General features: G+C 43.6%; 1 protein-coding gene across 1 annotated transcript; it reads left to right on the top strand.

Moving 5' to 3' along the window:
• The first annotated feature begins 5,113 nt into the window (after nucleotides 1–5,113).
• Nucleotides 5,114–40,801, top strand: LOC134608448 (complement component receptor 1-like protein). Its single transcript, XM_063451261.1, has 6 exons — nucleotides 5,114–5,189; nucleotides 14,867–15,049; nucleotides 19,881–20,060; nucleotides 24,406–24,609; nucleotides 35,801–36,025; nucleotides 40,636–40,801. The coding sequence occupies exons 1-6, from the start codon at nucleotides 5,117–5,119 to the stop codon at nucleotides 40,644–40,646; spliced, it is 876 nt and encodes a 291-aa protein (XP_063307331.1). The 5' UTR covers nucleotides 5,114–5,116; the 3' UTR covers nucleotides 40,647–40,801.
• Nucleotides 40,802–72,089: the final 31,288 nt, after the last annotated feature.

The following is a 72,089-nucleotide window of genomic DNA, read 5'->3' on the forward strand; positions in this document are numbered from 1 at the left end:
ACAGGCGTGACTTCAATAGTACATGACTCATGGCAGGCTTCACTCCATGATTTTATCTGCCCTGTCTCCCAGTCAAAAATGGGATTGTGGGCACGTAACCATGGATACCCTAACACCAACTGTGAAGAGGGAGAGGTGATGACCTGGAACCGAATGGTTTCATAGTGTAGAACCCCTGTGTACATGTGTAGCGGTGCAGTCTCGTGAGTAACAACAGGAGATATCAATGGTCTACCATCTATGGCCTCAACGGCCAAGGGTATCTCCTTCTCTCTGATGGGAATATTGTTTCTCTTTACAAAACCAGAGTCTATAAAGTTCTCGGCTGCCCCAGAATCAACCAGGGCGTCTATGTTTTCAACTATACAACTCTCTCCCATATGTAAAGAAACAGGGAGAAGCAGTCGGTTAGGAGGCAATGTAGGAGACTTAGAAATCACACCCAAGGCCAGTCCCCTATAAGGTCTTAGGTGCGAGAGTTTTCCGGGAGCAGAGGACACTCCTTTACCATATGGTCTCTCTTACCACAATATAGGCAGAGTCCCTCCCTTCTCCTATGTAATTTCTCAGTATCTGAGAGTTTGGCAACCCCTAATTGCATAGGTTCCTCTTCAGATACTTTAACACTCTCCGGTATATTAACTCTGGGTTGAATAGGTGTAACAAAACGTCTATTCCTGTTCTTAGTATAGAGCCTGTCACGAATCCTATTATCTATATCGATGAGGTAGTCAATAAGGTCCTCTAAGGCAATAGGAAGCTCCTTAGCTGCTACCTCATCCAATATAGAGTCTGATAAACCTTCCATGAAGGCCGTAGTTAACCCATTATTGGTCCAATCGACCTGTGAGGCAAGGGTACGAAACTGTATAGCGTAATCAGCCACAGACCTAGAACCCTGTTTAACCCTCATTAATGCTCTAGCGGCATTCTTAGACCTTTTCATAGTATCAAAAGTTCTGCGAAAAGCTGTTAGGAAACTGTGAAAGTTATGCACCATAGGTCCATTAGCCTCCCAAATAGGGTTTGCCCATTCAAGTGCTTTGTCGGTAAGTTGGTGCATAAAGAACCCAACTTTAGACCTCTCTGTGGGAAATGAACGTGGATACATTTCAAAATGAAACTCTATTTGGTTAATGAACCCTCTGCATGTCTTAGAATCCCCTCCATACCTAGGAGGAGGCGTTAAATGTGCTGTAGCGTTAGGCATAGTCGATTCTTCAGGAAGCAGGGGTGCAGGAGGGTTAGGTGCGGTTGCTGGAATGGTTCTAGCTAAGAGCGTCTGGAGAGCCTGAGCTATTTGATCCATACGGTGATCCTGCTCTACAAATCTAGCCTCATGGGTCGCCATCTGTTGAGCTAAATCTGCGGGGTCCATGTCCCTATCGTAATGTAACGAGTATATACCCCTACACGCAGGATCCAGCCTAACAGAAGACAGTACAGAGGAGAGATACGTCTACCGGACCTTAGAGTGGCCGGACTCGACGTAATAGGATAAAACAGAGTCAGGAACGATCCGAGGTCAAGGGCACAAAGAGACAGCGTAAACGAAAACTAGCCGGGGACTGGTACACAGGAATCAGCAAGCCGGCAAACAGTACAGAATAGGATAAAGCGAAAACGAAGTCAGAATACAAAGCCAAGGTCAAATACGGAGAAACACAACTGAACACAACAAGCACTAAAGGGAACTGTAGCAGAAACCACGATAGGGCAACGAACTAAGGGAAAAGGGTAAGTATAAGTAGCCTTCAAACTAATGTGATTGGCTCCTGTCACTTCTACTCCCCCAACAGGTAAGTGTATGGGGTGATTGGCATGACAGGAGCCAATGGGAGCCTTTTTGCAATTTAGGCACCCACTGTCTCTTTAAGAGCGCGCCCGAGATTCGCGGCGCGCTCTTAGCTGCAGGCGGGACACGTGACCGCTTCTCGCGGTCACTGCCCGCCTCTCGCGGTCACTGCCCGCCTTCCTGTCTGAACAGTCGGACGAGCCGCGCGCGGCTCGTGCAGCCGCAGGACCGCGCGCGGCTTGAAGAGAGGACCGCGTCCGGCCCCCGGATAAGGTAAGTACCGCTACACTAACAAAATCAAACGGTCTGACTAAAGAGCGTTCGATCGAGCGGTGCGCCTTCGCTCCTTCCCTCCGACAGAGGGGGCAGATACACAGATTCAAAACCCCTTTGGGCCTACCGCACAATCGGTATACCCCTAGTGGGTCCTGCCGTCTAAAACAGCAGTTGTCTTACCTCCTCGTTCCTGAACCTGAGTTCACACTCATCGACGGGGACACCCCAGCACTTCTCACGTAGAGGCCGATGATCTCCTGGACAACGGCCCAGTGGCGCCGAGACGAAGGGAGGTCCACGCAGAAGTTCAGGGGTGCAGCCGTAGAGAACGTGGGCAAAGATAGACCGTCTCACGCCTCTGCCTCTCAGCTACCGTTGAACGATGGGCTTCCCGGCCAATGCACCAAATGATACCGGAGAAACTGACGGAAGCCAAGCACAGAGAGATGGACAGGAAGGAAGAGATTCTTTATTGGATCACCGATCGGGACTCAGAGGGACTAGCGTCACCAAAATACCACAAGTTCTGAGCCCCGGACAATAGTGCAGGCTCCTTATATAGGCACATAACTCCTCCCATATTAAGCTCCACCCGCACATTCTCTTAACCAATCAACACAAATAAGAATTAACTTCCTGTTTGACCGCATGGCCTGTCCAGCACAATGGAGGAGGGGAATACTACATCCTGTATTCTTGCACATGCTCCGTACACTACTGATCGTATCTTGCCACGTGCAACCAACTGATCGATACGTCAGCATATGCACGTACACATGCCATGTGGTAATCTCGGCCTACTAAATTTATTTTTACCGAGATTCCACCACATGTGTTCTTGTCTCTGCCTGGTCCTGTGTCCTGTGCCTCCTGTTCCAGTGTTCGCCTGCAGTGTTCCTGCCTAGACTCCTTCTCCAGTGATTCTGACCTTGCTGCATTATTTCTGGTGACCTGCTTAGGGCTTTACCCCTTGATGTTCATTTAGTACTTGGTGGCTGCACTACCCTGACTAAGCCTTTACCTTTGCCTAGGACTATCGTGGACTCTGCCTGCTCTATTGTATATATTGGGTTATTGTATATATTTATATATTTGTGGCATTGTCTTATTTTGTTTTGTATATATTATATTATATTATATATATATATATATATATATATATATATATATATCCTTTTGGTTTTCTTTAATACATTTTCTTTATTACTCCATTTATCATGTCCTAGCATTATTTCTCTGCTAAGTTGGTTCCCACACTTAACCCCTTAAGGACACATGACGTGTGTGACACGTCATGATTCCCTTTTATTCCAGAAGTTTGGTCCTTAAGGGGTTAAAGGGACAGTGCTGTTGCAGGGCAGCACCCCTTCATGTCCTTACACTAGGTAAGAAGTCCCTGCCTCAGCCTAACAACGTCTGATAATGTGGTCAAGTTAAATACGAGCATAAACGTCCCCAAAATATAAATAGAAATGGAGATGCTGAGCTAATGAGTACGGAGCGTCTAAGTGTAGGAGACCGCTGGTATGGTACTAACCAATGCTGAATAACGGAACTACAATCAATGAGAGTCTAAAGAACCGCTAGTAAATACTGCAAAGATTTCTAAAGCTCAGCTAACTTGCTAGCTCGGTAAGGTAACACGGCTTGACAGATAGAGCTACACGAAGCAAAGCCCCGACGCGCGTTTCGCCTGTAAGCGGCTTTTAGTCAAATACCCTTTGTGATTTAGACAGGACATTTATCTATTTATATCTCTCGCTATCCTGGACTACTATTTCTATTTTAATATATTTCTTCCTTTTCTTCCTTATGGTCACTGGACAGTCCAGTTCTTTGTTCACTATTCAGCTCTATGGGTTAACCCTTTCACTTTCTGTCCAGCTACTCTATTTACAAGCTTCACTCCATTATCTATATTTAAGATGTATAATGTATGCTAACATCAATTATACATTCACACAGGGTTATTCACCAAACTCCGTATGGTCCAGTACCTAATGGGGAAAAAATATCTGTCTGTAAACAGGGAGGTTCGGACTGCAATATCCAGACCTGTCCAGATTCTGAACAGACCTGAATTTGGTCCAGATTTCAGCCACAGTTGACAGCTGAAATCCCAACAGAATGCTTCATATTCTGGCCCACATGCTTTAAATTCAAACTTGGCACTTGCTATCCAGATGCCACATTAAATAGTATTAAAAAAATAATGAAGTAAATAAAATAAGACTCCTATATTACATTAAGGGAGGTTTAAAATCTCCCTTTGCCACCCCAAGGAGGGGTGGCAGGGCAACCTTTAAAACTAGCGACTGGGCAGCCAATGCTGACCAGTCACTAAAAATATAACCGGATTTTATCCCCCACTTCCTGTCTCCTACCTGTGGCCTAGGAGGGGGATATTACACTCCCTGGTGGTCTAGTGGCATTATGCAGACTGCCAGGTGCTCTGTAGTGAATAGGAGGACCCAGCTTTCAGCAGCTCCTCTCTCCATCTCTCCTGAGCCCGATCTGAGTGCTGCGTGGAGCGCTGCCATGTTAACCTGCCGCAAAACTTTGATAGCTCGAGGCTTGCAAGAGTTGGAGAGAGCTTCTGGAAGTATATATAGCAATAACATATATATATATATATATATATATATATATATATGTGTGTGTGTGTACACACATTGGGAATGTGGGGTCAGGCCCCCCAGGACTGCCTGGTCCGTGACAACAGTCATGGTTGTCAAGCCCTGATGGTGTCCCTGACTCCTCACCCCCACCTGTATTTATTTATTATAAATAAATCAATAAATAATGTAGGGTGGACACATTTCTGTCCACTCAAGACCCCACCCATGGCCAGCAGGTAGGGGCATTAACTATAATATTAAAGGAGGAAGCACCACCGGTTTTGTTTTCATAAATCTCTCCTATAATTCCGTAAACATACTTACCCTAAGGGGTATTGTAACAAAAAAAAAAAGTTTTAATTTGGTTTTAAAGCATAGTTGGATAAGTTCTATGTTTTCTCTATTTATTTTTTTCTTTAGATTTACAATGATTTCAAAAAAAGATTTTAGGGAATGTCTTGCTGATGGATCTTGGAGTAATGCTGCCCCTGTATGTGAAGGTATGACAATAAATTGTTAACTAATCTTGGATCAATGACTACAAAATATTATTTGACTGATTCAATGATCTCTGTTGCTAACTTCAATAAATAGTGTATTATCTATGAGGGGCTTGGGTGGGTCCATCTATGGAACTCTAGGAGGGAACAGACCTGAGAAAGGCAATTGCATTGCTACTATGTATGTCTAAATACAAAATCACCCTAATTATATGTAAAGGTGATAACAAATAATACTTATCAATCGCTGACTGAGGGTGATTCAAGGGAGGCTGACACTTAACGATTCGTTAAGTGTCAGCCTCCCTTGAATCACCCTCAGTCAGTGATCCCACATCAACCAAAGAATATGTACAGAAAAAAGGGAACCAGCTGATTATCTAAAAATGAAATGTACAAAACATAGTGTAAATCCCTATTAATTGAATTATAAGCGCTGTAATCAAATGCACTCACAAGACCGTAGCGTTATCAGGCTTGTATAAGGTACCTCCATGGATGGTAATGAGGGACTATGATCCACATCTCTGGATATTCACAGATGCAGCACTCCAGGTGGTTAAAAATTAGAAATTTAGGGGGGCGGAGCCAGCGCCTGAACTAGCAAGTCGCACTACACGACAGCTCCGAGTCCGGGACCCGCTATATCTTGCTTTTCAGCGGTCAGAACCAACTTTGGGACCCATACACCGGTCCCCAGACCCCCTACACCATGGGGAAGAAGACGAAAAAAAGCCGAGCAGATCCGGACCCCGGTTCCCAAGATATCGGCATTTTTCTGCGCCAGGCACAACGGCAAGTACCCGCCAAGATGGCGCCGAGAGAGGCCTATGCCTCCCAATCCTCGGACGAGGAGAGTGTACCTGAATCTGTTCCCGCTCCCGGGAGGACACTCACCATAACCCGGCCGCCACAAGAGCTAGGGGATGCTGCTCCAGCTACAAAGGCCGACATTAAGGCGCTCATGCAGGAGATTAAGGCGATGTTTGACGCGGATATGGCACAAGTCCGGAGTGAGGTCTCAACGCTCACTGGCCGGGTTGGGGCACTCGAAGAGACCACTAAAGGTACCAGAGTGGCGCAAGCGGCCACAGATGCCACATTGGGATCCTTGCAAAAGCAGTGCGCAACGCTGACGGCCCAAATGGCCAGCATGGAAGACAAGGCCAAAGCCAGGAACTTGCGGATCAGAGGCGTGCCCGAAACGATTACCAACATAGAATTGCCACATTATTGCAGGAGGCTCATAGCCACGTTACTAGTCCCAAAGCTGAATCTCCTATGGGGATAGACTCCTGCTTTCGTCTCCCCAAAGCGACCAAGGCACCTCAGGAAGCTCCAAGGGATGTGCTAATTAAATTTATCCGGGATTCGGACCGAGGGGCCCTAATGGGAGCAGCAAAAGGCTCACCTACAGTTAACTTTGAGGGTGATACTCTCACGTTCTACAGAGACCTATCCAGACAGACCCTCACGTGGCGAAGATCCCTCCGCCCCGTCACCCTGCACCTAAGGGAGAACTCCATCACTTATAAATGGGGCCCGCACCGCCTCACGACGGACCACGCCGGGAAGCAGACTTCCATGTCTCACGTCTCCGAGGCATCTACCTTCTTACAGTCGTTGGGACTTTCGTTACCAGCAGCATCTATGGGCGCACGCCCGATATGGAATGTAGAAGATATCACCCCGTTCGCACCCAGAGGCACAGCACCAAGGGCTACGGACTCTCTGACATGAAGTTCTCCTAGTGGACATATTCTATACTAATGGCCTTCGCCAACCATCATTGCAGGCCTCTGAATGGGACTTTTCACACGAACTCCTGTACCGGGTACACCCGTTGATTTTAAACGTGTCTGTTATGTTCTTAATTTTTAGTTTAGTTTACTAGTGAAGTTTCATTTAATTACATAACTCCTAAGGTTACCTGTATATTGACGATAGCTTGCACATGTTTAGCTTACGTAAGATATCGCATATGGCTCCGTAAGCTGATAGACTGTAATTCTGTCTAAGACGAATCTTCCCCCCCCCCCCCCAGGCCCAACAGTATAAGCGGCCACAGGCCACGTACCCATGTATTCCCTTACCACCACCTAAGAGCTCACACACATCACTAGTCCCCACATCCTTAAGCTGATGCTCAAATAGCTTGATACCTGCACCCTCCGAATAAGCGGCATTGAACAAACGTACCTAGCGAGTGAGGGTCCTGAGACGTATATAAAAATAAAAACGGGTAGAATAGCAAAGGTGCGAATATATCAAACCTGTGATGTCCAACCTGTGAAATCTTCGTTGAATGCATTGTATACACCTGTTCCTTTATTTGCACCTGATGTAAACCAAGTTCGAATTTTGCATACCCACAAAAATAAAGAATTAAAAAAAAAAAAAAAAAAAAAAAAAATTTAGAAATTTAGTTCTATATACAGTTAGGTCCGGAAATAATGGACACTGACACAAGTTTGGTTATTTCTGCTCTTCATCAAAATTATTTCAAGTTACAGTTAAATAATAAAAAATTAGCTTAAAGTGCAGTCTCTCAGCTTTATTTGAGGGTATTCACATCCAAATTGGAGAAAGAGTTCAGGGCGTGCGGGCCTGAACTCTTGCTCCAATTTTTATGTGAATACCCTCAAATTAAAGCTGAGAGACTGCACTTTAAGCCTACAGAGAAAAATTTCCCGGTGGGCCATGCCTCCTAGGGCCGGCAGCGGTGTCAGTCCAAGGGAATGAAGGAGGGAGATGCTGGTGTAGCTGCTGGGGGACGGACGGAGCACTGAGTCTCCCTTTCCTGAAGCACCAGCAATTCGGTGACTCTATATACAAGCCCCATCTTCCACACACATGCTGCTTACAGAGGTCAGAAAATGGAGACTTCTTCTCCCAGTGCTCCCACAGCTTTCTGTGACAGATAGGCCTCAGCCCATGACAGTGATTTGGTGTGTGTGTGTCTGCTAGGGACGGAACTTGTATATGTATGTGTCAGTGAGCTTGTCTGTAGTGAGCATGTGTATGTGTGACAGTGAGCTTCTCTGTAGGGATCCAGTGTGTGCCAGTGAGCTGGTTTATAATGAGCATGTGTGTGTCAGTAAACTTGTCTGTAATGAGTATGGGTATGTGTCAGAGAGCTTATCTGTAGTGAGTGTGAGTAGTCAGCTTCTGTTTGTATACCAATGAGTTTGTCAGTAGTAAGCTTGTGTGAGTGCCAGAGTTTGTACTAAGTTTGTGTGTGTGTGTGTGTGTGTGTGTGTACCAGTAAGTTTGCCTGTGTGCGTCAGTCAAATTGTCTATCAGTGTTACGCTACTAGGGGTGATTTGGATTGGAACTCAACTGCAGCTTGTAATCTCCCTAATTACAATAGTGAAGAAATGGAGAATCCTTAAGTATCAATACTGTAGCTTTAAGAAAAGAGAGAATCACTGGTAACTTGATTCAACCGAAGTTTTAATAAGTGTTAAACTTAAATGAATTGCATTTACCGTATTTTTCGCTCCATAAGACGCACCTCACCATAAGACGCACCTAGTTTTTAGAGGAAGAAACCCAGAAAAAAAATATTCTGAACAAACTGTCCCATAGTGTTTCTTACTATGGGACAGTTTGTACAGAATATTTTTTGTCTCCCCTGTCCCATAGTGTCCCCCCCTCCCATAGTCTTCTCCTCTCCCCCATAGTCTTCATCCACCCCCTCCCCATAGTCTTCATCCACCCCCTCCCCATAGACTTCATCCACCCCCTCCCCATAGACTTCATCCACCCCCTCCCCATAGACTTCATCCACCCCCTCCCCATAGTCTTTTTTTTTTTAAATTCTTTATTTTTGAGTGCATGAGAAATACAACATAGATTACTCTGCCACGACAGCGGTCATAAGCTTGAACATTTCACATTGTGATATAGTAGTGGCATATAAACATTGCACATTTTTATATTATATTAACGGTCAATAATAAAAAACTGCCGACTTTTGATATTTGATACTCGAAATTAGCATCGTTGGTGGCTGACGTTGGGGTAGAGTGACAGCTTGATGCCATATGTGGGAGTAATTGTGGAGGCCCAAGAGAGTCATGGTCGGGTAGTCGGCCAGTGAAGCTTAGTTGAGCTAGACATTTTACACATTCGGTCAACCTGTCTGGTAGTATTGCTTAACATGCTGACTTTTACAATATGTCTGAGGTTGGGCTTGTGCTTATGTGGTGAGCGTCAGGCCGGTCAGTGCTCAGTTTAAGTTGGTGTATGCATAAGCAGTCATGGTGCGTGTTGTTGTTCCTCGTGAGTCACCCCGAGGGCCACTAGACCAACGGGGAGGGGGAGGGAAGTCTGCGTGTGTCCTGTCGTGTTGGCTATGAGTGGTGAGTGGTGGGAGCAAAGAGGCGACTATGTTAATGGCCTCCTGGGGCCGTTTTCCGCAGGTTAGCTGCGGTCACAAAATCAAATGAAGGGCTATAAGCAGGTCAGAGCATGGTGCCAAGGGGCAATAGCTGAACAAGTTGTCATACAAAGTCCCAATATAGACAATGTGTAGCTTGAGTGTCTTTCAGGGTGCTCGTGCACCAGCCCCTTCAGGGGGTTCCAGCCTCGATTGTCGTGGCACAAAAATGTTAGCCCTCTCCGGGTTCCAGTCGTGCGTGGGTCTTGCGGTCTTCTGAGACACCGCCTGTTGCATGCTGTCCTGAGGTAAGCCCAACACTGGCAGTATGTTTCGGGCGTCTTGAAGGTCGTGGACCACGTGCTTGTTTTCGCCCCGTACGATGAGAAGAGAACGGTCTGGGCGCCATCTGTATGGTATATTCTTCTGTCTGAGGAGCGTGGTAAAGGGCTTTAGTGAGCCTCTCCAGGCCAATGTGTCGCCCGTTAGATCCGGGAAGAAAGCTAGCGTATGTCCTTCAAATATAAGTTGCGCCCTCTCTCTGGCTGCTGCCATGGTTGCGGCCTTGTCTTTTCGGTGCTGAAAGCGGATTATGAGGTCGCGGGAAGACGTCGCTGGGGCTTTGGCCGGCTTTGGGATCCGGAATATACTTTCCAGTGGAATGGCCTTGGCAGCTTTTGGTGTGTGGAGGCCGGTAAGTAGCCTGCGCACGTAATGGCGCAGCTCTTCGGTGGGCAAATCGTCCGGTATCCCCCGTACCTTTATGTTGGCGTCTCTGCGCCCGTCTTCCGCTGCGGTGAACCGCCGCTCGAGGACCGTGGTCTTTTGCTTAAGGAGGGTAATCTCCGATTATAGGGATGTGATAGATTGGTCGTGAGCTGTTGAGGTGACTTCCAGGGTGTCCAGCCTCGTGGTGATGCCTTGAAGCTCCGTGCGGAGCGCGGCTATGTCCCCTTGGAGTGTGGTTTGCAGGCCTGCAAGCAGGTTTTTTAGCACTGCCGTTGTGATCGGTGCTCCATCAGGATCCTGGGGTTTGGGCACGGCCACCGGTTGTCTCGGTGTTGCTATCGGGTCCTCTTCCAGGGAGTATTCATCCGATAGGTCAGAGTAGTGGTCGGCGAAGGTCGCCATATTGGGACCTGAGGTTTCGAGGGCCTGTCTCCACATTGCCCCGATGTCATGGTTCTGGCTCGGCCGATCCGGCTTTGGTTTTTTAGATTTGCGACCCATATTCTCTCTGCTCTCTCGTGCTGGTGGTCGTGGTTATATTTAGCGTTTTTTTCGGGCTGTAGCAGCGCTTTTTGCGGTAATTGCTCAGGAGCTCCTCCGCCATGCGACCTCTCTGCTTCGCAGTTAGACTCCGCCCCCCCCTCCCCATAGTCTTCATCCACCCCCTCCCCATAGACTTCATCCACCCCCTCCCCATAGTCTTCATCCACCCCCTCCCCATAGACTTCATCCACCCCCTCCCCATAGTCTTCATCCCCCCATCCCCATAGTCTTCATCCACCCCCTCCCCATAGTCTTCATCCACCCCCTCCCCATAGTCTTCATCCACCCCCTCCCCATAGACTTCATCCCCCCCCTCCCCATAGACTTCATCCCCCCCCTCCCCATAGACTTCATCCCCCCCCCTCCCCATAGACTTCATCCCCCTCCTCCCCATAGACTTCATCCCCCTCCTCCCCATAGACTTCATCCCCCTCCTCCCCATAGACTTCATCCCCCTCCTCCCCATAGACTTCATCCCCCCCTCCCCATAGACTTCATCCCCCCCTCCCCATAGACTTCATCCACCCCCTCCCCATAGACTTCATCCACCCCCTCCCCATAGACTTCATCCCCCCATCCCCATAGACTTCATCCCCCCCCTCCCCATAGACTTCATCCACCTCCTCCCCATAGTCTTCATCCACCCAATCCCCATAGACCTTATCTCCCCCCTCCCCATAGTCTTCATCCCCCCCCTCCCCATAGACTTCACCCCCCCCTCCCCATAGACTTCATCCCCCCCCTCCCCATAAACTTCATCCCCCCCCTCCCCATAAACTTCATCCCCCCCTCCCCATAAACTTCATCCCCCCCTCCCCATAAACTTCATCCCCCCCTCCCCATAAACTTCATCCCCCCCTCCCCATAAACTTCATCCCCCCCTCCCCATAAACTTCATTCCCCCCCCTTACTGTCCCCCTCCCCTTACTGTCCCCCTCCCCTTGTCCCATAATTACTTACCTGTCTTGTAGCATTGGCCGGCAGCACAGGGCGCACCGCGGTAGTGGAACTTGAATTTCATGTTCCGGTTTCCAGCGGGACTGAAAGGAAGTGCGCACTCAGCTTGTGCACACTTCCTTTCAGTCCCGCCGGAAACCGGAACATGAAATTCAAGTTCCACTACCGCGGTGCGCCCTGTGCTGCCGGCCAACGCTGCAAGACAGGTAAGTAAAGCTTCATATTCGCTCCATAAGACGCACAGACATTTCCCCTCACTTTTGAGGGGGAAAAAAGTGCGTCTTATGGAGCGAAAAATACGGTAGGCAATAATCCAATAAGAAGTGCAAGTACCGTAATCAACAACACAAAGTTCATTATTAAGTATTTCTTCAGAGATGCATTAAGTAACATTAGTTCATGAGAATAATCTTCAATAGGAACAATAATCAAGTAGCTAAGGATATTTGCAAAGCAAGAACAGTTCATAGTGAATAAGCATGATGGGAGTTGTCCTTCATGAGATTAGTAGCTTGAAGCACTGAATGTAATTGAAAGGCAAGAAACAGTTCATAGTGAATAAGCATGATGGGAGTTGTCCTTCATGAGATTAGTAACTTGAAGCACTGAATGTAATTGCAAAGCAAGAAACAGTTCATAGTGAATAAGCATGATGGGAGTTGTCCTTCATGAGATTAGTAACTTGAAGCACTGAATGTAATTGCAAAGCAAGAAACAGTTCATAGTGAATAAGCATGATGGGAGTTGTCCTTCATGAGATTAGTAACTTGAAGCACTGAATGTAATTGAAAAGCAAGAAACAGTTCATAGTGAATAGGCATGATGGAAGTTGTCCATGAGATTAGTAACTTGTAGCAATGAAGATTTGAGTAAGCAAGCATTAGTTCATTAATAAATGATATTGCAGACAAATAGCTGAAAGATATACTTAAGGTTAATATGGGTAGTCCTCCAATAGTTCAGAGATATGGTCCACTTGTAAAGTAGCAACGTATCCGTTCTCCAGTAATCCTTTATGGCATGCAGCAATCCTTGCATTTGTTCAAAGGCTGGAACGGCTTGTCTGAGCTTGTGGAGAGGTAAGTCTGGTGGAAGTAGCTCCCAGTAGCTGAGCCTGTGGAGCCTGCGGTCTCGCGGAGGCAGCTCACACGTTAGCTCACTCATCAATCAATCACTAAGCACCCTCTCTCTGGCCCAGTCTCCCTAAATACCGTCAGAGCTGTGTCAGAGGGGGGCGGGGTCCGGCTCCTCACCGCTGAGTGCCGAACCCGGAAGTGTTACTCCATGACAATCAGTGAGCCTATTTCTGTGTATCAGCGAGCTTGTGTTTTCATGTCAGTGAGCTTATGTGTATCAATGATATTGTCTCTGTGAGCCTGTGTTTTAATGAGCTTGTGTCAGTGAGATTGTCTGTGTCTACATGTGAGTATGCTTACTGTACAATTCAGTTTTTTACCCTGGACGACCCAATATTTTGAATTAGAAAAAGAAACATACTAATAATGTGTGTGTATATATATATATATATATATATATATAATATGTACAGTCTTGCACTCCACTTACTGGTATTTGTGCATGTCAGCATTAACAGATCCCAATAGGTATAGATAGCACTCAGAGTAATGAAATAAAGCTCAGCTTTTATTGCTCAAAGTTTTAAAAGATCAACGTTTTTAGTTTGCACTGAAACGGGATCGGCTAATACAGTAAAAGATAATTTTATATACCCACCACCAAAACATTAACTTACCAATCAGTGTAAGGATTCCATCTGGGATCACCGGTGCCCGGGTTGAAAGTTGCCCCCGACTGCATCATCACACTGCGTCCGGCGTCCTGACGTCACCAGAGGCCATCGCCTTGGTTACCGGACAACAAGTCCGTTCCGTGTAGCAAAGTCTATTACTAGTGACCTGCACTTGTTTACTGCTGAACAGCATGTTATTGGACATGCCTGCGACATAAGGGAATCAAAATAAAAACAAAACCTCTCACACAGCTGGACGGGCTAAGCTGAACAGGACATAAAGTCCTAAGTCTCAATATATACACTATGTATATAGGAGCCAATGAGATAATATGGCACTAATTCGAGTATGATATATATCCCCACCATCCGCCCCCCCAGGTAGTGGGACTCTGTCAATCATTAATATATTAGTATACCCCATCTAGGAATCAGGAAAATCGGGTACAAAACTGCAATTGTAGTACTCTACAATAATTCCACACTAGTTGAATACCAAGGCTACTGTACATTAATGTAATAAACCTTACGCACAAGACTGCTAAGGTAATATACTCAAAGTTAAACATGTGAGTATCCACACCATAACGGGGTAGTGAGACTCAGACAAGAATTATTGCATATACTGGTAAAGCAGACAAGCCTATCCCCCAGGGTGGGCTGTCTCGCTTTTTATCCAGTTCTTATGCCCAGAATAAATAAACACACCAACATTAAAATTAATAGCCTTTGATCACATTCCCCCCTTACAGAGGGGTGGAGATAGAAGCAAACTTCTACACCAGCATGAAATCTACTGACTCGGCCATTGCAAACTTCTGCAATGGCCGAGTCAGTCACCTGATCTCAACCCGATCGAGCATGTATTTCACTTGTTGAAGACAAAACTTAAGGAAGGCCCCACAAACAAACAACAACTGAAGACAGCTGCAGACTTCAAACAGTTGTTGTCTGCAAAGGATTCTTGACAAAGTATTACAAATTTACCTTTTATTTATGATTGTGTTAATTTGTCCAATTACATTTGAGCCCCTGAAATAAGGTTACAATTCCTAAACATTCAATACAATATTTTTGTTCAACCCCTTGAATTAAAGTTGAAAGTCTGCTCTTTCAATTGCTTCTCGGTTGTTTCATTTCAAATGCATTGTGGTGGTGTACAGAGCCAAAATTATATAAATGGTGTCAGTGTCCAAATATTTCCTAACTGTTCCTTGTTCACTAATTCCAATAAAGACTTGCTCAGTTATTATTGCTCAGTAAAAATCATGTGTTAAACCTACCAAAGAAAATATTAGCATTCTCTTTTATTCCAGCTACAATTTGTCCACCTCCTTTTCCAATACGGAATGGCACTTTTCATCCTCTAAAAGATGAATACACATACCTGGACTCTGTGAGATATTCATGTGATGACCCCAAGAAATTCATGAATGGTGAAGGTTCAATTTACTGCAACCAAAATGGGAGCTGGAGTTCTCCTCCTCCAGAATGTGTGGGTAAGACATTGAAATAATTAAGAACTTACAAAACGCTATATTCTTCAAGCAAATAACTAGCTCGTAAACCTTTGTCTGTAACCCACATTCTACAATAGAAAAATTGTTTAGTGACCCATTATTCTAATGTAATTAATTAAAAATTGAAGAATGTTTTGGAATTAATGTTACTTACAGAGTAATTCACTAAAGTTCAAATGGCCCCATACACTACAGGGAATGAAAAATGCAAACATTGAGGTCCTGATTTAAAAACTATTAACTATTTGGCCTCTTGCAACGCTCAAGACCTCACAATCCCATCTTATACTCGGCCACATTCGGCCTACATGACGAATTGTCAGGGCAGTGTCCTCCACATTCGGCATTGTCTCATCCAGCTGTCATTTGGCCACATGTTATTAATAGGTTCTCGGCTTTGCATGTTTTATTTTCTGTAAACAACTCTGTTCATATAGATTTGTTATTGGCATTGTATATTTTATGGTTAGAACTCCTTGCAGGCATTTGGTCTGCGTTCATCCACTAAGTTTCCTTATACATCGCATCCTCATTATGTTATACGGCACAGTTTGCATTTTGGCCAGTTTGCCCACATATTTGCATTGGATGGCTTAGGTATTACAGTGTATTTCACTGTCATTACGGTCTACCTCCTTTCAGTTCTCCTCATTCAGTACGGTCTATTTAAGCTATAGAATTAATTATGATGTCAATGTTAATTCTAGCGTTTACAGTTGATAGTGACCTATTTTTCTTTCACTCTAACTTATGTGTATGCATTTGCAAGTATTGACCAACCTCCTAAGCATGCCACATATATTCTATAAAGGCATATAATTCTGTTCAGGGTTGTCTTCTTAGTTCTCATGATTATCCTGCCTCTTACATACTATAAATGTTATACTTATAGGTCTCAGTTATTCTCAGTTATTAATCTGAATAGGTGGGTATTACATACATTACGAATAATATTGTTAGGTTTGGGTCCACGCTATGACCCTGCCAATTCACAGTGTTACTCTACACCACGCTTATACATTCCATTCATTTGTTGTGTATTAGGTTCTTGATTTCTGAAGTCAGGAATTCTGGTAATTATATAGATGAATCATTGTCTGTTTACAGAGGCCTGATAGTAGTGGTCATACAAGACCAACACCCATCCTCATTCTCGGAGGTAATTCGCCCCTTGACCCAACGCATAGCTACCTGCCTCGCAAGGTTGCATAAGTAGGCCCTCACCGGTCACTCCTATTCTATCTTATGCTGATAATTGTCACTGAGAGGCCAACACTCCACCACATCGTTCAGTGGCTTCAACTCCTTTAGGTCCAATGCACAGGTAGAGCCTCTCAAGCCACTTGGCAATTAGCAGGGTCTCACCTGTCACCATCTAGTTAATATTTTGTATTCACTAGATGGTGACAGGTGAGACCCTGCTAATTGCCAAGTGTGTACATAATGTACATCACCCCCCACCACCCTCAGCCTCACCCCTCACCCTCACCATCACCCCCCACCACCCTCAGCCTCACCATCACCCCCCACCCTCAGCCTCACCCCCCACCCTCACCATCACCCCCCACCATCCTCAGCCTCACCATCACTCCCCACCCCCACCACCCTCAGCCCTACCATCACCCCCCACCCTCAGCCTCACCCCACCACCCCAGCCTCACCCCACCACCCTCAGCCTCACCCCCACCACCCTCACCATCACCCCCACCACCCTCAGCCTCACCCCCCACCCTCACCCCCACCACCCTCACCATCACCCCCACCATCCTCAGCCTCACCCCCCACCCTCACCATCACCCCCCCACCCTCACCATCACCCCCCACCACCCTCAGCCTCACCATCACCCCCCCACCCTCCGCCTCACCCCCCCCCCACCCTCACCATCACCCCCCCACCACCCTCAGCCTCACCCCTCACCATCACCCCCACCACCCTCACCATGACCCCCACCACCCTCAGCCTCACCCCCCACCACCCTCAGCCTCACCCCCCACCACCCTCAGCCTCACCCCCCACCACCCTCAGCCTCACCCCCCACCACCCTCAGCATCACCCCCCCACCACCCTCAGCCTCACCCCCCACCACCCTCAGCATCACCCCCCCACCACCCTCAGCATCACCCCCCACCACCCTCAGCATCACCCCCCACCACCCTCAGCATCACCCCCCACCACCCTCAGCATCACCCCCCACCACCCTCAGCATCACCCCCCCACCACCCTCAGCATCACCCTCAGCATCACCTTCAGCATCACCCCCTCACCACCCTCAGCATAACCATCAGTCACCACCCTCAGCCTCACCCCACTCACCATCACCCCCTCCTTCTCACATCACCCCCCTCTCTCTCTCACATTACCCCCTCTCACTCTCACATTACCCCCTCTCACTCTCACATTACTCCCTCTCACTCTCTCATTACCCCCCTCACTCTCTCATTACCCCCCTCATTCTCACATTACCCTCACTCTCACATTACCCTCACTCTCACATTACCCCCCCTCACTCTCACATTACCCCCCTCACTCTCACATTACCCCCCTCACTCTCACATTACCCCCCCCACTCTCACATTACCCCCCCCACTCTCACATTACCCCCCCCACTCTCACATTACCCCCCCACTCTCACATTACCCCCCCCACTCTCACATTACCCCCCCCACTCTCACATTACCCCCCCCACTCTCACATTACCCCCCCTCACTCTCACATTACCCCCTCTCACTCTCACATTACCCCCTCTCACTCTCACATTACCCCCTCTCATTACCCCCTCTCACTCTCACATTAGCATCACCCCCCTCCCTCTCACATTACCATCACCCCCCTCCCTCTCACATTACCATCACCCCCCTCCCTCTCACATTACCATCACCCCCCGCTCCCTCTCACCATCACCCCCCGCTCCCTCTCACCATCGCTCCCTCTCACCATCGCTCCCTCTCACCATCGCTCCCTCTCACCATCGCTCCCTCTCACCATCACCCCCCACTCCCTCTCACCATCACCCCCCGCTCCCTCTCACCATCACCCCCCGCTCCCTCTCACCATCACCCCCCGCTCCCTCTCACCATCACCCCCCGCTCCCTCTCACCATCACCCCCCGCTCCCTCTCACCATCACCCCCCGCTCCCTCTCACCATCACCCCCCGCTCCCTCTCACCATCGCTCCCTCTCACCATCGCTCCCTCTCACCATCGCACCCCCGCTCCCTCTCACCATCACCCCCCGCTCCCTCTCACCATCACCCCCCGCTCCCTCTCACCATCACACACCCCGCTCCCTCTCACCATCACACACCCCGCTCCCTCTCACCATCGCACCCCCTCTCCCCCGCTCCCTCTCACCATCGCACCCCCTCTCCCCCGCTCCCTCTCACCATCGCACCCCCTCTCCCTATCACCATTACCCTCCCCTCTCCCTCTCACCATCACCCCCACACCATCACCCCCCTCTCACCATCACCCATCTCTCCCTCTCACCATCACCCCCCCTATACACACACAACACACTTCAAGCAGCTACCCCATACACATAGGGTCTCAGACAAAAACGCAAACATGCTCACAGAGACATACATTCACACACACAAGGATACTCTCTGTCAGACACACTCTCAGGCACATACACAGGTAGACAGTGCATCAATGTGTATATGTGACACTTTTTTGTTAGTGGGGCCTCATGTTTGCATTTCGCCTAAGGCCTCATAAAGTCTAGAGCCGCCTCTGGATCCAACAGACATAACATGACTGATTTGCATGCCATGATGACTTTAGTCTTGTCATCTATAGGCCAAATTAATGACAGACTTGAAAGACTGTAATGAGGAAATTTGGCTGTTACTCCAGCCATATCGGCCATCACTGGTCAGCCAAGTCTTCCTGTGTTACAACAGGGTAACACAGTACAGGCATACCCCACTTTTAAGTGCACAATGGGACCAAAGCATGTATGTAAAACAAAAATGTACTTAAAGTGAAGCAATACCTTTTTTCACTTCCCAATGCATGTACTGCATTGCAATAGTAATTTAGAGGCATAACTGATACCGCAACTGCAGATTAACAGTGATTTTATTTCTAGTGATTTATTTAGTGATTTCCAGTGGGCTTTTATTCATTTAAAACAATCAGTAAAAAGAAAAATCTTGTTCCAGATTTATCTTTAATGTTTTACTCATCTGACAACCTTAAACTATGACGAAAAGTAAAATAAACCTGCCCACTGGGCCATTTTCTGCCAATACAGTGCCAATTTATATTTGTTAGCAGTTTAGTTGCACACTTTGTTTGGAAACACCTCTTCATCACTTTAAGCATTTATGGTTTAACTTTGAATCCTCAGAATTGTGGCCAATGCAGCTAAGCTGCTAAGTCATAGTTATAGAAAATGACAGGGTAAACTCTTTCACTGGATGGCAGTCGATTGCAGAATAAGGACAATGTAGGGGCAAAATATATATATATATATTTTGCCTTAATGAAAGCTATTCCAACATTGTACACATTGATAAAACACACCTTAAACCATATTTTTTTTAAATCTAAATACATTTTATAAATCATAGTTTCTTTTGAAGTTTGGCAAATAAAACATATACGTATATTTCTACTTCTACTCATCTGATAAGATGTAGTAACATTTAATTTCAGTTAATATGACAGAGCAAGTAGAGAAGAGAATGGCAGAGCTTATTCCTGCTGGCATGATATGGCATGACATTCAATGTTTACATGCTGTGCTTTTCCAGAATTGAATTCTATATACTTGGCATTAATCTACATTTTTATATTTGTATAACAGCTGTTGATTGCCCTATTCCAAATGTGCCCTATTCAAGAAAGATATCAGGATTTACTACTCCATACTCACTGAACAGTGTTGTGATTTTTGATTGTTATAATGGTTTTCGTATGAATGGAACCAGCACTGTAAAATGCAATATTAAAAGCGAATGGGAGCCTTCACTACCAGACTGTCTTGGTAAGTACAGCTTTATACTCATTTTATTTTTCTTTCAAAAATGCCACCAATATTAGTCTTTAATCCATTGTTAAGACACAAGGACCAGAGTGGTTAAATGAGAAGTCTGGAACAAATATAAAGAGTGAAACTAGAATAATAACATGTGGGATGAGGGTAAGGACTTGTATGTACGTAGTGGGCATTGGATGAGATATCCCATTTAAACCAACCATGAACTCTCCAAATAACGACAGACACTAAAACTTTGGATATAACAGGCCACAGCATTTATTAAAAATCAAAATACTGTAACGAATCCAATTTGTATAAAACTGTACAACATAACTTATCATATAAATAACGGTGCATAATGTCATACAGTATGCTCTTAATGTACTCAAAACGTCCTTGCCAATCTAACTCACCCCAAAGGATCTTCCCCTCTGCATAATAAATTCCTCTTCCCTTTTGGGCTCCCCACCAGCCGGCTTTTAGCTCGGTGGGGGCCCGACCAAAATGCTCCCCACCAGCTGGCTTTTAGCTCGGTGGGGACACGTCCAACCTGGTACCCCTTACGATTTACCATAAGCGACAGGGGAGGATGAGACCCGGCCATTATCCCCTTACTCGTCTACCCGCAAACCATCTCCCACCCTATTTGGCAAGGACAAACCATCTCACAACCCAAGGCCTGTTCCACCACCTCCAGGATCGCCAAATTAAAGAGGTCGAGCCCAACCTCAGTCAAATGTACACCATCCGGGCGAAATTAATTGTCCGCCTCCTTTTCAAAGACCTGATGGCGATTGTTGAGCAAGATTCGACAAGGCAGGGAATTCGCCGGGCCCACATACAGAAAGTCGTCTAGATCCCGACTCCTGACGCACCACCCATTTCAAGAATGTAAAAACAGGATATGTACATTCAAAGTAAAATCAGGATATGGAACAGCCCATCGGTAGGCACATATCCATGTAATACCGACCATCGAAAACACAACCAAAGAGGTGATGGCCGGATGCACTGGCAACAAGCGTAATGCCGATTCCACGTCCGCCTTTGCCAGCAATGCCCCAGGGCCCGCCACCCAGACCATGCGAACAGCTGCATAGAATGAAGCGTAAGACACCCAACACAGCTTCGCAGAGATATCTACATTTACAGAACTCCCATGAGGGTATGATAAATGATGAATTAAGTTACATTTCCCCGCCTCCTTCTTGGGCACCACACCCAAGGGGGACACGTGCAAATTGGGCAGTGGAGGAACATCAAAGGGCCCCACCACATGCCCCAGCGATACCTCCTTCTGAAGCTTGTCCAGGACCACTTTAGGAAAGTCCTGCACCGACTTCAAATTCCGAACCACCCCCAAGGGCGGGTGCTGCGAGAAGGGAATCCAGAACCCACGTTCAAAGCCCTCTATAAGTAATCCAGCTTCCCAATTGTTTCTATAGCAGCCGAGCCAGGGGCACATCTTGTTTACGTCCACCAGCATCATCACCCTTAGCTCCCAAGTCGTCCTTGTCCCCTGGCTTACCCTGTTTAAAGCATCGCGAGGCATAGTGGGCACCTCCGCAGTGGGAGCATTCATGCTTAAACTGGCACGATGCACCCCACTTGCCTTGACCGTCATTGAATTTCCAACCTGGTTGCTGATGTATGGCCGATGGGCTGCCCTCCCCCAAAGAAAGGACGAAATCCCCCTTTGGTGCGCCACCAGGCGAGTCATGATGGAGAGCCAGAGGCCAATGTCCATCTAATACCACAATATAGAGGGGCGAACCTCGAGCCGTCGACAAAATTGCTCGTCATATAGCCACCAACCCTGGCCACCATAAGTATGACAAGCGTTCCATATGGTGTCCTGATAACAGAACAATGCCTTCTCCCCAATCACGCTGGCCAAAATGGCGCCGAAAGACTTGGGAATCTTCCCATAGCAACATTTTTCCTTATCTTTATCAGACTCTTTCCCATTCTTGTACCCCAGAGGAGGACTGTCCTCCAAGGGCAACAGTGAAAATATCTCGACAAATTCCCCTTTCCAGATTTTTTCCCTAATTTTCGGCTTCAGATGCAAACCCAGGGCGCCCAACCAGCAGATATACGGCGCCCCTTATGCCACGTCCACAACACCCATTGGATCCTCTAAATCCCCAGGGTTGCTCACCATCGAGGGGGCCGCCAACCCACCAAGGGGGCCGCCAACCCGCAACCAACTGCCACTCTGGGAACCAAGCTTACCACCCCACCTGCCTGTGAACCCGCCACGGGGACAGAAGTTACCACACAGAGCGCAGCTGACTATCCAACCCCTGGGGCCCCTGCATCAGCGCACCCCGCTCCCACTGAGAAAGGACACCCCGCAATTCCGACATAAACCCACTTAGTCCTAATTTCCAACCTGGTGGCGCCCCTGGAAGTCGGAGCAGACACCTGGGAAATGGAATCCTGAGACTGCACTGTGGTTCTTATGCTCACAGGAGCTCCAGACGCCAACTGCTGGACAGATCCGGCAACTGTACCCTTAGCCTGACGAAGTAGTGGAGAGTCAGTGAGCCCACACCCCAGATCAAGAGGCTGCCAAAACAGGTAAGGACAGGGAGAGGAGGGGGCCTCAGGAACAGTCCAGACAGGTGTAGCTGAGCAGGGGAGGGAGAGAAAAGAGGAGGAGGGGTAGCAGAAGAAAAAGGGAAACTGCAGGAGATGCATGCCACGCGCCATGTGGCTCATGTGCATGGACCTGTTGCTAAATCTGGCCCGGGCTGCGACTCCCATACTGGGCTCGAGGAGGGGCACGTGAGCTCAGACGAGCCAGAGGGTGGGTGAGCTGACCCGCGCTAGCGCGGCCACCCAGGGAGGATTGCTGCGGGAATGGAAACAGGGGGAGCCACACCGCGGGTAGGGGAGACCGCACCGCCAGACGGCTGGGGCTGGAGTAGGCAGAGCTGCCGTCCACCGTCCACTGCTGCTTCAGCCCTGAGGGCTGAACGGATGGCCTCAACATCCATGTCACAGGCCGAAATCACCAACAGGTCCAAACAACAGGAGGAATTTCAAACTGTTGCTGGCCCGGATCCCAAGTGGAACTGATGTCAGCTTACTTTTTCACCGCCTACTTCCTCACATCCAACACTCCCACACATAAACAGCCAATCATAATTCATTCATTCCCACACTCATACATGTGCCCTTGTCCGCTAAGCTGTGCACTCTCCCTTGGTCCTGAATGCAGATACTACAGGCTGTCTGCTCAACAGCTCTGCAAGGGTTAAATGAATCGAATACAAAGGGAACTAAAACAAAACAAAGAGAATGGAAAGGTTCATACCAAGACTTTAAAGTAGCAACGCTTAAAGGAACACTAGAATGTTAGCAATACAAAACTGTGTTCTTAACACTATAGTATCCCACTACTCCCACCCCCTCCCCTCCCCAGCAATGAAGGAGTTTAAAACACTTACCTGATTCTAGCGCTGAGGACCTTATACTATATGAAGCAGCAGAAAGTGCATTTAGTGGCTGTCTGATAGAAAGCCAATAGAGGCAGTCTTAGTCCTGTAATATAAACATTCTCTAAAACTGCAATGTTTTTACTTACAGGGTTAAGGGAACAGGGGCTCTGGACCCAGACCACTTCAATGAGATTAAGTGGTCTCGGTGCTATAGTGTAAATTTACCTATACAATAACACCTCTTACAAGAGGATGAGTATGGTATCTGCATGTAACCCTCTGGTCCACAGGTTTCATTCCGAGGATTAACCTACATCCTGTGTCCTATTATTGATATTAAGTGGTCTGAATGCGTAGTGTCTCCTTAAGGACACACGTTCTGTAATAAAAGGGAATCATGACGGAATATTTCCATCATGTGTCCTTAAGGGGTTGAGGTCAAAATGGACAAACCGTAATAGAAAAATTCTGTCAGCTATGCTTCCAGTTTCTCTTCCCTGGCCTTAAATTTGAAGTTCAATTTGAATTTACCTTAAATTCTCTATTTAGCAAAAACCCTGCAGACTCTTGTCAGAGCAGTATGTTTCATCTATTTAGCTTACTGTTGAATTCATGTTTCTTGTCATCATAACTGATTCCAGTTGTCCCTTGACTTTTCTGATCTTTAGAGGCAGATCTATGTATTTTGTCTTTGACTATGTTTGCTTATCTGATATTGAGTACATCTGGTGTCACAAAGTATAGAGGATTTACATCACTGAGAATGCCAATGATAATTGCCAATACAAATCCCAATTATAAAACCAATCACAAACAGCTGTTAAAGATTATATAAGCGCTATATATATATATATATACATATACACACACTTTTTTTTAAAAAATAAATTTTCTGCTCTTTTCAGCTGCCTACTGTAAAGAACCTACATTGATTAATGGATATACCACTGGAACCCCAACATCCTTCCATGATACTTTGGAAAAAGGATATAATGTGGGGGATACCATACAAATGAAATGTAATACTTGGTATTCCTTAAAAGGAGACTATAAAATAACCTGTGGATCTGATTTCATGTGGAGTCCTGCTGTGCCTATCTGTGAGAAATGTAAGTGTGCATTCTTTTTTGTGAACACAAATATATAGGTATTAATAGAGAACTTAATATATTCTTGTGCAAATCAAGATTTTCTATCAGGTTTACAGCTTAATTTCTTTCAAAACATTGCTTTATTTGAATATTTTTCTTCTGTTTACTTGTCCATCACCACTATCCCAATTTATATATGAACTGTACTTTTATTTTATATTTCCAGGTAGATAAAGGAAGCTATAGCATCAAAAATGTCAATTAGAGGTGTAAATACACAAAAGACAAAAAGTACACAATGTCTGGTATTTACAACGCATATGTTATTCATGTATGGCTCTGAAATATTTCCATTATTTGTGAAGTCTGAAATAAAGTGATCCCTCCGAATTCTCTGGGCTGGTGTTCTATCAAAACCCCCTACCCCGTAAAACTTCTCTACCCACATCTGTCCCCTGTGCTGCACATGCACGCTAGCACTCCTGTTGGGGTAGGGAAATATGAGGGAGGCTGGGAGTATGCCGATGATGAGGCATCAGCTGGACTGGGAACTCTGGGAACAAGGTGCTGGAAAGTAAGTAATGCTTGCTTCACACTGACAATTTAAGTTAGTACATTTACTACAGCACAGGCAAATGGGACATTTACGGTTAAGTGAGGGTTAAATAAACAAATTTAACCTCTCTCGCTCCTTACCCTGACCCTTTGGGGTAAAAAGCAAATAACCCTTGACATAATTCTAATTTTAATGTTTTTCCCTTGGTACACTAATCTCTAAATAAAAAAATGCCTCCTAATTTTAACCCCAACATTAACCCTAAATGTCCCATGTCCTGTGCTTAGTGAATGCACGAACTATAATGTAAGTGTAAAACCTTCCAGGACTTTGCTGTGAAGGAGTTCCCAGTCCAGCTGATTTCTCATCAATGGGAGTATGCACTGGTCTCGCACATGCTCCCAGCCTCCATCAGGTTTTCAAGCCAATTATGAGTGCTAGCGTGCATGTTCAGCACAAGGGACAGATGATACCCCTCACGGAAGTGACGTGGGTAGGACATTTTGATAAACAAACAACCGGCCCAAGAAATCTTGTTGCCTGTGTCCAAGGATGAAATGCCCAAAACCATGCCCACTAAAACACGCCCTCATACAATGTTATATGATGATACATAAAACTAAAATTAAACTTAATGATCAGCTGATTCACTTTATGTAGCTTGCAAGTGCTGTCATAATGCCTCCATATGGTGCCCTTTCCCAGCCCCTCTCTGTGTCGTGGTCCCCTTCTCCAGCCCCTCTGTGTATTATTGTCCCCTTCCCCAGCCCTTCTGTATATCATTGTCCCATCCCCCTCTCTGTGTTATTGTCCCCTTCCCCAGGCTCTTTTGTGTACCCTCCTCCCTTCTTCCCTTGCACACCTATTTACTTCAGTTTATGTAGTGTGGTCAAGCAGATCGCAGTAGAGGAGCTTATTTTTCCTCTACCTGGACCAACAGTTCAGTTCTCTCACTTAGAACTTTCTTTTAGACCATGTAGAGAATAAAGATTCTCTACCTTGGACCAGTCGGCTCAGCTATACTACATGAAGTGACTGGCTGTGCGCTCTCCTCCTGCCGGTCACCCAGAGTCTAGATATTGCTCCCCCATGGCTTTATGGCCTAAGGTGGCCACCTGATGGTAGCACTTGCCCTGAGCTTTTACCTGAGTCTCAGACTGCTCTGCGACAGTCCCGGCTGTCAGGCCTGACTTGGGCTGTGAGAGAGCGTCTTCAGGGCAGCGCCTGTGTGACGGTAATATCAGGCCTGCTGCTGTCTGAACTGCAATTGCCCCCGATTTCAGAAAATAATATATATACACACACATTAACACAAACTGTCTAATACATACATTCATACACACACACACAAATTACCTAAAACCTTTATCCATACTTGCACACTGACTAATACATACAACACAATCTCTCATCTTTCTCTGTCTCCAACCAATAGCTCCCCCAACCCCACTCCCTCTGCTGTTCTACGCTCATTCACACCTGCTACAGTGGAAGTGGTCTCTGCTCCAGTCCTTCTGCCCCACAACCTGTTCCATTGATCCTATTCCCTCGTATCTCATCTGCACTCTGTCTCCTTCTATTGCTCTGCTTTTCACTACTTTTCAACCTCTCCCTCTCCTCTGGAATTTTTCCTTCACCCTTTAAACATGCAACTGTAACCCCGATTCTGAAAAAGCCCAACCTTGAACCTAACTCCCCATCCAGCTACCGCCCTATCTCGAGTGAGTCTTGTCAGTCTGTTGAAACGGCTGTGACCAAAGTGTCTAATGATTTAATCGTTGCTAAATCTTGTGGTCACTATTCTGTCCTAATTCTCCTTAAACCTTTCTGCTGCTTTTAACACTGTTGATCTTCACTTTTTCTCATACTCCATAGTCTTGGTTAGAGTTGAGCGAACCCAAACTGGAAAGTTCGGGTTTGTACCGAACATTACAGTTTTTGGACCCCGGATCCGAACACGGACATTTCAGTGTATGTTCGGGTTGGAGTTCGGTGTTCGGCGATTTAATGGCGCATTCTGAAAGGCTGCATGCCAGCCAATCAACAAGCGTTTGACTGGTGTGCCCTTAGAAGCCATCACAGCCATGCCTAGTAATGGCATGGCTGTGATTAGCCAGTGCAGCATGTGACCCAGGCTCTATATATAAGCTGGAGTCACATAGTGCCGCACGTCACATGAGCTCTTATTAGTGTAGGGAGAGGAGGCTGCAGCTGTGAGGGACAGATTAGGAAAGAATTCTGGTGTTTAATCTGCAAACTACAGCGATTATTTTTGTGGGTGCTATACAACATTTTTGTACCCTGCCCTGAGCCCTGTGCCACAGAGAGTGCAGTGCACTTGCAACTGCATGTGAGCCAGGCACATTACTTTAATCCTGTTCTGGTAGCTCAGTGGGCAACATCTAGGCATTTTTAAATACTGCAATTTTTTGGGTGCTAAATAGTACATTTGTGTACTGCATTTCTTGCAGTCCAATCAAACCCTTAAATACTACTGTTACATTGTTGGTTTAAAAAAATCTAACTTTTTTGTGCTAAATAGTACATTTGTGGCCTGTGGTGCACTTCATATCTGAGAGTCAAACCACCACCTCATCCGGTCAGTGTAACACCTTCACTACCAACTTCAGCACAGCCAGGGGGAAACGACAGCAGGCTGTTTTAAAACTCATATGTTTGGGGAAAAAAACTCACACTCCGCAGGAGCTGTGGACGGGCATGGAACAACAGACTGATGAGTGGTTGTTGCCACTGAGCCTTAAGCCCGGCCTGGTGGTGTGTGATAATGGGCGAAATCTCGTAGCAGCTCTGGGCCTAGCTGGTTTGACGCACATCCCTTGCCTGGCGCATGTGCTGAATTTGGTGGTGCAGAAATTCCTGAAAAACTACCCAGATATATCAGAGCTGCTGCAGAAAGTGCGGGCCGTCTGTGCGCGCTTTCGGCGTTCTCACCCTGCTGCTGCTCGCCTGTCTGCGCTGCAGCGTAACTTCGGCCTTCCCGCTCACTGCCTCATATGCGACGTGCCCACAAGGTGGAACTCCCCCTTGTACATGCTGGAGAGACTGTGCGAGCAGCAGCAGGCGATAGTGGAATTTCAGCTGCAGTACGCACTAGTCAGTCGCTCTTCGGAACAGCACCACTTCACCATCAATGAGTGGGCCTCCATGCAAGACCTGTGTGCCATTTTGCACTGTTTCGAGTACTCCACCAACATGGCCAGTGCCGATGACGCCGTTCTCAGCCTTGCTATCCCGCTTCTATGTCTCCTTGAAAAAACGCTTGATGGAAGAGGATGTGGCACAGGAGGAAGAGTAGGAGGAAGAGAGGTAATTTCCACGGTTATCCGGTCAGTCATTCACCAGTGGCTTGGAGGGTGGGTTCCTGCACCAGCATAGGCCAGGTACACAATTGTCCAGCCAAGGCACAGTTCTTGAGGATGAGGAGGAACCGTGTTCACAGCAGGGTGGCACCCAACGCAGCTCGTGGGCATCACTGGAGTGTGGCTGGGGGGATATGGAGGAAACAGACAATACACCTACCACAGAGGACAGCTTGCCTCTGGGCAGCCTGGCACACATGAGCAACTACATGCTGCAGTGCCTGCGCAACAACTGCTGGTAGACGCGCTGCTGAGGGCATTCCCAACTGACACCGGGGGCTCAGTGGAAGCACAAGGTGAAGGAAGAGGTCGCCAACGCAGCTGGGGCACCGCCAACACCTCAGAAGGCAGGGTTAGAATGGCCGAAATGTGGAAAAGCTTTGTCAGCACGCCACAACAACCAGCACCACCATCTGATATGGAACGTCTTAGCAGGAGGCATAAACTTTCATTGGGATCTTAACTATATACACACACATATACACATATACATACATATATATTTTTTCTAATTATTTTTATTTACATATAGGGATATATATATATATATATATATATATATATATATAAAAAATTCCGTTCTAGGTGTATTTTGATATAACAAAATTTCACATATATATTTTTTAATGACTTATTTTTTTATTTTTCATTTTTACGTGTATTCTACGTGTATTTTGATATTAATGTATATTAATATTTAAATATACTTAGACCGTGTATGTGTAAGTGTGTGTGTATATGTGTATGTATGTATATATGTGTATATATATATATATATATATATATATATATTTATACACACACTTAGATTATATATACATATATATATATATATATATATATATATATATATATATATATATATATATATATATATATATATATACACACACAAGTATATATTATTTAATTGTAAACTTTTTAAAACTTTATTTTACTTTATTACAGGCAGCAGGGGGACTACCTGTCATTCCAGACACTCCCCCTGCTGGCACTGTTATGGACGGCTATTCCGTCCGTGTTAACGTGAGGTCCTCGCAAGGATCTTGCGATCACATGGCCCAGGAGGGCCGGATCAGACGCAGGGGGACTCCCTGGGATGCCAGGCAAGTCCCCCCATCGCGATCGCCGGCGTGGGATCGCCAGCGAGCAGGCAAGTCCCCAGGACGGCTGGGATGTACTATGCTGCTGTCCTTAAGGGGTTAAACACATTTGTTTCTACACTTCAAGTCTAGGCTGATGTTTCAGGAATTAGTACCTATAATCACTGCTTCACTGGGTTTGTGAGAACTACAGCGGATATACTCGCCGGAGTATAGGGGATCCATTACATTTATGTGACCCAAGTTGCAAAATTTCAAATATTCTTAAAAATGCTACTTCTTTTGATGACTGAGCTTCTGTACTAAGTTCATCCACCAGGTCAGCTTCCTTGCTGCTACCAGGGGACTCTGGAGCGCTTCAAAACCAGTTGCTGAAGCTTGACTGGAATTGCCGAGGACCTCTTCCACCGGACCATGCTGCATCTCTCTTCTTCCAGGCAGGTATCTTCCCCTCTGTCTTTGCCTTTTCTGTTCCTCTACCAGGCAAGTATCTGGAAACGTCTATTTGTGCTGCCACAAACTAATGCCTTTACAAAGGCCGTTGTGGCTCTCATGACTAGCTCTCTCTTAACATGTCCCTGGGTTCAGTGCAGCCAGAAAACAGCCACAACAACTCTGTTACTGGAATCCCTAAGCAAATCAGACAGGACACGCCATTCCCAAGGAAAATAACACACAAAACTTTATTTTTACTCAAGACTAGGCTGTCACGAACGCACCCTACTTCAAGAGTGTGCATGACGTAGTTGTGGTGGTGAAAGGGTTAAAGTACACTATTTGTCTGCACTAGATGGGAAATAATGACATAACACCACCCACACTTAAACATAATAATATAACTACTACTATTTTAACGCTGCCACCGCCAAGACAATTTATAAATGGGGTGCCTTGGTGCCCCAGGTAAATCAATAATTAAAACCCACTAAATACAAATTCGCACAATATTTAAGGAATTGCAAAAATACCAATTAGTCTCTTCAGGTAACGTGATCCTTTACCAGACAAAGGCAGAACTTAATAAAGGAATATTTATTATGAGCAAAAAAATAGTCACGGTGCATACAAAAATATAGATGACAAGCAAATTATTTACACCAACAACTAGAGATGTCGCGAACTTCCTGCCGAACCGTTCGCGAACTGTCCGCCGGCTAACAATAGCGTGTTCGCGGCGAACGAACATACGCAATTTCCGGTCCGCCCCCTATTCGTCATCATTGAGTGAACTTTGGCCCGGAACCTCACAGTCAGCAGACACATTCCAGCCAATCAGCAGCAGACCCTCCCTCCCAGGATGTGTCTGCTTCCGGGCCAAAGTTCACTCAATGATGACAAATAGGGGGCGGACCGGAAATCGCGTATGTTCGTCCGCCGCGAACACGCTATTGTTAGCCAGGCGGACAGTTCGCGAACGGTTCGGCAGGCAGTTCACGACATCACTATTTATGAACCCTAGTCACACCTCCCTGCATGTGACTTGCACAGCCTTACATAAACACTTCCTGTAAAGAGAGCCCTATTTAAGGCTTTCTTTATTGCAAGTTCTGTTTAATTAAGATTTTCTTATCCCCTGCTATGTTAATAGCTTGCTAGACCCTGCAAGAGCCTCCTGTTTGTGATTAAAGTTCAATTTAGAGATTGAGATACAATTATTTAAGGTAAATTACATCTGTTTGAAATGCTCTGTCAATCATAGCCAGGGGAGGTGTGGCTAGGGCTGCATAAACAGAAACAAAGTGATTTAACTCCTAAATGACAGTGAATTGAGCAGTGAAATTGCAGGGGAATGATCTATACACTAAAATTGCTTTATTTAGCTAAAGTAATTTAGGTGACTATAGTGTTCTTTTAAAGTAAAAAAAAATGTCCACTACACCTGGAACAAACCAGAGAAAAAAAATGATCCCACGCTAAAGTTCAAAATATGCCTTTTGAATTACCCCAGCGTGTATTCTTTAATAAATAGTATGTGTTTGTGGAGAAGTTTGAATAACCAACCAGCTAAACTACTCCGAAATGGAACATGGACACACCGTAAAACTTCAAAGTTAGAAACAAACTGAATGGCTGCGTCTCAAATGTGCTCCTTCAACATCCACATATATCTGGCAAAGGTACATACGGGGGTATTGCTGTACTCAGTCGACATAGCTGAGCAACATATGAAGTATTATACAGTCGTGGCACACATAAGGTTTGCAAAATATACTGTGCAAACTCACTTTGTGTGTCAAAAAGGAAGAAAAAACGCTTATGCCACTACACTTGGTACAAGCTAGCGGAAAAATGATCCCACGCTAAGGTACAAAATATGCCTTTTGAAATACCCTGGGATGTCTTCTTTAAGAAATGGTATGCCTCTATGGTGTAGTTGGAATATGTAGCCTGCTCAAGTGCTCTAAAGTGGGACATAGACGCATAAAAACCCTCCATGAAAATTCACACTTAAAAACCTTAACTTGTCACTTCTCTTTTACAGCACTGTAACTTCACAAAAAAGTGTCTAGTTCATACATTGGGCATATTGTTTTACTCAGAAGATGTAACTGAGCATAATTTGGGGGGTTTTATGACAGTGGTACATATCAAGTGTAAGAAATACTGAGCAAAAATGCAACATATATGTAAAAATGCATTTTTTTCCCTCACCACAAACATTGACATAAATTGGTGAAAAAATGGTGACAAGTTAAGGCCATATAAGATACCCTGGGGTGTCTGCTTTATCAAATGAAAGCCCTTTGTGGGGTTATTTGAACAGTCACACTGCTATAATACCCTAAAATGAGACATAGGCCTGTCAAATCCATCTACGAAAATTCTAACTATAGAAACTGAAATAGCATTGTCTCTTATATGGCATTGTAGCTTTACAGAATAGTGCCAAAGGCATGCAATCGGGGTATCGTTATACTAAGCAGATGTAGCTGAACAAAATATGGGGTTCTGTGCAGGAATAGCACACACCAGCTTGACGGAATACACATTACAAAAACCTTGTTATATGTGTATATGCCAAAATAGAGAAAAAACACAATTTTTCTCCAATATTTAGCAGAGAATGGCGATGAAATGGCTATGTAAAAAGTGTCAAACTAACCTTAGGTAAATAGCCTGTGATGTCTACTTTATATAAATATATATCTTTGTGTGGCAATTTTGTTTTCTTTGATGGCTACTAAACCTACAAGACAAACATACCAACTTCTAAAATTGTTTCACATTAAAATTGTATTTTAGTCCTTGTATTTTGTGGCCTGTAACTTTCAAAATAAGCTGAAATCCTATACATATTATGTACTCTATAAATCATGACACATAAATGAATTTATTTTTAATTACTTTTTACCCCCATTTTTTTTGGCATTCTTTATAATTTATGAGATCTTGGCTATGTATATGTGACATCAAATTAAAGCTGTTTGCCCTCTAAAAAACTGTATATAATATGTGTTGGTGCAAAAAATGACAGAGATGCAAATTGCGTTTGAACACAAACAGCAAAAAATGCAAAAATGGCTTTTGTCCTTAAGGGTAAGACAACCTTTTGAAGCTGTGTCCTTAAGGGGTTAATTATTTTTTCCTTGTTTGTTCCATGAAAGGAACATATTCAAAGTAGAGTTCTAATATATGCACAATGTGGTTTTAAACAACATAACCAATTAAATGCTCTGAATATCAGACTTATAATTTGAGGCTCGTTCAAAGGACCAATATATGCACAATGTGTTTAAATAACATGACCAAATACTTAGAATATCGGACTTATGAACTGAGGCACACCCACTGGGCTGCTTTAAATTACGATGGACACAGGCGGAGGATGTGATCTGAGGAAGCCAGTAGTGGCAAAACGTGTAATCACGCCGTATGTAGTAACGTAAGCACGCAATTACGCTACATTGAGTACGAACGCTACTACATGGGAATCCAGAAGTGCAGGCTACTGGGATTACTGAGGAGGACTTTTAGTCAGTGACCGCGATCTGCTAAGTCTGATCGCAGTGACAGCTTGTCACTGCGATCAGAGTTACTATGTGTCAGCCTGTTGGCAGGATCCCCCTGCAGATCGCACTCCCCCTGTGGCCAATTACCGTGATCACACAGTGTGTGTATGTATATATTATATATATATATATATATATATATATATATATATTCACACACACACACACACACAAATGTATTTTATTTTAAAACATGTTTAATACATTTTTTTTTACACCTCCCACCAGCAGAGGGACTATCTGACAGCCCAGACAGTCTCCCTGCTGGCAGATCCACAGCCATCTATAGGGGGCCATGATTTGCCATGGGAGGGCTAACTGGGCTGTCAGGCAGTCCTCCAGAAGAGGATCGCGGCAGAGGTGAGTAGTTGGAGGCTCCAGGGGCTGAAAGCCGTTACGACGTTCTATGCCCCCGCAACGGCTTTAAAGCCCATTTAAATGGGGACGGCATAGAACGCCGTAACGGCGTTAAGGGGATAAAGAATAAAGTTTGTTCACATTGGAGTTTGGTTGTTCATTGTTTTCCTGCATACAAGGCTGGGATATATATTCAAGGTGCATATAGTCTGAGCAGTTTTTTACCTGCTCCTTTTTTGTGAGTGCTATGCACATAACTGGTTCTCTATATGTATTTGGTGTTTAAACAATATTACACTATATGTGTTTTATCTTTCATGTTGAATTCCTCATATAATATTTTTATATTGTCACAGTGTATTGGCACAATAAGCACTTTAATTGACTGTTTACACATACATGTGATAGGTTATTGCACTGTAAACTAAAGCACTTTTTTGATAAAATATTTGCACAGGATTTAAGCACTTTTTTCTGCAGATATTTGGTTATCTGAATTGCATGATAATGTATGGTACGATTTTAAAGGCACAGCACACTTTATTTCTTGGTTTGATATTTTCTATTTAGTGTTTTAGAGCTGAATTCACTAATAAGGTGCCACTACCTAACATTGTATATTTTATATATTTCACTGTTGGCGCCATATATACACTTGTACATTTTTTTGTGTTTATCTATTATAGGACCTACTGTCCCTTTAAATATTTTATATGCGCAGAGGCAGACGTCATACGTCATGCTGGCCGCGAGCGCAACCAACTGAGACTGTGCAGCCATCTGTACACCAGACCGCCACGTGGGATTGCGCCAAAGGTAAGTGCGACCCGCGGGCGATATTACAGAAACTGTATAACCTGCAATGGAGAGAGCGCTGATTTTTTTTCCTTGTTCACCACAAAACCTAAAGATTCAAGAAAGTGAACAGTAAATGCCATCTGAGACCTCAGCTGAGAAGCAGAATCGCATAAAATCAGTAAATTGGCCAGGTAATTAAGGCATCAAATGCTCTTGGACAGCAGAAGAGAAACAAAAGGTTAAAGAAGCTTTGTGAAGCACCATGGAGCAGAACTGAGACCGAATGCAAGATAAGTGAATTGTCAGGGATGCCCCTGCCAAAAAAAATGGAAATTGATGACAGGTCGGTAGTCTCCGGTCTTGTTCCGCACCAGGAAAATGTTGCTGAAGAAGCCACCATTGACCTCTTCCACCCTTAGGGAAAGCATGGAGATCTTTTTGTCAATGAGGACCCTGCGAGGGGAGGAGGAGGCTGTGGTGAATGAAACTCCACGACATAGCTTTGGATTGTCTTCAGAACACAACAGTCTTTAGAAATATCCAATTCTAAAAGTAGAGAGTTAGCGTGCCTGCTGTAAACCCCGCAGGTTGGATAACCCCAACAGGACTCACCTGTGGGAAAGCAAGTTCATCCTAACTGAAGCGAGGTAAAACAGGAATACGGAGCAGGAGGCCTGAAAGGCCCCTATCTGAGGGGGAGAAATACAGTCGAAAACAGAGGGTAGACAGGAGGGGGCACAGATAAGGTATAAAAACAGCACTAATACAATCAAATCAAGAAATATAAGCAATAAAATAATGATCGAGATAATCAATACTCTGACCTGTTGCATGCAGGAGCATCAAAGAAAGAGGAGGTGCCCTTGTATACTGTGCTGATCTTTGTTCTTTCTTTAGTGTAAGATCTGTTTGCTGCTGGCGTTTAGTAAAAGAGTATAATGTAAAATATGAAGCCTCCTGTCATGGTGTAAAATATAATACACAGTGATATTTGTTTTGTTCTAGCTTTAGGTTGCAGTTCCCCAGTTATTTCCAATGGACAAGTTATCCTTAAGAATAACAAGGAATATATTCCTGAAATAGATGGTCATGCATTTTCAGATGGTGACACAATTCAGATAATGTGTGATCCTGGCTTTATAATTAAAGGAAGTGAAACTAGTGAGTGTGATTATAAATACCTTAAAGCAAGGTATATATGGACTCCACAACTCCCAGTTTGTGTTCCAGGTGAGTTATTTACTACTATATTATGTATTTATTATATTATTGTGATAACAGTGTGTTGTGGTAAGGTGACAATCAAGCAGGGAATTATAGCACATTGTAGTGGTTATGGTACCAGGAATACCCTGGTGTTTTTTCAGTGTAAATAGTCAAACTATTTTAGAATAGTTTGACAACTTACCTGGTACCTGCCGGATCCTGGGTGGATCTTCCAGTGAAGCCATTAGTTAAAGCACTGAGCTAAGCCTGGCAGTGCTGAAGCTCTCGCCAATGAGCTGGGCCTCCTAGAGGGAGCTTCAAGCTCCACTGAAAGCTGCAACCAGTGCTCAGTGGCCCAAAGGAAGGTTGTCAAACTATTTGCAACCAGCTTTTCTGACGTAAATGCTACACCTAGTGAGACCAGCTTTAAGGTCAAATGGACCTTTTCATGCTGCAATGTGCTGCGGGCCCCTACGGCACTGAAAGTGAAAGTTATCTTGTAATTCAAAGATAAACATGAAGAACATGTAAATGTGCATGCCAATCTGATCTGTGCTCCATAGGTAAAACTAATTTTTATATATATATATATATATATATATATATATATAATGCCAAAATACCAGAGTATTGCAGTATGCAATGATACCTTTTATTGGACTAACATAATATTTCAAAGACAAGCTTTCAAGAGTTTTCCCTCTCTTCTTCAGAAGTCCAATAAAAAAGGTATCATTGCATATTGCATACTGCAATACTCTGGTATTTTGGCATCTTGTGTACTGGACTATTACGGCTAATCCAATCTACGCTATATCTATATATATATATTTATCACTATTTAGTAGAAGTTTTGAACTCCAGCTTTCCTCCTTTAAATGGCCCGGTGCTCAACTGCACGAAAATATAGTTTCCAAAAGAGAGCCAGCACTCAAGGACTTGTATGAAAAATATGAAGGCTTATATCCTGAGGAAAGTTCACTATGGTGAACTGAAACGTTGACTGTTTGGATTAAAAGCCTTCATATTTTTCATACAAGTCCTTGAGTGCTGGCTCTCTTTTGGAATCTATATTTATTACTATATATACGATCACCAGGACCCCAATCATGCCGGGTAAAGGCCTAAAGTGTGGCTCCTACCCCATCTTTCACTACAGTTCTGTTCCTGGCTGCCCAATATAAAATTTGTGCAAAAATGACATGCATGCACAGCGATAGATGTAATCAGTTTGCTCTGAGCATGTGCTCTGAGCTGGCGAAATGGTCCAATCAAAAGCTCTTCCGTGTTGGAAAAGGCGTGGAAGGCAGCGTAGGGAGCTTCGCCCGCTGCTGGATTCCAGATAAGTTACAAAAAAAACAACGACTTTATTTGCATGTTTTATTGCTTAGTTTAGGGAGGATCCAATGAATAGGGCATAATATGGCATATTAACTGTAAAAAAAAAAAAAAAAAAAAAGAAAATAAATTTTTTTTCTAAAGGATAAGAGTAACCTTTCAAACAAACCTACTAAGTATTCAGCTATTCGGGTCATTGTGCAGTGTCGGATGTCTTGTTGTGATATCCTTTTAAGTGGTCTCACATAATTCTAGCACATTACACAACAACTAGAAATAGAGATTATTAGACTAATAAATTGCCTACAGATACCGTAGGTGTCATCGCATTCTCAAGAGGAGGGAAATAACCCTAAGAATAATTTATACAGCAACTACAGATATAAATTATTAGACCTAAAGTCCAAAAATGTAAATAAAGAATAAGGAGAACATTTAAACTTTATTGATTTAAAAAAAACAAATGTCAGAAGACTAAAAATATATAGACATATATAGTGCTGGACGAAACAATTTGTGATAAATATCCCACAAAAAATAAGAAAGTGGATGTTGGTGATTGGAAGAGTAGGTTATATAGGATAGCAGCTATAAATTCCATGCAGTGCTAATTGATACACACTGTATCTGCCATATATAAACACATTCTGTTACTAAATGATGTACCTAACGTACATTGTATCCTCTCCAATAATCCCCATAACTGTAAACCTGTATTAGTCCAGTCCACGGTGTATATAATTAACTCCCTCTGGACTAATTTGATTGATCAATCTTTCTTTACTCAGTTGAGGTTCGTTGGTAAGGTATGCATATCCAGATATTCCAATTTGTCTGGTTCAATGTGTATCTATTAAACTCCTGATGAATTTGACCAAGCTGTCCTTCGACAGCAGAATCCCCAGATGACAGCTTCTATCCAATATAACCCACTCGTCCTATCACTAACATTTACTTTATTATATTTTTGTTCTGCGATATTTGTCACAAATTGCTTTGTCCAACACTATATGTGCATACCATTTAATAGAATGATGCATTGAGGTTTAAAAATCAGTAAAGTTTGGATTTTAAACGTATTCTCTATAGGAATTTTTGTTTCTAGTTGTTGCATACATTTTGCCGAGTTATTTTCCTCCTCTTTAGAATTAGTTGATGACACCCATCTGTAGACAAACTGGTACGTTATTGTACCAGCTTACCGATCGAGCCACATATTCTTGTTAAAGGATAACACAACACACACACAGTATTTCAGTTAGTTGAAATGTTTTATGTCTATGAAGTAAACCATTTTATTGAAAAATAGGCACTTTTATTTATACATCTGTTACAAAACACCTCCCTGTCTGTCAATCAGTCAGCCAGCCAGACAGGTTTTCTTCCTCCTTCCTTTAGCTGCCCTGAGCTAACTGATGTGACAGTCACCTGAATACTTATACAGGTGCCAGTGAGCCTGTGAGCATCCACAGGGCTCAATCCTTCCTGTCCTCCTTGGCTCCTGCTTCCTCTTTCCCGGCTGCAGCAGCTTTATCCCTGCCCTACACCCTCATCACCTGCACTCATGGCTGAGATTAAGAGGCTTCTCAATGAGTAGAGTCATTAGTCCCAGTAGTCCATAAAACATGGAAACTAGTTGGTAATTTTTGGACGCAAATATCTGCTGGCTGTTAGGAATAACATTGTATGCTTATTTTTAATAATAACATTGAAAAAAAAATTACATGACTATTTACTACAGTGAGAATAGTATGAATTCATAGTGAATTTAAATAAATGTCAATATTAAGTCTAACATTGCTCAACTGGAAACAAAGCTAATTTGGAGGATGTTTTCATTTTAACTATTTTTAAAGGGATACTATAGACATCAAAACAACTTTAGCTTAAAGGGGCACTCCACTGCCCAAATGCAAAATAAGTGAAAATCACTGCTTAGTTGACATACCCCAAATGAAAACTTGCATGCATTTAATTATGTTAATTATGAATTTTTGTAATTGGGAGGAAATCTAAAACAGCTTATAAAAGCTGCAGTTGTCTTATCTGCTGCCTTTTCAAACCTCCCCTTTCTAACCAGCCCAAACTTTCTGTAGTAGCCCAATCACATACTTCCCAATGCAGCTCAACTAAAAGTATTTGCAAGGCAGGTGCTCTGAGCAATTCCTGCCTCTTGAGTTTAGCTCCAATGACCTAACAAAACCAGGAAGTTAAAGAATATGTTGTCTGATTAAAAGTCATGGGGTGTAACCAGGTTAATTCCTAAAAGTGTCCATTTTTAAATTTGCACTTTTAGCAAAATGAAAAAAAGGATTGAGCTATTCACCACATAACTTTTCAGCAAGGTAGAGTGCTTTAGGGGTCTGGAGTGTCTCTTTAATTAAGCAGTTTGGGTGCATAGATTCTGTCCCTGTATATTTACTGTTCAATTCTCTGCCATGTGGGAGTGAAATTATTTTTGTTTCTGTCCATGCTGCCCTAGCCACACCACCCTTGGTTATCTCCTGTTCTAAAAAAAATAATTTAATCACACACAGAAGGCTCATGCAGGGTCTAGAAGGCTATTAACAGAGCAGGAGACAAGAAATTACACATTAAACAGAATTTGCAATAAAGCAAGTATAAACATTAGATCCATCTTTACAGGAAGTGTTTAGGAAGGCGGTGCAAGTCAGACACAGGGAGGTGTGACTAGGATTGCATAAACCAGGTGATTTAACTCTTAAGTGGCAGAGCATTCAGCAGTGAAACTGCATATACACCAAACTGCCTCATTAAGCTGAAGTTGTTTTGGTGTCTATAGTGTCCCTTTAAAATTCATTGGTATTCCAAACAATTCTCACAGTGAATAATCCTGATCGTGTCTTACCTATTATATAAGGAGTAAACTGTTAGCTCTATTTTCCAAATGTGGGAGGCATGGGTTACTAGGAATTTAGCTAAGACTCTAGTAATAGCCAAAACCATAGGGTAATAGTTCTTATTACAATCAGTTATGGGTTTTAATGTGCACATTTACACACTTATTTAACCCCGTAATCTCCAATAACATGACAGGTGGTAATTATTGGAAGGAATTTGCCATAATCATGGGCCTTGATGAGTTATTCAAATATTTATTAAATAAAATAGTTATTTTAAAATGCCATTTATGAAAATATATTAATGTATATCATTTTGGACATATCAATTACAATTAATCCAGTCTAATTTACAACAAAATACGTATTTAACAATGATTTTTTTTGTTTTTTTTTGTTCTGTGACTAATGCTGACTTTTTATATTTGGTTTTAGCCAAGAACTGAAACTCACATTGATGTAACGGAATAATGAACAATTTTATATTCAACATAATGAAGAGAGCTCTAATGTCTGACCGTACTGCAGAGATATTTTAACAGAGTACCTTGGGATATATTCAATACAACAAATCTGATTAAAAGGGCTATTGTGAAAATCAGTAATTTGTAAGGCTTATTTTTTCACTCCTGTGGCTGGTTGAATATTATGACTTAATAAATTCTGTTGCTGTCCCATGATTCACATATTTTGTCCTGGAGTAAGACTCTCAAAATTTGCAGGCAGCCCAGAATATGGTTGTCTTGATGCTCCACTAACTGGATTATTAAAGAAACACTATAGGGTCAGGAATTCTTGACCCTATACTGTTAAAAACACCATCTAGCCCCTGTTACCACCCTAAATATAGTAACATCTTACCTTTATTCCATTCTGCTACTGCTGGATCTGCCCCTGATCTGCCTCCTTGGCTGACATCATGTCAGGATCGGGACAGGGATCCAACACGCAGAGTACAAACAGGTACAGGGTACGTATACCGTACCTTAGAATGGCCGGACTAACGTAAGTAGTAGTAAAGAATGGTCTAAAAACAAGCCGAGGTCGAGGGAACGAGAGAGCAGGTAAACGAGAGACAAGCCGAGTCAAAGGGTAATAGAGGTAAACGAGGTAGAACAGACAAGCCGGGTCAAAACCAAAGAAACTAACAGAATACAAGAGCACTGAGTGACTAGACAAGCTAGAACCACGACAGGGCAATGAACAAACGTAGAAAGCCCTCTTTTATACCCTGATTCTAAACAGGTAATCACGCCCCCGACGAATCCTCATTCGTGCTTGGGACTTGATTGACAGATCGGGTTGGGTTGTCGTCATGACGTCGGCTACTGAACGCCGCATCATAAAAGGAAGTGGATCCCTCGCGGCCGGCGTGTAAACGACCGAGGGAACCGCGAGGAACGAGTGATTCAACCCTTTTGCGAGGAAGAACGTCCAAGTGTCTCACCTCCACAGAGGTAGAGACAGCAGGTACCCTGACAGTACCCCCCCCCCTCAGAAACGCCCACCGGGCGGAAGGAACCGGGACGAGATGGAAAACGGGAGTGAAAAGCCCTGCGGAGGCGAGGCGCATGCACATCCTCCTGAGGTATCCAAGACCTCTCCTCAGGACCATATCCCTTCCAATCAACCAAATATTGTAACCTCCCCCGGGAGATACGAGAATCGATGATGGAATTGATTTCATACTCCTCTTGTCCCTCAACCTGAACAGAGCGAGGAGAGGATGCAGTGGAGGAAAACTTGTTACATATTAGGGGTTTTAACAAGGAAACATGAAAGGAGTTAGGAATGCGTAAGGCAGATGGAAGAGCCAGACGATACGCAACTGGGTTAATTCGAGTCAGGACCCTGTAAGGTCCAATGTAACGAGGAGCGAATTTCATAGAAGGAACCTTCAAGTGAATGTTTTTGGTACTCAACCATACCCTGTCCCCTGGAACAAAGACTGGAGCCGCCCTTCTATGTTTATCAGCGTGTTTCTTGAACAACATGGAATTATGCAGAAGAATTTGTCGAGTCTGATCCCACAACTTCCTCAGATTGGCAACATGAACATCAACCGACGGTACTCCCTGGGAAGGAGAAACCGAGGGAAGAATGGAGGGATGAAAGCCATAATTCATGAAAAAGGGGCTAGAACGAGTAGAATCACAAACGAGATTGTTGTGTGCGAACTCTGCCCAAGGAATCAGACCAACCCAATCGTCCTGGTGTTCGGAAACGAAACAACGCAAATATTGTTCGATCTTTTGATTAGTGCGTTCAGCAGCTCTGTTAGACTGGGGATGATAGGCAGAAGAGAAATTCAATTCGATACCCATTTGAGAGCAGAATGACTTCCAAAAACGGGAAACAAATTGGGAACCTCTATCAGAAACAATTTCGGAAGGTATCCCATGTAAACGAAATATCTCTTTAGCGAATATCTCAGCCAATTCAGGGGAAGATGGAAGTTTAGGTAAGGGCACGAAATGAGCCATCTTAGTAAACCTGTCAACCACCGTGAGAATCACAGTCTGTTTTTTAGAAACAGGTAAATCGACAATGAAGTCCATAGCCAAACAGGTCCATGGTTTCTCGGGAATTTCCAAGGGATGCAAAAGCCCACATGGAAGCGTCTGAGGTCGTTTAGTCTTCATACAGACCTCACATGCTTCGACGAAATCCCTAATATCTTTACGTAAGGTGGGCCACCAGAAATCTTTGGCTATTAAGGAACATGTCTTACGAATGCCAGGATGCCCAGCCACCTTACTATTGTGAAAGCATTGTAGCAGTTCTAGTTGGAAGTTCAGCAGGAACAAAATACCGTGACTCAGGACTCTGACTAGGAGCCAGATGTTGTAGCTTCATAATCTCGGCAAGCAACGGAGAATGAATCCTGAGGCTAGTGTTGGCGATAATATTGCACTTGGGAACTATAGAAGAGAAAACCGTCTCAGATATAGTAGAAGGTTCATGTTGGCGAGACAAAGCATCGGCCTTAGAGTTCTTAGAACCAGGTCTATAAGTGAGCACGTAATTGAAATGGGTGAGGAACAAGGACCAACGAGCTTGTCTGGCGGATAAGCGCTTGGCCTCCCCAATATAAGACAAGTTCTTGTGATCCGTCAGAATAGTAACAGGATGCAAGGTCCCCTCCAATAAATGTCTCCACTCCTTTAAGGCCATGATAACAGCTAGTAGTTCCCTGTCACCAATATCATATCTGCTTTCAGTCCCAGATAGTTTCTTGGAAAAAAAACCACATGGATGTAATGGTTTATCCACGCCTAACCTTTGAGACAAGATGGCACCTATACCTGTCTCTGAGGCGTCTACCTCGAGTAGGAAAGGTAAAGTTGTATCGGGGTGAACTAAAATTGGTACAGAAGCAAAAAGTTCCTTAAGTGTCTTGAAGGCAACGAGAGCTTCAGTAGACCAAGTCTTAGTGTCAGCCCCCTGTCTGGTCATATTAGTAATAGGAGCAATAATGGAAGAGTATCCTTTAATGAAGCGCCTATAATAATTGGAGAATCCAATAAACCTCTGAATGGCCTTGAGACCCCTAGGTAATGGCCAATCTAAAATAGACTGGAGTTTATCCGGATCCATTTTTAAGCCTTCCCCAGAAATCACGTAACCAAGAAAGTTTATCTGAGATTGATCAAAACTACATTTCTCCAATTTGCAGTACAACCCATGTTGTAGGAGTTTGCGCAATACCCTTCTGACTTGTCTGTGGTGGGTCTCAATTTCTCTAGAGTGTATTAGTATATCATCTAAATATACAATAACACAATCCTGTTGAAATTCCCTAAGAACTTCATTGATCAGATCCTGAAATACTGCCGGTGCATTACAGAGCCCAAAAGGCATTACCGTGTACTCATAGTGCCCATATCGAGTATTGAACGCTGTTTTCCACTCGTCTCCCTGCTGAATTCTCACCAAGTTATACGCCCCTCTGAGATCTAACTTGGTGAAAATCTTGGAACCCTTTAAACGATCAAAGAGCTCAGTAATCAAGGGAATTGGGTATGCATTTCTGATAGTTATTTTATTCAGACCTCGGTAATCAATGCAAGGCCTTAACGTGCCATCCTTTTTATTCACAAAAAAAAACCCGGCCCCGGCAGGCGAGGATGATCTCCTAATGAATCCCTTGTCTAGATTCTCACGGATATACTCCTCTAAGACTAAGTTCTCCTTAGTGGATAAAGGATATACATTGCCCCTCGGAGGCATAGTACCAGGTAGGAGATTAATCTTGCAATCAAAGGACCTGTGTGGAGGTAAAGTATCAGCATTCTTCTTGTCAAAGACTGCCTTTAAATCTATGTATCGAGACGGTATTTGTAAGTCTGTAGACTGGGTGGAGTTAACCGGTGTATTACCTACGCAAAGTGGTGAGACTTTCTGTAAACACCTGTCCTGGCAACCCTGACCCCATGAAGTTATCTCCCCTAGCTCCCAATCAATAATAGGGTTATGTTTCTTTAACCATGGATACCCCAGAACTATAGGAACAGAAGGGGAAGAGATAAGCATAAGGGATATATCCTCCTCGTGTAAGATACCAACAGTCAAAATAACAGGTATAGTCTCATGAGAAATCACAGGTTCAGATAATGGTCTACCATCTATGGCCTCAACGGCCAAGGGAGTATCTCTTAGCTGAGATGGGATAGAGTGTTTAGAAACAAAAACTTGGTCGATAAAGCTCTCAGCAGCTCCGGAGTCTATCAATGCCATAGTCTTTATTACTCCCTTCTCCCATGCTAAAGAAACCGGTAGTAGAAGCCTGTGATCTTTATAATTGTGTATAGAGGACAAAATAGAAACACCCAAGGCCTGTCCTCTAGAGAAACTTAGGTGCGAGCGTTTCCCGGACGATTAGGACAATTTAGGCGAAGGTGCCCTCTTACTCCACAATACATACACAATCCCTCCTTTCTTCTGTACTGTCTCTCCTCTTCTGAGAGGCGAGTATTGCCTATTTGCATAGGTTCAGAAAAAACTGGGATAGTGGTTTGAGGACTTTGAAATAAAGGCGCTAGTTTAAAGGAAGGTCTACGAATATTATCACGAGTGTTCTGTCTCTCTCTTAAACGTTCGTCAATACGAGAAATAAAAGAAATTAAATCCTCCAAATTTTCAGGGAGCTCTCTAGTAGCCACCTCGTCTAGGATTACATCAGATAATCCGTTTACAAATACGTCTATATAGGCCTGTTCATTCCAGTTAACTTCTGCCGCCAAAGACCTGAACTCTAGTGCATAATCCACAAGGGTTTGGTTATCTTGTCTAAGGCGCAATAGTAATCTAGCTGCATTGACCTTTCTACCTGGAGGGTCAAAAGTTCTTCTAAAAGCAGCGACAAAGGCATTATAATTATAGACTAACGGATTCTCATTCTCCCACAGAGGATTGGCCCATCTCAGAGCCTTATCAATGAGGAGTGTGATAATGAATCCAACCTTTGCCCTATCTGTAGGGTAAGAGCGAGGTTGTAATTCAAAATGAATACCAATTTGGTTTAAGAAACCACGGCACCTTTCCGGAGAACCACCATAACGTACAGGAGGTGTAATACGGGAAGAAGCACCTACAGTGGCTACTTCTAGACCTGAACTTACAGGAGAGATGGACGTAGCACGCATCTCCTCCGGTGGATTACTAGATCGAGATAATAAAGCTTGCAGCGCTAGAGCCATCTGGTCCATTCTGTGATCCATGGCATCAAATCTAGAATCGGAAGGACCAACCTGAGTGTTTGTACCTGCAGGATCCATGGCCCTGTCGTAATGTCAGGATCGGGACAGGGATCCAACACGCAGAGTACAAACAGGTACAGGGTACGTATACCGGACCTTAGAATGGCCGGACTAACGTAAGTAGTAGTAAAGAATGGTCTAAAAACAAGCCGAGGTCGAGGGAACGAGAGAGCAGGTAAACGAGAGACAAGCCGAGTCAAAGGGTAATAGAGGTAAACGAGGTAGAACAGACAAGCCGGGTCAAAACCAAAGAAACTAACAGAATACAAGAGCACTGAGTGACTAGACAAGCTAGAACCACGACAGGGCAATGAACAAACGTAGAAAGCCCTCTTTTATACCCTGATTCTAAACAGGTAATCACGCCCCCGACGAATCCTCATTCGTGCTTGGGACTTGATTGACAGATCGGGTTGGGTTGTCGTCATGACGTCGGCTACTGAACGCCGCGTCATAAAAGGAAGTGGATCCCTCGCGCCCGGCGTGTAAACGACCGAGGGAACCGCGAGGAACGAGTGATTCAACCCTTTTGCGAGGAAGAACGTCCAAGTGTCTCACCTCCACAGAGGTAGAGACAGCAGGTACCCTGACACATCATCAGAAGTGGTGATTTCAACCAACCCAATGCTTTCCCTTAGGAAATGTGCAAAACAAAACTGTATATACTATACAGAAATAGGGCGCCACTTATCACCAAATACAAATGCTGAATATAGTTACCCTCCAGCAGATGGATAAGGAACATTCACATAAAAAATAGAGAAAGAGAAAACATCAACTTTAATTTAAGAGTGGTAAAACATATATAATAAAAACACTCACAAACGATGTGGCACAATTGAAAATCTCCAATATGTGCTAAAAAGCTGGTGCCTTAAATAGGCTAAAACTCCCGGTAAGGCAATCTGTGTAGAGGTCTGTGCAAAACTGCAGAAAGATATAAACCAAATTATTCACCACCAGATGCTTCAACTGTCCAGGTAGAAGGCTGCTCAACGCATTTCGTCTTTTCAATGTTCAGACTTCTTCAGGAGCTTGTACGAATCTTCTTAGTTAGGCATTTAAATATGCCGGGTGGCGTCCCTTCTGTGCGTCTGCGCATGCGCAACCGGACGCAGACGTGATGACATACCATCCGCCAGCGTCCGTCGCGCATGTGCGTTCCACCATGGAACACAGACAAACTTTATTGTTCTAAGCACCAGGGACAGCATCCAAACTCACATAAAAAAGCCGATATGTGCCCCAATGCTATAGTATATTGGGTGCACATATTAGGAGTGTCTTAAGAACTTAAAACTTAAAATGAAAACGAAATAAGTAATTATCTGAGAGAGAGAAAAATAAATTGTCATGTATGTAGAGACAATATATGAATCCAACATACTGTCATAATCAAAATCACAATCAAAACAGCTACAATCATCAAAGATATATAGTAAAACTTTATATAAAATAAATAAACAGTACATATTGATAGTTTAAAAAAAACATAGTTTTAAAAAAGCATAATCTTTACCAAACCGAATCTTCGAAAATCCCAAGAACAGAATTTTAGAAAGAAAAAAAATCATATAACAGCATAATATTAAAATGACGTTATCTTCCAAAGCATAAGAAACAAGGACATAGTGGAAAAAAGTAATTAAAAATGGTTCCAAAAGATACTAAATTTAATTTAAAATGTAAATGAGCAGAAATGACCCAGCATAAGATATATATAGCATATATAGCAAAATGGCAAAAAGCATAGAGGATGATCTTATGTTAAAAATATGTGTCTATATCTATAAAATTACATTCTCAAGCACATATTAAAAAATTACATTCTCAAGCATATATTAAAAAATGATGGGGAAGAAGGAAAAGAGGAAATTAGCAACATATACTACCAACATAATCAACTCATCATATCATGTGATCGTACATACAAAACGTGTTTAAAAGTACATATTGTTGTGCAACAGTGAACCTGGTATACGTAGTAACATCTTGGTGGAATTAGTCCATAAAAACCAAGATGTCTAGATCTGTGTTAAGGCCATCTGGGATGGAAGTTTTTAATTTATAGATCCATTCTGTTTCTTTCATAGCCAGACGTTTTTCTATATCTCACCCTCTCCAATGGGGGCTGACCCGATCAATGCCAATACAGTTAAAATTTTCAAATTTAAAATCTTGACAACTATTACAGTGTCTTAACAAAGGTGAAAGGTGAGAGCACTCAATTCAAATTTACCCTTATTAGCACATAAAAAACAGCCTCCTCGCAAATCTGAAAGCAAGAATAAAGTGCATATAGGGTAATAACGTAACAGATACATTGGTATATAGTCTTTAACTGGTTCAACTCACATGGTCTTGAGCCACTTATACAAGCTGGCTCAGACTAACAGCATATATCCTCAGTATCTGGATGTTGGTGCTTCAAATTGGATCCCCTCTTGGTCCTTAGATATCTTTTGTTCCAATCACTCAGGATGCAAAAAGTGTTGTAAACAAAAACTTTATTGGACACACTCTGGGTACCAAGATACAAATAAAATGAATAAAATAAAAGTTACCACTTTCATAAATAAAGTCCTCTGGACATCAAAAACTCAACGCGTTTCGGCAATTCGCCTTTTTAAAGAGTTATTTTTCATCTTCCTTTTCGTCTGTTTAAATATCGTCCTTTGGCGCCTTTTCAATGTATCCCACTTCCTTGTTCCGGTTTCCGGTCACGTCAGGCGTACCGTCCATTGAAAATGACGGCATGGCGTAGCGTCCATTGTAAATGACGTCATGACGCTTTCTCCGTATCAGTGGCATGACGTCCATATAGGGGCGGAGCTAACTGCCGTCCGGACTGCCCGATTTAAAAATGGCCTTTCAAGAGTTCAAAAGAGGGCACCAAATGCAATTTTTTACATTTAAAAGTCTCTACATACATCCTGTATTCCCTTTCTTTCTAAAAGGGTTTATTTATTAAAACATAATACAAAGACATAAAAGAAGGACATATACATCAAGGGAAACTGGTTAAAAACATCAATTGGACCTATTTTATTGGAAGAAAAAGTTGGGAAAGACAATTAGCATTCTTATTTAACAATTTTATTTAAATTAAGCATTCTTAGGTAGATTAAAAGTATATCCATATAAAATTTGAGATCAACCCAAAAATAATCCTTAAATTGAGTATAAACTCTACTACCTAAAATCAATTGAAAATTAATTTGGACAAGTGAAAGCTATTATAAAAAATATATATAAATATAAAAAGGTATATAAATTATATACAATATATTATTTAAAAATCCTTTAAATAAAAAACCTTACTTAAAAAATAGGAAAAAGGGGATTATAGATATGGGGTAATCTCAAAGTCTACGTTAAGTCCTTGTGGTGTTAAAGTGTCTAAATTAAAAATCCACTTCATTTCAGTTCTATTGAGTAAAGTGTCTTGATCTGAGGCGGTTTTAGAATTATTAATTTATCCGAAAAAAATTTAACTCGCACATTCAGATTTTAAATAAAGGTTTTAAGTTTGCTCCTAGCTGTGCGGCAGATACATTTAGAACATTTATAGACCTAGGTTCACAAGAAAACTATGTTTAAAGAATTTTTTTAGTACCATGCCCCTGAAAAACATGACTAAAGTGGAGGATGATTTTAAACACACTCTTTTAAAAAATAAATCATCTTTTTATCCACAAAATTTTAAGACAGATTCGATAAGAACATTTGAAAGATCCTGCCTAAAAGAAATTAAAAAAATTAAACCCCTAAATAAATATCAAAATAATCTTACAATAGAGGAAAGAAAGGCACTTAAAGATTTACAAAAAGACAAGAGTATAGTGGTTAAACCCGCGGATAAAGGGGGGGGGGGGGAGTAATCATTTGGGAAAAGGACAAATATTTAGAAGAAATATATAAACAATTAAAAGATTCCAGTACGTATAAAGAGCTTAAAAAGAACCCCCTTAAGGATATAAAGGAATTATATCAGATCTTTTTGAATAAAGGATTTGAGAATGGGATTCTAAACAAAAAAGAATTTGAGTTCCTGAATGTCAAATTTCCTAAAATCCCTGTCTTTTATGTACTTCCGAAAATACACAAAGACATGGAAAATCCACCAGGGAGGCCTATAGTCTCCGGCATTGGGTCACTTTTAGCTCCACTTTCAAAATATATAGATCAATTTTTACAAGATCCGGTAAAAAAGTGTAGAGCATATCTTAAGGATACGATAAGTCTTTTAAATATGATTGATAATTTAATTGGGAAGAAAATTATATAATGGCGACTGCTGATGTCAGCAGCCTATACACTAATATTGATCATGAAAGGGGGTGTGAGGCTGCTATTTATTTTCTTAAGAAGTTTAGTGATCTGTCAAATGTCCAAATTAACTTTATTATAGAAGGAATCAATATAATACTTATAAACAATTTCTTCTGGTTCGAAAATAAATTTTAATTACAGGTTAAAGGGACGACCATGGAGACCAGATTTGCCCCAAGTTACACGAATCTGTTTATGTATTTTTGGGAAGATCTCTTCATTTTTGGGAATGAACAGATCGGGGCAAATCTGGTCCTATATAGACGCTATATTGATGATGTGTTTTGAATTTGAAAAGGGAGTGAGCAATCACTTAAAATACTTTTTAAATAACTTAATAATAATGATTGGAATATTACTTTGACACATGATATTAGCAACAAGAAAATTAATTTCCTGGATTTGACAATTTATGTAGAAAATCAGAAAATTCTAAGTAAAACCTATTTCAAAACAGTTGACGTCAACAGTTTCATTGATTGCGAGAGCTGCCATTTTAGACCATGGCTGGAAAATATTCCAAAAGGTCAAATGTTAAGAATTAAAAGAAACTGTACTGAAAATGAAGAATTTGTACAACAGACAGAAAGACTAATGGGGCAATTTGAGGAAAAAGGCTACAAAAATACCTCTTTACAAAAAGTATTTAAAGAAGTTGAAATAATTGATAGACAATCCCTTTTGCAATATAAAAATAAAAACCCGGTTCAAAGTGGAGAAGAGGAAGTATCCCTTGTTTTCGATTTTAGTACCCAAAGTAATAATTTGAGAAAAATAATTAATAGAAACTGGCATATTTTAAAAATGGATGATAAACTAACCAATTTTATCAAAGATAAGCCGAAAATTATTTTTAGGGGGGCTAGGAATCTTAAACAAGTTTTAACTAAAAGTTTTTTAGACATTGAAAAGAGTGATAAAAATAATTTTTTAAAACAACCAAATGGCTTTTATTATTGTGGAACATGTAGGGGATGTAAACTAAGAATAAGTAAAAATAGAAAGGTAGTCAAATTCTTATCAAACACTACTAAAAAAGAATACGAGATTAAATCTTTTTTAACATGTAATAGCAAAAATGTTATTTACATGTTAACATGTCCATGTGGACTACAGTATATTGGGAGAACCTCTCGTAGTCTCAAAATTAGAATTAGGGAGCACATCTATAACATAAATCGCCAATACATTAATCATAGTGTTTCAAAACACTTTATGGAACACCATAATAGTGACCCTAAAGAATTAAACTTTATGGCAATAGAGAAAGTAGATATTAATTGGAGAGGGGGAGATCAAGACACTTTACTCAATAGAACTGAAATGAAGTGGATTTTTAATTTGGACACTTTAACACCACAAGGACTTAACGTAGACTTTGAGATTACCCCATATCTATAATCCCCTTTTTCCTATTTTTTAAGTAAGGTTTTTTATTTAAAGGATTTTTAAATAATATATTGTATATAATTTATATACCTTTTTATATTTATATATATTTTTTATAATAGCTTTCACTTGTCCAAATTAATTTTCAATTGATTTTAGGTAGTAGAGTTTATACTCAATTTAAGGATTATTTTTGGGTTGACCTCAAATTTTATTTGGATATACTTTTAATCTACCTAAGGATGCTTAATTTAAATAAGATTGTTAAATAAGAATGCTAATTGTCTTTCCCAACTTTTTCTTCCAATAAAATAGGTCCAATTGATGTTTTTAACCAGTTTCCCTTGATGTATATGTCCTTCTTTTATGTCTTTGTATTATGTTTTAATAAATAAACCCTTTTAGAAAGAAAGGGAATACAGGATGTATGTAGAGACTTTTAAATGTAAAAATTGCATTTGGTGCCCTCTTTTGAACTCTTGAAAGGCCATTTTTAAATCGGGCAGTCCGGACGGCAGTTAGCTCCGCCCCTATATGGACGTCATGACACTGATACGGAGAGAGCGTCATGACGTAATTTACAATGGACGCTACGCCATGCCGTCATTTTCAATGGACGGTACGCCTGACGTGACCGGAAACCGGAACAAGGAAGTGGGATACATCGAAAAGGCGCCAAAGGACGATATTTTAACGGACGAAAAGGAAGATGAAAAATAACTCTTGAAAAAGGCGAATTGCCGAAACGTGTTGTTTTTGATGTCCAGAGGACTTTATTTATGAAAGTGGTAACTTTTATTTTATTCATTTTATTTGTATCTTGGTACCCAGAGTGCGTCCAATAAAGTTTTTGTTTACAACACTTTTTGCATCCTGAGTGATTGGAACAAAAGATATCTAAGGACCAAGAGGGGATCCGATTTGAAGCACCAACATCCAGATACTGAGGATATATGCTGTTAGTCTGAGCCAGCTTGTATAAGTGGCTCAAGACCATGTGAGTTGAACCAGTTACAGACTATATACCAATTTATCTGTTACGTTATTACCCTATATGCACTTTATTCTTGCTTTCAGATTTGCGAGGAGGCTGTTTTTTATGTGCTAATAAGGGTACATTTGAATTGAGTGCTCTCACCTTTCACCTTTGTTGATATATTGTATTAATTATATGTGGATACGTGACTCACATTTGGTGATTGGAGCACCGTGAAATCCATAATCTTCTAACCTTAATTCCCTTTTATTCTATTACAGTGTCTTGGTACACTGTGTTTTGTAGTCTTCCTCCTAATTCCACCAAAGTGTTTCAGTAACCTTGTGTGTAATTTCCTTATTGTGCGGCCTATGTATTGTATGCCACATTTACACTGTAACAAATAAATTACATATCTACTTTGACAATTTATAAAATGTTTAATGGTAAAAGACTCCCCTGTAATATTAATTTTAAAATCTAGTGTTTTATATGGTTGGGATTTACAGGTGCTGCATCTGCCGCACTTGTAAAACCCTTTCGTTTTTTCTCTCAAGAAACTATCTTTAGAGTTATCCAACTCTTTTTTTGTTCTTCAATTCTGGTAAAACACTAGGAGCCAAAATGGATTTTAAATTGTCGGGTTTCTTATAAATTAGGAAAGCATTGGATTGGCTGAGCTTGTCAAGGAGGCAGATCAGGGGCAGAGCCAGCACAAGCCAAACACGGCACTGGCCAATCAGCATCTCCTCATAGAGATGCATTAAATCAATGTATATCTGTGAGGAAAGTACAGTGTCTCCATGCACAGGGTGGAGATACTGAATGTCTGTGCTGCACACTGTGCAGCAGTGCCCTAGAAAGCACACCTAATAGCCACCTCACCAGTTGCCAGTGGAGGTATCCCTAGGCTGTAATGTAAACACTGCATTTTCTCTGAAAAAAACATTGTTTACTGCAAAAAGCCTGAAGGGACTAATTATACTCACCAGAACAAATACAATAAGCTGTAGTTGTTCTGGTGACTATAGTGTCCCTTTAACTGAAGTTAGACTTGAAAGTGAATTTTATTGAATGCCTCGAGTCTTGATACCTTTAGTTTAAAATCAGTTTAACATAAGTGTTTGGTAAATATTTCTGATCCTATAGTTTTGTACAGGGTTCAGATGTAAAATACACTGATTTTAAAGGGACACTATAGTCACCAGTGCAACTACATGTATTCCTGACCCTATAGTGTTAACACCACCATCTATCCCCCCTGGGCCCCTCACGCCTCCATAAATATAGCAAAATCTTACTGTATTCAAGCCAGAAGCTGTAACTCTGCATGCTGTTTGCCTTAAAAAAAACAGTCTGCTGACATCATCATAAGTGGTAGCCTGATCCAATCACAGTGCTTCCCCATAGGATTGGCTGAGACTGACAAAGAGGCAGAGCCAGCACAATTCAAACACAGCCCTGGCCAATCAGCATCTCCTCATAGAGATGAATTGAATCAATGAATCTCTATGAGGAAAGTTCAGTGTCTGCATTCAGAGGGAGGAGACACTAAATGTTTGGATGCAGTTTAGGCAGCCATGACCCAGGAAGGATCTCTAACAGCTATCTGAGGAGTGGCCAGTGAAGTTATCACTAGGCTGTAATGTAAACACTGCATTTTCTCTGAAGGTACAGTGTTTACAGCAAAAAGCCTGAAGGTAATGATTCTACTCACCAGAACAAATTTAATTACCTGTAGTTGTTCTGGTGACTATAGTGTTCCTTTAAAGGGACACTCCAGGCACCCAGACCACTTCGGCTCATTGGAGTGGTCTGGGTGCCAACTCCCACTACCCTTAACCCTGCAAGTGTAATTATTGCAGTTTTTTTTAAAACTGCAATAATTACCTTGCAGGGTTAAGTCCTCCCTAGTGGCTGTCTATTAGACAGCCACTAGAGGACACTTCCTGCTTCATAGCACAGGTTTTCTGTGCTAGAGCGTCGCTGGACGTCCTCATTTTCAATGCTTTCCTATGGGGTGCGCTAATGCGCATGCGCGGCTTTGCCGCGCATGCGCATTAGGTCTCCTCGGCCTGCGGGCGAGATCAGTCTCGCCCACCGGCCGACGTAAGCAGAAGGAGGAACGGCGGGGGAGGAGGAAGCAGGGACGTGGGACCTGTCGCTGCCCCTGGTAAGTCACTGAAGGGGTTTTCACCCCTTCAGCAACTGGGGATTGGGGGGTGGGAGGGAGAGGGACCCTCCAGTGCCAGGAAAACGGATCGTTTTCCTGGCACTGGAGTTTCCTTTTAACATTATAGCGTTTCTTTCAATTTAAAATTCACTTCAAATTACCAACAATTAAAATTTTTGTGAAAAGTTCATTGCATTATTTTTCAGATCCCAAAAGTTTGTGTCTTGAGATTATGGGATTAGAGTTGATTATCAAACCAAGCACACAGACCATTTACAAGCCAGTTCTGCATATATTATTTATTTATTTATTAATAAAATATTTTACCAGGAAAGATACATTGAGATTTCTCTCGTTTTCAAGTATGTTCTGGGTCCACAAATCATTGCATTGTTACATTAGGGTACAATAAAATACAAAAACAATATATTAATATACAATAAATACAAAATTTAACATAGAACAGGTAGGAAATATATAATCAACCATGACAGGTGCATTCTGTTTTGAGGTATGTAGAGGGGGATCTCTTAAAGGACTTTAGGCTTAGGGAAGATTTTAAATTGTGCGGGAGGTCGTTCCACAATTGCGGCGCTCTGTAGGAGAAGGAGGATCGGGCTTTCTTTTTGTATTGAGGTAGACTAAGTAAAGTGTTGGTACTGGATCGGAGGTTATAGGAAGTGGGAACAGCTGGGGAAAGCATTTTGTTCAGGTAGGGTGGGAGTTTCCCAGAAAAGCTCTCAAACACTAGGCTGGAAAGATGAAGGGTGCATCTGGATTCCAGCGACAGCCAGTTTCTCTGAAAATACAGTGTTTACAAGAGAAGGCTGCAGGGAGCTATAGTTCTCAACTGGACAACCTCATTAAGCTGAAGTTGTTCAGGTGACTATAGTGTCCCTTTAAAGCCGACACGAAATGCAACTGGCCAGTTGGTGCAGATTCAATCAGTTTGACTGAATTCCGACTGGAATTGGCTACAGTAAATATGAATGCCATTCTGGTCAGCTATTTTCACCAGATTTTGTCCATCTGAACAAAATCATTACTAAATAAAGCAAACTCCACAAATTGATTTTTTTTTTTAATGTCTGCCAGAGGCAGCATAGGCAATCGTCTTTTCACACAAGTGATGGCTTGTTATTCAGTTTCAGATACCTTTCCGTCATTTACAATTGCTAAAGTTCTCTAAATCGGGTGACCTTACTATTAGGAGTAAAATATTAAATTCACCACATTGACAATAGGTCAGATAAAGGAGAACAGAAAGGTAAAGACTGGGTGTAAAACTGACTCCAAGCTTCTTGATGGTCAATCTTAACACAATAGATCTTAGTAACATAACAGGCATGAAATAATAGTCCAAGGAAAGTCAATGGTGGGGAAACACACAACAATGGATAGGATAGGACGTTCAAATGTTAAAATTAACAGCTTAATCAAGAAAAAAACACAAGACAAATTGTGAAGCCAGCTGGTTTAATAACAAAATTACTTAGTATTTACTAGAGGGCATGAAACCACATAAACCACAATTAGCGGGGGGCGGAGCCTGGCCGCTGAACGGATCAGACACGTTTTGTCTGAGCTCCAGGTTCTGGGCCAGAAAATCGGAGCCACGAACAGCCACCGACCCAAATCGGCAACCAAACTACCCACCAGATGGGGACTCACAAAATGATACCACTCATACAACGGCAAGGCACCGGAGTAACCCGACCAAGGCCTGGGGCCTACACGGGCTTGAGCCAGGGAGAGACGGCCGCTCCCCCTGGGTCTCTGAACGGCGTCCAGTGGACCCCCACCCCCTCTGGACCGGTGGAGGTTATCCCGGTCCCCACGGGCGACCACCAATGCTGTCGGCCGAGCCTAAATACAAATTGGGCCGCAAAACATAGCCCAGAAGGAATACCCCAAAATGGCGGACAGCTCGCAACCACGCGGCTTACAGAAGATGGACTCACCAAGCAACGAGGGGCCCGCTAAACGCCACAGGAGCCCTCACGGACCAGCGGCTCATCACAAGCAGTAACAAACACCAGCAAGTACCCGCAAGCCGCGAACCAAAAGGTGGGAAATAACAAAAGCCCCCCCCGGGCATCAGCAGCAAATGAACGACGCAAGCTTCCCACATAAGACCACCCAGACAGCAACCGCCCAGGAGCCTAGACCATGAACAACTACCCCAGAAACGGCGGACCAGACGGCACAGTGGGAAGCATCACATCAAGAAGCACAACAGCCCCTACACGGGAAGGACCGCAGCCTACAAAGGAAGTTCTCACATCACGAGCTGCAGCAGCAGACCTCCCAAAGTGCCCAAGAATGTGAAACCAGCGTAACTAGTCTCTGTTGCCGGGTCTCCCACGGCCCTAAGAGCCCACTACCGAGACTAGGCATTGGATAAGACCGAATGCTGATCCTGGACTTTATTTTGGACTCTAAAACATTGATCTAGCACTACACACACTGAAACAAATTATACCCACAGACTCACACACGCTAGGACCTACAAGGCAGTCATCCAGCACAAATGGGAGATAGAGCAACACATACATACAACACAGGTCACCATTCCAGACAGACACACACTGCTGCAGACATCTACAAAACAAACAGGCCGTGACAAACCCACCCGACGTCCACTAAGCAGACCCGTCCGGGGAAAGGCAGGCAACCGACCCCACTGACCTCCACACACCCCATGGTGGTGCCCGAGGCTGACCAAGCCAGAGTTAAATGATCCTGCCCAAACGACACACTTAGATGACTACAAATTTTATAACATGACAGGAGGCTTCGTATTTGCTTAAGTCTCTCTTTACTAGAACTCCACAGCAGCACAGAAAAACAACCAATCAGAAAAAAGTTAGGTACTATAAAACTCCCCTCCCCATGCATCATTTCCTCTTTCTTTGCTGCTCTGCAGACAGTACAGGTCAGAGTACCACTGCCTCCTGCTTATAGTGGGTGGCTTTGGGTTTTATTTTGACTTATTTATGATTTATATTATTCAGTTACCATATTATGTATTTATTTATTTTTATATATTATATATGTATATACTGTATTTAGTTATATATTATATTATTTTCTTTTTATATATTTAACCCCTTAAGGACACATGACATGTCTGACATGTCATGATTCCCTTTTATTCCAGAAGTTTGGTCCTTAAGGGGTTAATGTTTATTACTGTATTTAGTTATTTATTATATATTTTTATCATTATTTTCCTTTTATATATATTTAATGTTTATTATATTTAGTCATATGTTTCTTGTTTATATATGTATATACTGTATTTAATTTTTATATTTATTATGTATATATTTTAGTTTGTTTTATAGTGGCTTTGGGCTTCTGCCCGTTTTTTCCTCATTGCTCATTGTTATTGGGGATGTTTTCCTACAGGTGGTGGTTTTAGGGGGGTTTCCTGGGGATCCTTTAAGTTTTGCCCCTCTTCCCTCCCCCCACTCCACTCCCTAGCACCCTTCTTTTAGCCCCCGCGGGCTACGGGCGCTCCGCTCGGGGAGGCAGGAGACTAGCCGTTTGGCTGCCTCCTCTGTCTCCCCGAGCTCCAGTGTGAGCATGCCGGCACCCTGGGTTACTCGCGGTCAGATGCGAGTACCCGGCGGCCGGGTCAGCCCACACACGTGGCCGCCTCGTCGCGGCCGGCTTCTTAATGGAGCCACGTGCAGCGGACCGGCGAGAGGAGGGCGCACCTGCTCGCAGCCCCTCCTCCAGACGCGGTGGTCGGACCGCAGTGCTCTCCTCGCTGGCATTCTGGCTCTGTAACATGATGCATACAGAGCCAGTCTGCCAGTGAGCTCAGGGATCAGCAGAATTAGTTTTCTGCTACCAGTTGGTTTTTTGTTTTTAAAACAAATAGGTGATACCTGCTTATTGCCAAGTAAGCAAGTGTTATTTGGTGCATATGCTCATACATCAGTTGATATGTGCCTAATCCATCTCTGGAGTCAGAGAGACAACTCCTCTAGCATGCTATGCTCTGTCCATGGCATATCTACAAAGCTAAGCAGACCTGACTATGGCTCAAACTGGTATGGGAGACCAGTCTATGCTGACACTGATTAAATTCCATCAGATTCTGTGACTTGTAGAATTGGAAGGTGGTCCCTTCCAAGCTCAATAAGACAGTGCATTGAGTTGACTATTATTTTTGCCCTATTCCTGAAGTTATACCATGGGTAATATAACCTTCTGGCAGCATGCTGATGATGCATACTATGGATGAAGAAATCTGACTGGTCTGCATGCCCATGTGCATACCCTATTCTCAGTTATGTATTGCTCACTACGTCACGTTTTTAATGGACGCAGTTATCACTGGAACATTTTCAGTTTATACCTATTACAATTGGGATACCACTATTGCCTGCTGGGCATTTAAGGACTACTAGTCCCAGTTATATGTTAACACAGTATTATGCTGTCTAAAAGGGTTGGAGTCTGGGGGCCCTATGTCACAGGATGCTCTGAGGAGCTACGATTTGTTGGGAACTCTACCCAACTCAGAGGTCCCCATTAGTTATTCAATACCCATTGTAAAGCGCTGCGGAATTGGATTGCGCTATATATAAATAACATATTAATAATACTATATAATAATACACAACCAGGATTGGCCTGCTATGTCTGTGCCCCATTGATTGGCCTGTTATGTCTGTGCCCATTAGAACGGCCTGCTATGTCTGTGCCCAATAGAACGGCCTGCTATGTCTGTGCCCAATAGAACGACCTGCTATGTCTGTGCCCAATAGAACGGCCTGCTATGTCTGTGCCCAATTAAACGGCCTGCTATGTCTGTGCCCAATTAAACGGCCTGCTATGTCTGTGCCCAATTAAACGGCCTGCTATGTCTGTGCCCATTAGAACGGCCTGCTATGTCTGTGCCCATTAGAACGGCCTGCTTTGTCTGTGCCCATTAGAACGGCCTGCTTTGTCTGTGCCCATTAGAACGGCCTGCTATGTCTGTGCCCAATTAAACGGCCTGCTATGTCTGTGCCCAATTAAACGTCCTGCTATGCCTGTGCCCAATTAAATGGCCTGCTATGCCTGTGCCCAATTAAACGCCCTGCTATGCCTGTGCCCAATTAAACGGCCTGCTATGTCTGTACCCAATTAACGGCCTGCTATGTCTGTGCCTATTTGCTTGGCCAACTATTCTGTGTCCATTCTGTGTCCATTCGTTTGCTGGGCCTGTGCATTTCTGGGATTATCACTGAGGAAAACACAGTACCCACCAGTGTCATGGAGATAGGCAGGTGTCCAGGCACACACCATTGCCATACTGTCCAAGAGGACACCAGTATACGTCCATCTGAGTGTGGTGGGAAGGGTGAAGGCCCTAAACCTCATGTCTGAAGGGCAAGGTTTCTTATGATGACCCCGGGCACACGTCCATGGTTTACACCAGACCGGCGACGGCACGTCTCCAAGGAGAACTTCGCACAGACAAGGACCGGTACTCAGATACCTACAGGGGACCGCGGTGTTTCCTTGTCTTTACCAACTAACTCTATATCTGTCTCCGGGTATCCATATAGGTATCGGTAGTTTTTCCTGCCTAAGGTTGGCTCCAGGCCCTGTTCAGTGGGGCTTACTTGTTTTGCCTTCCGGCCTGATATTTGCCTTCTATCTGAGATAGAATTTTCGTATTTACCCTTATCTACGTTTATTTTAGTTTTTTGTTTTCGTGACTTCCTTTTCTTTTTTCGCTCGGGTCGTCGAGAGGCCTGACTTGACCTTCTCCGACCTCCCAGGCGCTCGTGGATTGCGGAGAACGTCTCCAACTTTCCTCAGGCTACCAACGGTCATCCTGGACCCCGCACGCACGCACGGGATCCGGACTGTCAGTTGGTAGTTTTCCATCTTTGTTTCCGTAGGTTGCCCTCAGCCTTATGCTGATATTAGAATTGGTGTACCCTGCAGTTGGTCACCCCGAGTCTCTAGGGACCCTAGTTTGGATCACAAGAGGGTGCGGCCCTCCATCACCTCGATCCGAGGATATTTTATTTTCAGGAACGGAGAGCGAACCCCTCTCATATACAGACCCGGCTTTCCCATAGAGAGAACCGGTCACGGATGTAGACTCTCCTGTGTGGTTATTCACGGGTGCGGCCCGTTAAGGCTATCAGCCGGACGCTATCACGGAGTTTGATCACATTATTAGAGGGCGCGGCTCTCTCATACGCTCGACGCTCTACGGTGCCGTCCTTTTTGTTCATCACTCAGGCTTGTACCTCTACAAGATATTGATGACTGCATAGAGGGGCGTCCCTCCGGCATTCTATTAGATCTGTTGTCCGTGCTACTGATCCCGTTATGGAGGACTGCCTGGTCATGCAAGGTATACATATTTAGACTGGATCCCTCTATTTTATCTCCGGTAATGGATCGACTGGACCCCGGACCACTGTACCACACGAGAGAAATACCCTCAGAGGTATACAGGGGGAGACTCCCACTTATTTACACACACTCCTGGAGATGGTAGGGCTAACGGATGAGCCTCGGGTAGTACGAGAGTACAGGTTTTGGTATATTCTGCACCATATAAATCGGGGAATTGCTTTCAGTTTTGGATATCCAGACCATTGCGCATCAAGATGACAGGAGATACAGAGACCTTCATGGAGCAGACGGGTACTGTCTTGCTCAGGTAACAAGACTAGAGAAGGCCTACTACCCGGTCTGAAGGTAAACCGTGTGCATGGATTGCATGGTAAGACTGGAAACCCCGGTTGTCTTGAGTTCCCCGGTCATTACAATCTTGGGATAAGATGGCGGTACTGCCCCATCTCCTCGGAGCACATACCTGGTGACCAGGGTTCGAAGATGTTGGGCCTTCCATCTATACTCTATATATCCCTCAAGGGAGCCGTTTTGTTTTGGATTCGCACTAACCCACTTTTTCAACTACCGCCAAGGAGACCTACGAGTCTCTATGGAGGTACCTGGTGTGCCCCGACTCCTGCACAGACACCAAAGTCGGGTCACGTCCTACCGCTGGAGTACGGCTCAGGATGGTGGCAGACTCAGACGGGGCTGCCGACATTCTCTAACAGGACATCACATGTTTCGGACGGCTGAAGCTGGACCCTTCTTTTTCACTGTATCTGCTCTCTGGAGTCGCCTGTCAGGAGCGAGGGGACTTTACGCCTTGCCTGCGCATTGGTGAACGCTATGTGTTCGCGGGACTCCAAGATAAGAAGGGAGGTACCCCTCTATAGGGAGGCTTTGACTTCAATTATCGAACTCACATTCCTGGGTCCCTTGTCCTAGGGTCTACTCTGGGAGTTACATGCCGGGACAGTCAGGGGTACAGGGGCCTAAGGGTCTCGCTATATTATAACCCATATATTATAACCCATCTTGTAGGTGGCGTGTATACCAGGAACCCCTACACAAATTTTGACAGGTCGGGCATGGAACAGGATCGTGCTACGGGTAATCGGATTATTTCACTCTCTCACTACAGCACGTGAGGACTCTTCGTGGTTTCCAGGTCCCAATCACCATTGGATCTGTACATCTGTCACTCTTAGATGATGACATATCTGGATGGAAATCTCCACTCCGGCTTCCCATGCCTTTGAATATTTCTGGGATTCTCTATTTCCAGGCTAGTCGACCACAGTTCATCCACACAAGTTCAGTTCAGAACCCTGAATGGACGTCCTTTTGGAGTCTTTTCTCTACTGCAGACGAGGATTACACAGTCCATTTGCTTTATTGGAATCACTTAGGATACGGCTGGTTTGACCACACTCTTGCCTGCATACTAATTTATTCTAGGATGAAACTTCTCACCGGGTAGGTCAGGAGGGAACGAAAGATCCTACTCGGTTCTATTGTGATATTGGTGATGGACTTAGACGCACTCTTGAGATTGGAGATCTACCTGCAAGGCCACATCGCCGGATGACCCTGGCACGATCGGAGGAGCCACCTTACAGATCAAGAGTTGAGACAGGGTGGCAATTTCTTTTCGCGGGTTTTCGCAAATGACCTTCGATATTTTGCAACTACAGGAAAATGGCTGATAGGTCAGATTGCTGGCTCATGGACCGACTGCTAGGAAACAGATCGCAACACCACGTACAATGGATCTACAGGCAGATGGTGTTTTTTATCCGTGTTTGAGATGCTTCGGCGGTTGGCATCTTCATTGATCCGTCTTCTGTCCTTTATCGCAGTTGTTATGTCCGCTTTGGATTACTCTGATATCTCCTGGAATAGGTACCAGCGACACAAACAGCGTTGGATTGGCGAATTGAGCGTTGAAACAGCAAATACGAAGCCTCCTGTCATGTTATAAAATTGTAGATTATGCTAGCTTTAGTGTACCTATAATCTTAATTTTATTAATGGCAGGAGGCGAGTATTTCCCACTCATTCTTATCCCTCCCTTGTTTAATGTTAATAGTTTAGATTTATCAGGTACGTATGCAACTCTGCTTGTTGTCTCTGCTACCTGTCACTTGTTCTCATGTCTGTTTTCATATGTAGGGTTGGGATATCTACATATTAAGGTAATTTTGGTTGCTACATTGGGTACCTACATGTTTTGTTCAGAGTACATTTCATTGGCTAACCAACCCTTTCGATTCTGTTTTTTCTCTCGTTTCAGTTTACAGTTCTTCATCGCTATCTGGTTCGACAGTTACTCTCGGAGGGTGGACATCGTTGTATTCATCGTATCTAGGACTTCGTTTCTTCCCCATTATGTTTTCTGCCTTTTATTCTGTTTTGTCGCAGCTTGAAAGAGGAAATGATGCATGGGGAGGGGAGTTTTATAGTACCTAACTTTTTTCTGATTGGTTGTTTTTCTGTGCTGCTGTGGAGTTCTAGTAAAGAGAGACTTAAGCAAATACTCGCCTCCTGTCATTAATAAAATTAAGATTATAGGTACACTAAAGCTAGCATAATCTACAATTGTACATCTATAAATATAAGTCGCACACCAGTAAGAGAAACAAGCGTAACCCTAAGCCATGCATGTACTATGCTCCATTAGATCAAAATAAAAATCATAGCGATGAATAGAGTGGGAACACTACATCCGTAAATATCTTCCCGTCAAGCTTATACTTACAAAACACATCCCAGCAGTGTCAATAGTACTAACTGCCGACTTTACACTAGTCTATAGCTGACACGTAGGCTACAACTATGTTTACCGTACTTTATAATATAAAATGTGCACTGTTATTCTCTGCCTGTTTTGAACGCATGTTCATAAATGTTGAATTAACTAGCAAGCAACTGCTGTTGGGGCAATGCATGCTTATTTGTTTTTCTGCAAGCACAACAAAATAAAGAATTAAAAAAAAACACAATTAGCTACTGGAGAAGCAGTGCCACATTGCAGCAAAACACCTCACTATGAAAAAAAAAAAGTTATTATTTTTCTTTTTCTTTATTTAAAAAAAAAAACAAAAACATTTATAGTGGGGTGTGTGGCTGGATTTGGCACCACCCATTGTAGCATTCTAGCTATAATGGTCGCTGTCAAGGAAGTGGGCAGCAGAGTTGCCAATTCACATGATGTGATTGTGTGACGCATGATATGCAAGCATTCCTCCCAATCACCCGACAACCATGCTCTTTCACACAGTGTCTGGGCTGTAAGGTAAGGTTAGGTTACTGCAGTACCAAAAAATGTAGATTAAACACAATCTAACTCAGTGAAGCATGCATCTACCACTCAAGCAGGGAAATACAATAGAATACAAAAGGAAAAATGAGGACAGCGCTATCAGATGTAATAGTGCACCCAAGGTGCTACCGGTGGTTTATTAGAAGGACAAAATAAATGTACAGACATTTTGAAATGTATTTTGTCCTCCCAATAAACAAATGTAGAACCTTGTGTTCACTATTACATCTGATGTGCTTCCCTCATTTTACATTTTGTGTTTTACTTATTACAGCATATTGGCGTCATGCATATATGAGCGCAGCTCAACAACTTTCTGTGATTGGCTGGGTAGCAAAAAGTATTATGCACTATTAAGTCAATCACAGACCACACAGAGAGCTCAGAGCCAAATCCACATGCTGCAAAGCTAATGTTGCAGGTTTTCAGTGATAAAGAGTGTCTCTCTGCTGCCCAAGTTCTGGGGAATTTATGAGCAGAACAGAAAAGACTGCAAGCAACATGTTAATCTCCTTACTTGCGCTGGCTCTTATTTTTCATTTATTTGAGCTCTTGTCCTTTTTTTAAACTGATAATTCAAGTGGCGTCACCTTGTGTGACATCATTCCCTGTGACAGTACTATATCATTGTTGTTGCTTCATGTGTTCACTTGAAATTCATGCGTTCACTTCACTGTTGTCAACTAACGAGCACATTAGCAAAAACAATAGAATAATTTTCAAAAATGGCAGGTCTGTGGCAGTGTCCTATGTGGTGTTGGAGATAAATGTCACAGTCAGAGCCATGCTGCTTATTCAATTTTCCTGTTAAAGGGTTACTACAACCACCATGACCACTTCAGAGATTTTGTACAACATACAGTGTTAGAGCAGTATGCGGCTGGAAGCGTAACTCCACCCCCATCAGTGCTATTAACCAACCCAGAATGAGAGGCTGTCTAATGTGAAATCTGTGCATAGTTGGCATGTGCTGTAAGCACGCATGTCATAGTGGCCATACTTCTAAGTCCTCCCCTCAGCCTGTCTCCTGGTATAACCCTGTCTCTCCAAGCAAGAGTATATGGGCTGTCTTACCTCAGGGTTTAAACCATTTTCCAATAGTTTAACCCCGAATCTGTCCAGCGATCAACATTGCTGACCCTCACTTTTTTTGCTCCCTGCCACCACAATATTTGGAAGGTTTTGCCAGGTTAGTGGTGAGTTAAGAGTGTCTGTATGTACTGTCTCTCCTAATAGACATCCACTGATAGTCAGAGAACAGCGGTGATAGTCTGAGAGCAGACCAATAGACAACCTTTGGGTTTAACTACTAAAGGTAACATGCCGCCAGACACTCCAGCCCCGATAACATCACAGTAGTAATACTCACAGTAATATCTTTAAACTACAGGAATATATATTTAGAAATCAGCCTGTATAAATAAGTCACGTTGTTCTAAATTAAATTTTATTTACCTACAATTTCTCAGAACTGTCCCGCCCAGCCCCTGGCCACAGCCCCTACTAACACAATGAACAGGGCCGGTGCAAGGATTTTTGCCGCCCTAGGCAAAATAAAAATTTGCCGCCCCCCCCCCCCCCCCATGTGACATCACAATGCCCCCCCCATATGATCTGCCATATGAACTAACGCCAGTGCTGCACACTGTGTTTACATTAAAAAGCCTGCAGGGACAGGCTATAGACACCGGAACCACTTCATTAAGCTGCAGTGGTTCTGGGGACTATAGGGTCCCTTTAATGTGAGGTTAATTCGAGATTAGTGTCTCTAATAATATACTAGATTGCCTACTTACAACCAGATGAAGATGTTGATGGGCACTGGCTGCAGTTTGGCACTGGTCTGGTGTAGAACTCTGGATGCTGTTTGTAACTGCGGTCACAAAATTCAATGTTCTGGGAAAACAGGAAGCAGCTCCATTTTTTGAGGCCCCTTACACAGCTCAAGGTCTGGGCCCCAGGGCCTGACGGTGAGTATGCCCATAAGGCCCACCCATAAGTCCATCTATATGTTCCACCCATTACATTCGCTCACAGGGAGTGTAGTGTGTAGGGGATGTGTTATGTGTTATTGTAGAGGATCTAATGTGTGTGCTTATGGAATGTAGTGTATAGTCATACCAGTTTGTGTAGGTGATGCAGTGTGTTTGTGTGTAGTGGAAGCAGTGTGTGTTTGTGGTTGTGTGTAAGGGATCCATTGTTTGAATCTGTGTTTGTATGCATAAGAGATGCAAGATGTGTGTCTGTAAGTGTGTGCATTGAGTGTGTGTAAGAAATGCATTGTTTCTGTGTGTATGTAAGAGAAGCAGTGTGTGTGTGTGTGTGTGTTTGCATGTGTGTGTAAGGGATGCATTGTGTGTTTCTGTGTATGTATTGGGATGCAATTTGTGTGTGATTGCGTGTAGTGTGAAAGAGCTCTTTGTCTTGCCCCCTGTCCTATAGAGCTGTCCCTTCTGCCCCTTAGAGCCCTCCCCTGCCCCTTAGTGGTCTCTCCTCTCCCCCCAACCTCCCCTGGGGGTCTCTTCTCACACCCACCCACCCTCCCTGTGTCCTCCTCACCTCCTCTTCTCCTCATCTCCACTTCTCCTCACCTCCCCCCGTGTCTTCTCACCTCCCCCCGTGTTCTCCTCACCTCCCCTTCTCCTCACCCCCCTCTCCCTGTGTTCTTCTCATTCCCCCTCCCTGTGTTCTTCTCACCTCCTCTCCCTGTGTTCTTCTCACACCCACCCACCCTCCCTGTGTTTTCCTCACCTCCCCTTCTCCTCACCTCCCCCGTGTCTTCTCACCTCCCCCCGTGTTCTCCTCACCTCCCCTTCTCCTCACCCCCCTCTCCCTGTGTTCTTCTCACTCCCCCTCCCTGTGTTCTTCTCACCTCCTCTCCCTGTGTTCTTCTCACACCCACCCACCCTCCCTGTGTTTTCCTCACCTCCCCTTCTCCTCACCTCCCCCGTGTCTTCTCACCTCCCCCCGTGTTCTCCTCACCTCCCCTTCTCCTCACCCCCCTCTCCCTGTGTTCTTCTCACTCCCCCCTCCCTGTGTTCTTCTCACCTCCCCTCCCTGTGTTCTTCTCACTCCCCCTCCCTGTGTTCTTCTCACCTCCCCGTGTTCTTCTCACTCCCCCCTCCTTGTGTTCTTCTCACCTCCCCTCCCTGTGTTCTTCTCACCTCCCCTCCCTGTGTTCTTCTTACTCCCCCCTCCCCTCTTCTTCTTACTCCCAATCCCCCCTTTCTTTTTACTCCCCCCTCCCCTCTTCTTCTTACTACCCCCTCCACTTGTCTTCTTCTTACTCCCCCTCTCTTCTTACTCCCCCCTCCTTCTTACTCCCCCCACCCCACTTCTTCTTACTCCCCCCACCCCTCTTCTTACTCCTCCTCCCCCTTCTTACCCCCCCTCCACTTGTCTTCTTCTAAGAAGAAAACAAGGGAGGGGGGAGTAAGAAGAAGACAAGTGGAGGACTTGTGTTCTTCTTACTCCCCCCTCCCTTGTTTTCTTCTTACTCCCCCACCTTCCCTCTTCTTCTTACCTCCATCCCCTCGTTCTTAACCCCCCACAGTTCTTCTTACCCCCCAGTTTTTCTTACCTCCTCCCCTCCCCCAGTTCTTCTTACCCCCTCAGTTCTCCTTACCCCCCTCCCCCAGTTCTCCTTACTCCCCCTGCCCCAGTTCTCCTCCTAACCTCACCTCCCCTGTAGCATGGCCAAGCTCCTCTCCGGTCCGCGGTACAGGAGTTTCTGTTTCCTGTACCCGGCCAGACTGATAGGAAGTGCACACTGAGTGTGCACTTCCTGTCAGTCCGGCCGGGTCGCGGACCGGAGAGGAGCTTGGCCACGCTACAGGAAGGGAAGGTGAGGCCAGGCGGCTGCAACATTTAAAGGGCCGGCGATGGGGGCGCAATGCGCCCCCTCCTATATGGCGCCCTAGGCCGCTGCCTAGTTCGCCTTATAGGAAGCGCCAGCCCTGAAAATGAAAGTGTCCCTCTTCATCCATTTTAAATGTTGGGAGGAATGAGATTATCATAACCACCCAAGGTTAGCTTGCTTTGGACAGATAATATGGAAGTTCACTGCAAAGATGAATGTGCCAAGGAGAGCCCTGTCTTCTGTCAAACAACATGAAAACACATTGATAAGACATGGAGGATAGCAACCAAAGGCATTTTGCATCATAACTACCATAATGAACGGTATTGATTGTGGCGATTAGTGTGCTTTTTTAAGAATGAACAAAATAAAAATATTCAGCATTATTAACTTGTAGGGTCTTGTGAGTCACAAGAGTGACTATACAGATTATAAAACTCTTTTATGTGGCACTTGCTCATGGTTGTCTGTTTCCTGTAATAAAATCCCAATGACATCTCAAAAACAAGTTGGCAGGAATTAGCCAAATAATAATTTTTTATCTATAATGAGTCAACAATGTGAGCAGAGGCAGGTTTCTTCACCCACGCACCTTTCAAACATTAGAATTGGAAAAGGAAGGACATTTTAATTTTAGGGTTGTGAGTAGGGGTGTGGCCAGAGGCGGGACTGTTCTGGGAAAGTTTAGGGGATTTACTATTAACAATTCATGCAATTAAATTGTAAATTAGAACAAGAACAATGTATCTTAGTTACGGTGACTGAATTCTAAACATATTTATTGTAATTTAAAGATATCACCTGGACTGCAAGGAAGGGGCAGCATGACTGCTGCCCTGCAGTAAGGGGGTGGGAGATAGATGGATACATAGTTGCCAAGATGGGGGATAAGAAGGGGAGTAGAGGGGAGGGTACTCAACAGTGCAGAAGGAGCAGTCTGGAACAGTTTCCCTCCCTCCCTTTACCTATGCTTATGTGATGGTTTTGGCTTGTGATGTTGTTTGTTTCTGTTCTTGTTTTGTCACAGCTATGGCGGAGTTCCTGGCCAGCGCATGTAATGCACAATAAAAGGATTTGGGGAGTCGCAGCCTGCTAGGGCTGATGGCAGAAGGCATGCTGTACGAACTCTGGATAAAGACGCGGAGTATCTGTCTGTTGGGTAGTCACCCCAACAGCTGACAGGTGGAAATGCTGGCTGTGTTAAAGTTTAAATAAAGCTGTGGCGGTTGCCCTTATCCAACACTCAGGTGTCATGTCGTTATTGGGGGGTAACAGGTTTTGGTATTGGGTCAGCAGTCAAGACACATTACTGTGAGCAATATTGTTGTGGATATCTGGTATACACTCAGACACACCAACAATATGGAACATCTAGGAAAGAGCGACATTGGGATAGAAAAGAGAGATTTGAGATCAAAATATGGACTGTCTCTCCTTACTAGGAAGTTATGCACGCTCATAGGTCTTGATCTTAGTACGCAAGTCTGGCAAAAAAATAAATTTATATATATATAAAATATAAAATATATCAATATATAAATATATCAATAGCGGACATATTTACAATAGTCAAAATAAAACTCTCACCCAGCTCAGGACCATTCAAATGGCAGCGCTTGGAGAGGAAACATGAAGCGGTCACCTCAGCAATGACAGTAAATTCTGCACGTGCAACAAGAAAAAATTAATGATTGGAATAAGGAAGCCAGCACATAGTTATACACACTCAAGTAAGAGTGCAGTGCACATACACAGATGTCAATTTAACAATAATAATGAAATATAAATTCCACCCTTAAGTATTCAATTCTCACCCTTAGTTGTTTGACTTTATTGCGCCACAAGTGGACCCAGCAATGTTTCAACCAGATTTAAGTAGGCTCAGGCTGTTCAGTTGCATTAGAAGTATTTTACAGAGTGAAACTTTTAACCAGTACAAGTATAATATTGAATCCATCTTGTATATGCAATCACACAAGTGGAGTGTATAGTCAAAGAAAGAAAAGAGTTAATATTCATACATCTTTAATGCCTGCACAGTATAGAATCCATCACAAAAGTGAAAAGTGCAAGCTCGTCTAAGGAAAGGATTCATTTTCATCAGGGAAGGGCTCTTGGTGAGCGCAGTAAATGAACTACACCTTGCCCCGCTCTTCAACTGGTTCCGCAGACACTTTGCTGAGGCCCAGGGCAGACTGGACCACAAGGCAAATGCCACCCAAGCTTTCCATGATTGTCCTATACAACATCTGCAGAGCCTTCACCAAAACACACACAAAATTGAACAATAAAACCAGAACCATGTGTGCACGATTTGGTGGTCATGCAGCCATGAGGGCAGTAGCTGAGGCTAAGTGGAAGGGTTATTTGATCAGTGGCCCTTTAATAGTGCACTGGACCGGGTCTGTGCACCATCAAGTCTTCCCTGCGGCTTACTGGGAAGAAGTCAGCCCATCCTGGAGAGAGCCGCACAGGAAGGGTTGGCACGCACACAAATGAGGGAGTGGGAGGACCAAACTTCCATCACATGCACCCTTACAGTCCCAATTTGAGTGTGACTGTCACAATTGTCGGTTCCTTTCTCGACATCCTGACTTTGTTCCCTAGTGTCATACTTTTAAGGAAAACCATAAAATTGTCCCTAAAAAGTGTAGTGTAAGCCCATCATTAGACATTCTCATACTGCACTCAGGGTACTAGGACCTGAAACAGTGCTACCTGCAAATCCTGCCCTCAGTAGGTTTGACTGCTTGATTGGCAGACAGCTTGGCATGCATTGAGACCAGGCTAACCTGCCAATACTTTGGGTGAACCCTTTCTGTACATGTTTAGCCCCTATGGGCTGAGCCAGTGACACAATCACATCACTGAACTGCGCCACAGTGTCCTGCTTCACAGAATGCAAATGAGGGATATACCATCAGCCTTGGCCAGCTGGCTTCCACTGGACACCCAAAAAAGCCACCCTTCTGCACCCACAAAAACCGAGTGTGACTAAAATATGTGAATTGTTACTTATGTTTGCGTATCAGATTTTATGTAAATCTGTCTGTTTTTGTGACAAACTTACCTTTACCCGGCGCCCGCGGCGCGCTTCTCCTCTGGCCACACGGGCACAATGCACTGCATGACCGCATTGCCTCAGTCCTATATACTTACCTACGGTCACTCGAACAACTCCTTCTGCTGGTTCACGGGACAAACTGCAACCCTTATAAATAAAAGATAAAGCCATGAAGTCATTACCTTAAAGGGACCATGTCATCTAGGCGATGCAATGCTGTTTGGGCTCGCAGAGATGACCTGGACCAATGGGAACTCTTTTGAGCTCTAAGGCTTGTTTTAGCCTCCATTCTTTGCCCTATTGTGGTTTCTGTTTGGATCTCGTTTAGTGCTCCTGGTAATTACCTTGTGATTTCCTGTGTTTGACCTCGGCTTCGTATTTGACTTTTGATTTCTGCTATCATGACCCCGGCATTGTATTTGACTTCTGATTTCTGGTCTCCTGACTCCGGCTTCATTTTTGACTTGTGATTTCTGGTATCCTGACTCCAGCTTTGTCTTGAATAACAGTATTTCTGTTATTCCTGTCCTTGATTTATCTTAACCCTGTTTCTTGTTGTATTTATACGTTAAGTACGGCCATTCTAAGGCTTGTTAATACACCTTTCTGATCTACCTTTTGTGGGTTTCCTCTTTCCTGTGTGTTGGGGTACGAC

The sequence above is a fragment of the Pelobates fuscus genome, chromosome 1 (genome assembly GCF_036172605.1).
Source record: "Pelobates fuscus isolate aPelFus1 chromosome 1, aPelFus1.pri, whole genome shotgun sequence".
Taxonomy (NCBI): Eukaryota; Metazoa; Chordata; class Amphibia; order Anura; family Pelobatidae; genus Pelobates; species Pelobates fuscus.

Bases quoted from the DNA above. Each gene is read 5' to 3' on its own strand.
- LOC134608448 (XM_063451261.1), top strand. From the start codon at position 5,117: ATGATTTCAAAAAAAGATTTTAGGGAATGTCTTGCTGATGGATCTTGG. The intron at 5,190-14,866 runs GTATGACAATAA...CTTTTATTCCAG, and splicing joins TGCTGCCCCTGTATGTGAAG to CTACAATTTGTCCACCTCCT. The intron at 20,061-24,405 runs GTAAGTACAGCT...TGCTCTTTTCAG, and splicing joins TTCACTACCAGACTGTCTTG to CTGCCTACTGTAAAGAACCT.